The sequence below is a fragment of the Patiria miniata genome, unplaced genomic scaffold (assembly GCF_015706575.1).
Source record: "Patiria miniata isolate m_02_andy unplaced genomic scaffold, ASM1570657v1 HiC_scaffold_6, whole genome shotgun sequence".
Classification (NCBI taxonomy): Eukaryota; Metazoa; Echinodermata; class Asteroidea; order Valvatida; family Asterinidae; genus Patiria; species Patiria miniata.
Window position 1 is genome coordinate 26,172,349 of NW_024037073.1, and position 72,089 is coordinate 26,244,437.

General features: G+C 39.1%; 1 protein-coding gene, 1 long non-coding RNA gene and 1 pseudogene across 2 annotated transcripts; 2 read left to right on the forward strand and 1 right to left on the reverse strand.

Moving 5' to 3' along the window:
* Positions 1-14,327: 14,327 nt before the first annotated feature.
* LOC119743361 lies at positions 14,328-18,315 on the reverse strand. Its single transcript, XM_038219754.1, has 5 exons — positions 18,310-18,315; positions 17,712-17,888; positions 16,788-16,923; positions 15,739-15,908; positions 14,328-15,131 (listed from the first exon to the last, which is right to left on the reverse strand). Exons 1-5 carry the CDS (start codon positions 18,313-18,315, stop codon positions 14,799-14,801), a joined length of 822 nt encoding a protein of 273 aa, XP_038075682.1. The 3' UTR covers positions 14,328-14,798.
* Positions 18,316-20,091: 1,776 nt separating this feature from the next.
* LOC119743362 lies at positions 20,092-39,194 on the forward strand (annotated as a pseudogene).
* Positions 39,195-40,008: 814 nt separating this feature from the next.
* On the forward strand, positions 40,009-44,479 carry LOC119743408. The gene is made up of 3 exons (XR_005273021.1): positions 40,009-40,218; positions 40,525-40,817; positions 41,809-44,479. It is a non-coding gene; the product is annotated as an uncharacterized LOC119743408 (long non-coding RNA).
* Positions 44,480-72,089: the final 27,610 nt, after the last annotated feature.

Consider the following 72,089-nt stretch of genomic DNA (forward strand, 5'->3'; position numbering starts at 1 on the left):
ACCCTTAAAAATTGTGAAATTACACTTAGTCCAATGGTATGGACTACTGACTCTAAATCTGAAGGGTGTCGGTTCAATCCAGGGTGGAAATTTTAGATTTTAAAATTTTATGTCTTTTTGGGTAAATTTAAATTAATAGTTAATTTCGTACCCACAAAAAGTGTGCAATTATGCTTAGTCCAATGGTATGGACTGCTGACTCTAAATCTGAAGGTTGCGGGTTCAAATCCAGGTTGGAAATTTTAGATTTTATTTATTTTTTGGGTAAATTGAAACTTCATAGTTAATTTCGTAACATGTAAAAATTGTGAAATTACACTTAGTCCAATGGTATGGACTACTGACTCGAAATCTGAAGGTTGCGGGTTCAATTCCAGGAGGGGAATTTTAGATTTTAAAATTTAGTTCTTTTTGGGTAAATTTAAACTTGATAGTTAATTTTGTAACCACTAAAAAGTGTGAAATTATTCTTAGTCCAATGGTACGGACGGCTGACTTGAAATCTGAAGGTTGTGGGTTCAAATCCAGGGGTGGAGTTTTGGTTTTTGAAATTTTATGTTTTTTGGGGTAAATTTAACTTCATAGTTAATTTCGTAACCACTAAAAAGTGTGAAATTATGCTTAGTCCAATGGTATGGACTGCTGACTTGAAATCTGAAGGTTGTGGGTTCAATTCCAGGGTGGAAATTTTAGATTTTAAAATTTTATTACTTTTTTGGGTAAATTAAATCATTATAGTTAATATCGTAACCTTTAAAAATTGTGAAATTACACTTAGTCCAATGGTATGGACTACTGACTCTAAATCTGAAGGTTGTGGGTTCAAATCCAGGGTGGAAATTTTAGATTTTAAAATGTTATGTCTTTTTGGGTAAATTTAAATTTAATAGTTAATTTCGTAACCACTAAAAAGTGTGAAATTATGCTTAGTCCAATGGTATGGACTACTGACTCTAAATCTGAAGGTTGCGGGTTCAAATCCAGGTTGGAAATTTTAGATTTTAGATTTTATTTATTTTTGGGTAAATTGAAACTTCATAGTTGATTTCGTAACATTTAAAAATTGTAAAATTACACTTAGTCCAATGGTATGGACTACTGACTCGAAATCTGAAGGTTGTGGGTTCAATTCCAGGGTGGGAATTTTAGATTTAAAAATGTTATTACTTTTTTGGGTAAATTAAAACATTATAGTTAATTTCGTAACCTTTAAAAAATGTGAAATTACACTTAGTCCAATGGTATGGACTACTGACTCTAAATCTGGAGGTTGTGGGTTCAAATCCAGGGTGGAAATTTTAGATTTTAAAATTTTATGGTTTTTAGGGTAAATTTTAATTTTATAGTTAATTTCGTAACCACAAAAAATGTGAAATTATGCTCAGTCCAATGGTATGGACTGCTGACTCTAAATCTGAAGGTTGCGGGTTCAAATCCAGGTTGGAAATTATAGATTTTATTTATTTTTGGGTAAATTGAAACTTCATAGTTAATATCGTAACACTTAAAAATTGTGAAATTACACTTAGTCCAATGGTATGGACTACTGACTTGAAATCTGAAGGTTGTGGGTTCAAATCCAGGGTGGAAATTTTAGATTTTAAAATGTATGTCTTTTTGGGTAAATTTAAATTTAATAGTTAATTTCGTAACCACTAAAAAGTGTGAAATTATGCTTAGTCCAATGGTATGGACTACTGACTCTAAATCTGAAGGTTGCGGGTTCAAATCCAGGTTGGAAATTTTAGATTTTAGATTTTATTTATTTTTGGGTAAATTGAAACTTCATAGTTGATTTCGTAACATTTAAAAATTGTGAAATTACACTTAGTCCAATGGTATGGACTACTGACTCGAAATCTGAAGGTTGTGGGTTCAATTCCAGGGTGGGAATTTTAGATTTAAAAATTTTATTACTTTTTTGGGTAAATTAAAACATTATAGTTAATTTCGTAACCTTTAAAAAATGTGAAATTACACTTAGTCCAATGGTATGGACTACTGACTCTAAATCTGAAGGTTGTGGGTTCAAATCCAGGGTGGAAATTTTAGATTTTAAATTTTATGTTTTTTAGGGTAAATTTTAATTTTATAGTAAATTTCGTAACCACAAAAAAATGTGAAATTATGCTCAGTCCAATGGTATGGACTGCTGACTCTAAATCTGAAGGTTGCGGGTTCAAATCCAGGTTGGAATTTTAGATTTTATTTATTTTTGGGTAAATTGAAACTTCATAGTTAATATCGTAACACTTAAAAATTGTGAAATTACACTTAGTCCAATGGTATGGACTACTGACTTGAAATCTGAAGGTTGTGGGTTCAATTCCAGGGTGGAAATTTTAGATTTTAAAACTTTATGTCTTTTTGGGTAAATTTAAGCTTCATAGTTAATTTCGTAACCACTAAAAAGTGTGAAATTATGCTTAGTCCAATGGTATGGACTGCTGACTCTAAATCTGAAGGTTGTGGGTTCAAATCCAGGTTGGAAATTTTAGATTTTAGATTTCATTTATTTTTGGGTAAATTGAAACTTCATAGTTAATATCGTAACATTTAAAAATTGTGAAATTACACTTAGTCCAATGGTATGGACTACTGACTCGGAATCTGAAGGTTGTGGGTTCAATTCCAGGTTGGGAATTTTAGATTTTAAAATTTTATTACTTTTTGGGGTAAATTAAAACATTATAGTTAATTTCGTAACCTTTAAAAATTGTGAAATTACACTTAGTCCAATGGTATGGACTACTAACTCTAAATCTGAAGGTTGTCGGTTCAAATCCAGGTGGAAATTTTAGATTTTAAAATTTTATGTCTTTTAGGGTAAATTTAAATTTTATAGTTAATTTCGTAACCACAAAAAAGTGTGAAATTATGCTTAGTCCAATGGTATGGACTGCCGACTCGAATGTGAAGGTTGCGGGTTCAAATCCAGGTTGGAAATTTTAGATTTTAGATTTTATTTATTTTTGGGTAAATTTAAACTTCATAGTTAATATCGTAACATTTAAAATTGTGAAATTACACTTAGTCCAATGTATGGACTACTGACTCGAAATCTGAAGGTTGTGGGTTCAATTCCAGGGTGGGAATATTAGATTTTAAAATTGTATTACTTTTTTGGGTAAATTAAAACATTATAGTTAATTTCGTAACCTTTAAAAAGTGTGAAATTAGGCTTAGTCCAATGGTATGGACTACCGACTCGAAATCTGAAGGTTGCGGGTTCAATTCCAGGGGGGGAATTTAGATTTTAAAAGTTAGTTCTTTGTGGGTAAATTTAAACTTGATAGTTATTTTTGTAACCACTAAAAAGTGTGAAATTATGCTTAGTCCAATGGTATGGACGGCTGACTTGAAATCTGAAGGTTGTGGGTTCAAATCCAGGGGTGGAGTTTTGGTTTTTGAAATTTTATGTCTTTTGGGGTAAATTTAACTTCATAGTTAATTTCGTAACCACTTAAAAGTGTGAAATTATGCTTAGTCCAATGGTATGGACTACTGACTTGAAATCTGAAGGTTGTGGGTTCAATTCCAGGGTGGGAATTTTAGATTTTAAAATTTTATTACTTTTGGGTAAATTAAATCATTATAGTTAATTTCGTACCTTTAAAAAGTGTGAAATTATGCTTAGTCCAATGGTATGGACTGCTGACTCTAAATCTGAAGGTTGTGGGTTCAATTCCAGGGTGGGAATTTTAGATTTAAAAATGTTATTACTTTTTTGGGTAAATTAAAACATTATAGTTAATTTCGTAACCTTTAAAAATGTGAAATTACACTTAGTCCAATGGTATGGACTACTGACTCTAAATCTGGAGGTTGTGGGTTCAAATCCAGGGTGGAAATTTTAGATTTTAAAATTTTATGGTTTTTAGGGTAAATTTTAATTTTATAGTTAATTTCGTAACCACAAAAAAATGTGAAATTATGCTCAGTCCAATGGTATGGACTGCTGACTCTAAATCTGAAGGTTGCGGGTTCAAATCCAGGTTGGAAATTATAGATTTTATTTATTTTTGGTAAATTGAAACTTCATAGTTAATATCGTAACACTTAAAAATTGTGAAATTACACTTAGTCCAATGGTATGGACTACTGACTTGAAATCTGAAGGTTGTGGGTTCAAATCCAGGGTGGAAATTTTAGATTTTAAAATGTATGTCTTTTTGGGTAAATTTAAATTTAATAGTTAATTTCGTAACCACTAAAAAGTGTGAAATTATGCTTAGTCCATGGTATGGACTACTGACTCTAAATCTGAAGGTTGCGGGTTCAAATCCAGGTTGGAAATTTTAGATTTTAGATTTTATTTATTTTTGGGTAAATTGAAACTTCATAGTTGATTTCGTAACATTTAAAAATTGTGAAATTACACTTAGTCCAATGGTATGGACTACTGACTCGAAATCTGAAGGTTGTGGGTTCAATTCCAGGGTGGGAATTTTAGATTTAAAAATTTTATTACTTTTTTGGGTAAATTAAAACATTATAGTTAATTTCGTAACCTTTAAAATTAATTTTATAGTAAATTTCGTAACCACAAAAAAATGTGAAATTATGCTCAGTCCAATGGTATGGACTGCTGACTCTAAATCTGAAGGTTGCGGGTTCAAATCCAGGTTGGAAATTTTAGATTTTATTTATTTTTGGGTAAATTGAAACTTCATAGTTAATATCGTAACACTTAAAATTGTGAAATTACACTTAGTCCAATGGTATGGACTACTGACTTGAAATCTGAAGGTTGTGGGTTCAATTCCAGGGTGGAAATTTTAGATTTTAAAACTTTATGTCTTTTTGGTAAATTTAAGCTTCATAGTTAATTTCGTAACCACTAAAAAGTGTGAAATTATGCTTAGTCCAATGGTATGGACTGCTGACTCTAAATCTGAAGGTTGTGGGTTCAAATCCAGGTTGGAAATTTTAGATTTTAGATTTCATTTATTTTTGGGTAAATTGAAACTTCATAGTTAATATCGTAACATTTAAAATTGTGAAATTACACTTAGTCCAATGGTATGGACTACTGACTCGGAATCTGAAGGTTGTGGGTTCAATTCCAGGTTGGGAATTTTAGATTTTAAAATTTTTTACTTTTTGGGTAAATTAAAACATTATAGTTAATTTCGTAACCTTTAAAAATTGTGAAATTACACTTAGTCCAATGGTATGGACTACTAACTCTAAATCTGAAGGTTGTCGGTTCAAATCCAGGGTGGAAATTTTAGATTTTAAAATTTTATGTCTTTTAGGGTAAATTTAAATTTTATAGTTAATTTCGTAACCACAAAAAAGTGTGAAATTATGCTTAGTCCAATGGTATGGACTGCCGACTCGAAATGTGAAGGTTGCGGGTTCAAATCCAGGTTGGAAATTTTAGATTTTAGATTTTATTTATTTTTGGGTAAATTGAAACTTCATAGTTAATATCGTAACATTTAAAATTGTGAAATTACACTTAGTCCAATGGTATGGACTACTGACTCGAAATCTGAAGGTTGTGGGTTCAATTCCAGGGTGGGAATATTAGATTTTAAAATTGTATTACTTTTTGGGTAAATTAAAACATTATAGTTAATTTCGTAACCTTTAAAAAGTGTGAAATTAGGCTTAGTCCAATGGTATGGACTACCGACTCGAAATCTGAAGGTTGCGGGTTCAATTCCAGGGGGGGAATTTTAGATTTTAAAAGTTAGTTCTTTGTGGGTAAATTTAAACTTGATAGTTAATTTTGTAACCACTAAAAAGTGTGAAATTATGCTTAGTCCAATGGTATGGACGGCTGACTTGAAATCTGAAGGTTGTGGGTTCAAATCCAGGGGTGGAGTTTTGGTTTTTGAAATTTTATGTCTTTTGGGTAAATTTAACTTCATAGTTAATTTCGTAACCACTTAAAAGTGTGAAATTATGCTTAGTCCAATGGTATGGACTACTGACTTGAAATCTGAAGGTTGTGGGTTCAATTCCAGGGTGGGAATTTTAGATTTTAAAATTTTATTACTTTTTGGGTAAATTAAATCATTATAGTTAATTTCGTAACCTTTAAAAAGTGTGAAATTATGCTTAGTCCAATGGTATGGACTGCTGACTCTAAATCTGAAGGTTGTGGGTTCAATTCCAGGGTGGGAATTTTAGATTTTAAAATTTTATTACTTTTTGGGTAAATTAAATCATTATAGTTAATTTCGTAAGCTTTAAAAATCGTGAAATTACACTTAGTCCAATGGTATGGACTACTGACTCTAAATCTGAAGGTTGTGGGTTCAAATCCAGGGTGGAAATATTAGATTTTAAAATTTTATGTCTTTTTGGGTAAATTTAAACTTCATAGTTAATTTCGTAACCACTAAAATTGTGAAATTACACTTAGTCCAATGGTATGGACTACTGACCCGAAATCTGAAGGTTGTGGGTTCAATTCCAGGGTGGGAATTTTAGATTTTAAAATTTTATTACTTTTTGGGGTAAATTAAAACATTATAGTTAATTTCGTAACCCTTAAAAATTGTGAAATTACACTTAGTCCAATGGTATGGACTACCGACTCTAAATCTGAAGGTTGTCAGTTCAAATCCAGGGTGGAAATTTTAGATTTTAAAATTTATGTCTTTTTGGGTAAATTTAAATTTAATAGTTAATTTCGTACCCACAAAAAAGTGTGAAATTATGCTTAGTCCAATGGTATGGACTGCTGACTCTAAATCTGAAGGTTGCGGGTTCAAATCCAGGTTGGAAATTTTAGATTTTATTTATTTTTGGGTAAATTGAAACTTCATAGTTAATTTCGTAACATGTAAAAATTGTGAAATTACACTTAGTCCAATGGTATGGACTACTGACTCGAAATCTGAAGGTTGCGGGTTCAATTCCAGGGGGGAATTTTAGATTTTAAAATTTAGTTCTTTGTGGGTAAATTTAAACTTGATAGTTAATTTGTAACCACTAAAAAGTGTGAAATTATGCTTAGTCCAATGGTATGGACGGCTGACTTGAAATCTGAAGGTTGTGGGTTCAAATCCAGGGGTGGAGTTTTGGTTTTTGAAATTTTATGTTTTTTGGGGTAAATTTAACTTCATAGTTAATTTCGTAACCACTAAAAAGTGTGAAATTATGCTTAGTCCAATGGTATGGACTGCTGACTTGAAATCTGAAGGTTGTGGGTTCAATTCCAGGGTGGAAATTTTAGATTTTAAAATTTTATTACTTTTTGGGGTAAATTAAATCATTATAGTTAATATCGTAACCTTTAAAAATTGTGAAATTACACTTAGTCCAATGGTATGGACTACTGACTCGAAATCTGAAGGTTGTGGGTTCAATTCCAGGGTGGAATATTAGATTTTAAAATTGTATTACTTTTTTGGGTAAATTAAAACATTATAGTTAATTTCGTAACCTTTAAAAAGTGTGAAATTAGGCTTAGTCCAATGGTATGGACTACCGACTCGAAATCTGAAGGTTGCGGGTTCAATTCCAGGGGGGGAATTTTAGATTTTAAAAGTTAGTTCTTTGTGGGTAAATTTAAACTTGATAGTTAATTTTGTAACCACTAAAAAGTGTGAAATTATGCTTAGTCCAATGGTATGGACAGCTGACTTGAAATCTGAAGGTTGTGGGTTCAAATCCAGGGGTGGAGTTTTGGTTTTTGAAATTTTATGTCTTTTGGGGTAAATTTAACTTCATAGTTAATTTCGTAACCACTTAAAAGTGTGAAATTATGCTTAGTCCAATGGTATGGACTACTGACTTGAAATCTGAAGGTTGTGGGTTCAATTCCAGGGTGGGAATTTTAGATTTTAAAATTTTATTACTTTTTGGGTAAATTAAATCATTATAGTTAATTTCGTAACCTTTAAAAAGGTGTGAAATTATGCTTAGTCCAATGGTATGGACTGCTGACTCTAAATCTGAAGGTTGTGGGTTCAATTCCAGGGTGGGAATTTTAGATTTTAAAATTTTATTACTTTTTTGGGTAAATTAAATCATTATAGTTAATTTCGTAAGCTTTAAAAATCGTGAAATTACACTTAGTCCAATGGTATGGACTACTGACTCTAAATCTGAAGGTTGTGGGTTCAATTCCAGGGTGGGAATTTTAGATTTTAAAATTTTATTACTTTTTGGGTAAATTAAATCATTATAGTTAATTTCGTAACCTTTAACAAGTGTGAAATTATGCTTAGTCCAATGGTATGGACTGCTGACTCTAAATCTGAAGGTTGTGGGTTCAATTCCAGGGTGGGAATTTTAGATTTTAAAATTTTATTACTTTTTTGGGTAAATTAAATCATTATAGTTAATTTCGTAAGCTTTAAAAATCGTGAAATTACACTTAGTCCAATGGTATGGACTACTGACTCTAAATCTGAAGGTTGTGGGTTCAATTCCAGGGTGGGAATTTTAGATTTTAAAATTTTATTACTTTTTGGGTAAATTAAATCATTATAGTTAATTTCGTAACCTTTAACAAGTGTGAAATTATGCTTAGTCCAATGGTATGGACTGCTGACTCTAAATCTGAAGGTTGTGGGTTCAATTCCAGGGTGGGAATTTTAGATTTTAAAATTTTATTACTTTTTTGGTAAATTAAATCATTATAGTTAATTTCGTAAGCTTTAAAAATCGTGAAATTACACTTAGTCCAATGGTATGGACTACTGACTCTAAATCTGAAGGTTGTGGGTTCAAATCCAGGGTGGAAATATTAGATTTTAAAATTTTATGTCTTTTTGGGTAAATTTAAACTTCATAGTTAATTTCGTAACCACTAAAAATTGTGAAATTACACTTAGTCCAATGGTATGGACTACTGACCCGAAATCTGAAGGTTGTGGGTTCAATTCCAGGGTGGGAATTTTAGATTTTAAATTTTATTACTTTTTGGGGTAAATTAAAACATTATAGTTAATTTCGTAACCCTTAAAAATTGTGAAATTACACTTAGTCCAATGGTATGGACTACCGACTCTAAATCTGAAGGTTGTCGGTTCAAATCCAGGGTGGAAATTTTAGATTTTAAAATTTTATGTCTTTTTGGGTAAATTTAAATTTAATAGTTAATTTCGTACCCACAAAAAAGTGTGAAATTATGCTTAGTCCAATGGTATGGACTGCTGACTCTAAATCTGAAGGTTGCGGTTCAAATCCAGGTTGGAAATTTTAGATTTTATTTATTTTTGGGTAAATTGAAACTTCATAGTTAATTTCGTAACATGTAAAAATTGTGAAATTACACTTAGTCCAATGGTATGGACTACTGACTCGAAATCTGAAGGTTGCGGGTTCAATTCCAGGGGGGGAATTTTAGATTTTAAAATTTAGTTCTTTGTGGGTAAATTTAAACTTGATAGTTAATTTTGTAACCACTAAAAAGTGTGAAATTATGCTTAGTCCAATGGTACGGACGGCTGACTTGAAATCTGAAGGTTGTGGGTTCAAATCCAGGGGTGGAGTTTTGGTTTTTGAAATTTTATGTTTTTTGGGGTAAATTTAACTTCATAGTTAATTTCGTAACCACTAAAAAGTGTGAAATTATGCTTAGTCCAATGGTATGGACTGCTGACTTGAAATCTGAAGGTTGTGGGTTCAATTCCAGGGTGGAAATTTTAGATTTTAAAATTTTATTACTTTTTGGGGTAAATTAAATCATTATAGTTAATATCGTAACCTTTAAAAATTGTGAAATTACACTTAGTCCAATGGTATGGACTACTGACTCTAAATCTGAAGGTTGTGGGTTCAAATCCAGGGTGGAAATTTTAGATTTTAAAATGTTATGTCTTTTTGGGTAAATTTAAATTTAATAGTTAATTTCGTAATCACTAAAAAGTGTGAAATTATGCTTAGTCCAATGGTATGGACTACTGACTCTAAATCTGAAGGTTGTGGGTTCAAATCCAGGTTGGAAATTTTAGATTTTAGATTTTATTTATTTTTGGGTAAATTGAAACTTCATAGTTGATTTCGTAACATTTAAAAATTGTAAAATTACACTTAGTCCAATGGTATGGACTACTGACTCGAAATCTGAAGGTTGTGGGTTCAATTCCAGGGTGGGAATTTTAGATTTAAAAATGTTATTACTTTTTTGGGTAAATTAAAACATTATAGTTAATTTCGTAACCTTTAAAAAATGTGAAATTACACTTAGTCCAATGGTATGGACTACTGACTCTAAATCTGGAGGTTGTGGGTTCAAATCCAGGGTGGAAATTTTAGATTTTAAAATTTTATGTTTTTTAGGGTAAATTTTAATTTTATAGTTAATTTCGTAACCACAAAAAAATGTGAAATTATGCTCAGTCCAATGGTATGGACTGCTGACTCTAAATCTGAAGGTTGCGGGTTCAAATCCAGGTTGGAAATTATAGATTTTATTTATTTTTGGGTAAATTGAAACTTCATAGTTAATATCGTAACACTTAAAAATTGTGAAATTACACTTAGTCCAATGGTATGGACTACTGACTTGAAATCTGAAGGTTGTGGGTTCAATTCCAGGGTGGAAATTTTAGATTTTAAAACTTTATGTCTTCTTGGGTAAATTTAAGCTTCATAGTTAATTTCGTAACCACTAAAAAGTGTGAAATTATGCTTAGTCCAATGGTATGGACTGCTGACTCTAAATCTGAAGGTTGTGGGTTCAAATCCAGGTTGGAAATTTTAGATTTTAGATTTCATTTATTTTTGGGTAAATTGAAACTTCATAGTTAATATCGTAACATTTAAAAATTGTGAAATTACACTTAGTCCAATGGTATGGACTACTGACTCGGAATCTGAAGGTTGTGGGTTCAATTCCAGGTTGGGAATTTTAGATTTTAAAATTTTATTACTTTTTGGGGTAAATTAAAACATTATAGTTAATTTCGTAACCTTTAAAAATTGTGAAATTACACTTAGTCCAATGGTATGGACTACTGACTCTAAATCTGAAGGTTGTCGGTTCAAATCCAGGGTGGAAATTTTAGATTTTAAAATTGTATGTCTTTTAGGGTAAATTTAGATTTTATAGTTAATTTCGTAACCACAAAAAAGTGTGAAATTATGCTTAGTCCAATGGTATGGACTGCCGACTCGAAATTTGAAGGTTGCGGGTTCAAATCCAGGTTGGAAATTTTAGATTTTAGATTTTATTTATTTTTGGGTAAATTGAAACTTCATAGTTAATATCGTAACATTTAAAAATTGTGAAACACTTAGTCCAATGGTATGGACTACTGACTCGAAATCTGAAGGTTGTGGGTTCAATTCCAGGGTGGGAATATTAGATTTTAAAATTTTATTACTTTTTTGGGTAAATTAAAACATTATAGTTAATTTCGTAACCTTTAAAAAGTGTGAAATTAGGCTTAGTCCAATGGTATGGACTACCGACTCGAAATCTGAAGGTTGCGGGTTCAATTCCAGGGGGGAATTTTAGATTTTAAAATTTAGTTCTTTGTGGGTAAATTTAAACTTGATAGTTAATTTTGTAACCACTAAAAAGTGTGAAATTATGCTTAGTCCAATGGTATGGACGGCTGACTTGAAATCTGAAGGTTGTGGGTTCAAATCCAGGGTGGAGTTTTGGTTTTGAAATTTTATGTCTTTTGGGGTAAATTTAACTTCATAGTTAATTTCGTAACCACTAAAAAGTGTGAAATTATGCTTAGTCCAATGGTATGGACTACTGACTTGAAATCTGAAGGTTGTGGGTTCAATTCCAGGGTGGGAATTTTAGATTTTAAAATTTATTTCTTTTTGGGTAAATTTAAACTTGATAGTTAATTTTGTAACCACTAAAAAGTGTGAAATTATGCTTAGTCCAATGGTACGGACGGCTGACTTGAAATCTGAAGGTTGTGGGTTCAAATCCAGGGGTGGAGTTTTGGTTTTTGAAATTTTATGTTTTTTGGGGTAAATTTAACTTCATAGTTAATTTCGTAACCACTAAAAAGTGTGAAATTATGCTTAGTCCAATGGTATGGACTACTGACTCTAAATCTGAAGGTTGTCGGTTCAAATCCAGGGTGGAAATTTTAGATTTTAAAATTTTATGTCTTTTAGGGTAAATTTAAATTTTATAGTTAATTTCGTAACCACAAAAAAGTGTGAAATTATGCTTAGTCCAATGGTTTGGACTGCCGACTCGAAATCTGAAGGTTGCGGGTTCAAATCCAGGTCGGAAATTTTAGATTTTAGATTTTATTTATTTTTGGGTAAATTGAAACTTCATAGTTAATATCGTAACATTTAAAAATTGTGAAACACTTAGTCCAATGGTATGGACTACTGACTCGAAATCTGAAGGTTGTGGGTTCAATTCCAGGGTGGGAATATTAGATTTTAAAATTTTATTACTTTTTTGGGTAAATTAAAACATTATAGTTAATTTCGTAACCTTTAAAAAGTGTGAAATTAGGCTTAGTCCAATGGTATGGACTACCGACTCGAAATCTGAAGGTTGCGGGTTCAATTCCAGGGGGGGAAATTTAGATTTTAAAATTTAGTTCTTTGTGGGTAAATTTAAACTTGATAGTTAATTTTGTAACCACTAAAAAGTGTGAAATTATGCTTAGTCCAATGGTATGGACGGCTGACTTGAAATCTGAAGGTTGTGGGTTCAAATCCAGGGGTGGAGTTTTGGTTTTTGAAATTTTATGTCTTTTGGGGTAAATTTAACTTCATAGTTAATTTCGTAACCACTAAAAAGTGTGAAATTATGCTTAGTCCAATGGTATGGACTACTGACTTGAAATCTGAAGGTTGTGGGTTCAATTCCAGGGTGGGAATTTTAGATTTTAAAATTTTATTACTTTTTGGGTAAATTAAATCATTATAGTTAATTTCGTAACCTTTAAAAAGTGTGAAATTATGCTTAGTCCAATGGTATGGACTGCTGACTCTATATCTGAAGGTTGTGGGTTCAATTCCAGGGTGGGAATTTTAGATTTTAAAATTTTATTTATTTTTGGGTAAATTAAATCATTATAGTTAATTTCGTAAGCTTTAAAAATCGTGAAATTACACTTAGTCCAATGGTATGGACTACTGACTCTAAATCTGAAGGTTGTGGGTTCAAATCCAGGGTGGAAATATTAGATTTTAAAATTTTATGTCTTTTTGGGTAAATTTAAACTTCATAGTTAATTTCGTAACCACTAAAAATTGTGAAATTACACTTAGTCCAATGGTATGGACTACTGACTCGAAATCTGAAGGTTGTGGGTTCAATTCCAGGGTGGGAATTTTAGATTTTAAAATTTTATTACTTTTTGGGGTAAATTAAAACATGATAGTTAATTTCGTAACCCTTAAAAATTGTGAAATTACACTTAGTCCAATGGTATGGACTACCGACTCTAAATCTGAAGGTTGTCGGTTCAAATCCAGGGTGGAAATTTTAGATTTTAAAATTTTATGTCTTTTTGGGTAAATTTAAATTTAATAGTTAATTTCGTACCCACAAAAAAGTGTGAAATTATGCTTAGTCCAATGGTATGGACTGCTGACTCTAAATCTGAAGGTTGCGGGTTCCAATCCAGGGTGGGAATTTTAGATTTTAAAGTTTTATTTCTTTTGGGTAAATTGAAACTTGATAGTTAATTCCGTAACCACTAACAAGCATGAAATTATGCTTAGTGCAGTGGTTCAGACTGCTGACTCTAAATCTAAAGGTTGCAGGTTCATTCCCACGCTGGGAATTTTAGATTTCAAAATTTTACTACTTTTTAGGTCAATTGAAACTTTACAGTTAATTTTGTAACCACAAAATAGTGTGAAGTTGTGCTTAATCAAGTAATACGGACTGATGACCCTAAATCTGAACTTCTGAAGGTTGCTGGTTCAAGTCCCACAGTTGGAGTTTTAGATTTTAAAATTTTATTAATTTTGAGGTCAATTGAAATTTATATTTTTTTCAAGTTTGAAACCAGTCCACACTTCTAGTCTAGCAAAAGCCAAAAAGTAAAAAAGCAAATACTTTTAGCTTGAAGCAAATAGTGAAAGCATTTGCTCTCATTTTTATTCATGCAAATAAAAGTTATGCTTAAAAATATGTAGTAAAAAAAAAGCAAATGCTAGTTTTTATACATACGACCAAATGTTTCAATGTTAATCATAATTGCATCGTTTATGTTTCAGTAATAGATTTGAGGACCTACATGGATCTGTTTGGGCCTACAACGACGCCCATTCACTGAGCGGATTCGGGATTGCCCATCGAGAACTCGAAAAGATAGGAGAGACCAAGGCCAGTTGCTTTGGTAAAATTTTTCATTCAGGTAAGACAAACTTCCATGAAGACTCAACTCATTAGTTCAAGTCCCCCCCCCCCCCCAACTAAGCCCTAAGACAACACTGAGTGTACACTGTTTACAAAATATGTCCGGTTTTATTTAGTTAAGTGGCTTTCAGGCTGTTAGTTCTCCCACATTTTAATGGTGGTCCCTCATTTGACATGTTGTCATCAAACGTTCTTTTGTCAAAGCCATCGGGGCAGAATATTTTTGGCATGCTGTTGGAAAGAACCAATTTTCAACTTTTGTTCTTGTGAAAATCCTGTTGCGTGACATCACAGCCTGTGTTGTGATGTGAATGAGTTCTACCTGATTGATAAACGTGACCCGACTCAGAGGTGGCATGTCTTGATGACAGTCCCTCGCTTGTCAGTTGGTACAGAATGTCATTTGGTGACAAGTGAACGTCCTTATCCAAAGTCAAGGAGTCATGTCCCACAGTATCTCCGGGGTTATCCACGATGTTGCCGACGGCTCCGAATCCTCCTCAGACGTTATCGTCATGACGACTGTCTACTCCATGTTCCCAAGGGTGCCCTCCGAGGACGACATCATGGCCATGTGTGAGATGTCCTGTGATTGGTCAGCCAGGTCTGGTACCAAGACTGTAGATTCAGCTGCAGATTCCTCGGGGGCTGATTTGGATAATGCGCAGGCCTGAGCGTACAGCCGTAGCTGTGCTAGATGGTGGTGCAGCAGCTGGGTGTGCTCCTCAGACATGTGTTGCAGTAACTCTTGCAAAATGGACTGGTTCTCGCTGTCGTTGGTTAGATGTTTCAAACTGGACGTGTGAATCATGGACAGCTGCTGCTTGAGTGACATGTTTGTGTTGGACAAATACTCAACCTGGAGGGCAAGACGGATGGGCAGAGAAATTATTTGTTTACAGATGGAATTTTAATAGACCAATCCATTAGGCTCTGCCCCATGATGTGTAACCAATCACAACCATGACAGCGCACACCAAAGTCTGACATTTATGCACTTCATGATGTGTGCAGTTGGAGCATGAATGCTTAAGAAGGCACATGTGTTGTTACCCAGTTATTTAGTGCAACTAGAGTTTGAGTGAAACCACGAATCCTCTACACAAGGATAAACGACACATCTGAGCTTGTGTACAAAATGTGTGGAACGGTTTGTCTGCATTTATCATAAGCAGCGTCAGCGCATAAAACAACGTAGAACGTGTAGCGTAGAACGTGTAGAAAATGTAGAGCAATGACAACAACAGTGCACACCATGATCGTCCACAGCCATGACAGCTGGCATCCTGACAGAAATCTGACCACTGAAAGAACGCAGTCGCATTAGTGTGCCTGCATTAGTTCTGATCAAGGTATGTCCCCCCTCCCACTTTTGAGAAGCGATTGACGCCCTTGGTACCTGTTGCATGCAGGGAACAAGATCCAAACTCATTCTTAGACCAAGACCAGATGGAATGCCCACTCACCTTTGTACAAAGCCTTTCTATAGTACCTTTCATTCTGTGCTCTGTCTGGGCCCACGTGGTCCGCTCCTCCTCAAGAGTCTTCTCCAGACTTTCCTTCTCCTGCAGCAGCAGCGACAAGTTGTGCTCTGTGTAGCAAGTCTCGTCCTCCAAATCCTCTTTGCTTCCTTCATCTGGTATTTCAATAAGGACAACTGTTTACGAGAGGGAAAGGTTGAGTAATTATCCTGAATAATGATTCCTGTAATAATGAAAGTCGGTCATCAAAAGGTCACTCCAGGTGTGGGCTACACAAAGAGGGGAAATGATGGGAGGAGTTTATGGAGTAGAAAGGTCGACATATATGTTGCGCTTGAATGGGACAGATGATATGTAGCGGTAAAAACAGGATACAGGCAAGAAAGTCCAAAGTGATGCAGTGTGTCAAGAACATGTAATTCCTTGTAACTGGGTGCAAGCAATCACTCACTTTTTCAAACCGTATTCCTAACATTAGGTGGGCAAGGTGAAGGACAAATGCCAATATTTAATTAATTGTTGAAGTCAGCTCTCAAAATGTACTGCCACCCTGACTTATTAGATTTTTTTTGTTGCTTAGAACCTTCCTGAATCCTCCAAAATTCAATCAACTTAAATAACGCCAATGGCACACCCTTTGCACCTTGTAATTTCAATTTGTAAAATCCACTGTCAATATTGGCCCTCATCCACCCCAACCCCCTAAAAAAATGCTGAACTTTTGGTTGTTGTTTTATTTATTTTATTGACCAAACAAGTGCAGGAGTGAAGACAACTGTATTAAACATGCTGTTGTCTACCCATTCCCTTCTTCCATATGGATTCACGATATATCAATTGAAAACAAAGTGGGGGGGGGGGGTGGGGGGGTGGGGGGGGGGAAGAGTTCTTCCTTGCATCAAATGCCTCCCCCTTGGCTTTTTGGTCAGCTTCTTCTAATTATCCTTCACTGCTGGTGGCATTATCCACCTTAACCTCTGCGTAGATGCTGAAGGATTCTTGGAGGGTCAGGGTTAATATTCTTACCATCTTACCTTCCCCATTGGCAGTGCTCTGACTCGGATCATTGATGCAGGCATACTGGTACTCGATCTGCGGCTGCTGCCCATCAGTCTGCTCATAGCCCCGGGGATGATGTGTCTGTCTCCGATGGCTGCTGTGACTGGGGGACTATGAGGTGTGTTACCAGGCTGGTACTGTTGGGTGCTGGGTCAGTGTATGTGGTGAAGATCTGGTTGACATCCTGGGTAAAAATGGTGGAGTGCAGTCGTTAAGGTTGATAAAATGAGACTTAAACCTGTAAGGTAGCAAAAGATTCAATTTACGACACAAACATACAGTGATAAAATTAGGTTCACAATTAATTATTTTAAAAGGCACGAAGTGTTGGCATTTGACATAATCCACCCAAATCCTTGTAGAACTACCACACCTGCTCACAAGGTACATAAATTTCAACTGATTAAATTTATTCCATGGTTTTTTTTTTCATGCAGATTGTACAAGGGGACCATTACATCACAGCAACGGCATACTCAGTTGTCTTGAAGCAGCACTGAAACTGTGAAGGTTAAAAATAAGTGCGCTTTCAAACACTTAAACCAAAAAGGTGTGTCTAATCATTCTCAAAAGAATGGATACTTGAGTCAAAACTTTTCGGTAAAAAAACCCCCAGATTTTGTTCAACAAGTTCACTTCATGCTTTTTTGAAACACCCCTCTACAGGGAGTTTATCGAACACTGATATCTGCTAAGAATAACCAGCCCAGGTATCTGTCAATTTCATAAAACTCCCACAAATGCCACTACCTTGTCCTGCTGTCCACTACCTTCAACTTATCTTTATAATTAACCCTAACCCTGCCACATGCAGCACAGTGCGCATCAGTTGGAAAAGTCTGGTGCACTTGGTCTTGTTCCCAAACTCACCCCCAAAGTTGATGCCTTTATCCACGTACTTGACCCTGTACGTAGTGCGCCTTGAGGAGAATCTCCTCAGTGAAGAGACTGTCCTGGGAGCAGAATGGACAGTGCAGATGCGGAGCCTTCATCAAGGAGTGGCTACACTCCCTGTCTGTGCATTGTATGGGCGTCCAGTCTGCCTCAGCGCCTTTCGTCTGCACTGATGGATGCGCCTACAGTTGCGAAAAAAACAATTGAGAAAAACTGTCAAGTTAACATGCATGATGTCAAAAAAATGTTATAAAATGGCTACGCCAATGAAATCAGTAGAAATCTCATTTTCTACTCAAATCCAAATCTTCACAGCAGTTTTCAAAGTGGCAGTTCATAAAAACCAGGCATAAAACATTTAACAAAGAAACCACTCGCAGATGGGATCTCTTTTGAGGCGGTGGAAGAGGTTTTAGAAGGCTTTCTTGGAGAGCCAACAGTCACCTCGGAAAGAATGTTGCAACCTGACGCTACTTCTGCAGTTGTGTACAAAGTCTATGGAGAGTCAAGATATTTTTTAAGTATTTCCTAACAAAATTGGAAATGTTTCTCAGTCCAAGATTCATGTCTTATCAATATATCATCATTTTTGCAATTACTGACCTTCATTGAGATGATATACGAAGGAAAAAGCAGCGTTAGGTGGCAACATTCCGTCACCTCTGATGCTGAACCAACACGAGGTAGTGATGTAGAAAAACATTGGCCATTTTTTGCGCACTTAGTACTTGGACCAATTTTTTTCTTGCATAAACTAAATTCTACACAGTTGTGGACTTTAACATTGAAAGAATGACTAATATTAACTACATAGAAAAATAATTTGAACAATATCGAACGTCAAGGAAGCACCAAGAACGTCATCGTCTGCAGATGAGTCAAATTGGCTGCCACGAAAGTCTCCATTGTGTCCTACTTCCTAAACCAATGTGGATTTGTCATCCGACATTGTTATTAAATGCGCGTTTGTTTATATATGAAATAAATGAATTTCTTTCCATTTTGGTAAAAACAACTGCATGCATAATATTTAAAATCATATCATAATTGAAAATAGGAGGTAAATAAAATAAATCCACAAATATTATAATATACTTTTGTCGAAAGTCTAAGAAGCTTAGTTAAATCCTATGCATGGAAAGAGTTCCGAAAATGTTTTGCTGAAAATCATCCGTGTGCCAATTACATAACATTTTACAAATGTATACAGATTCTCCCAAAATAGAAACATTTGCAATATAACTTTAGTATGCCGTTGCTATATTTTTAAAGTTTAGTCGGACTCCCTATTATCGCAGCATCCCTATTATCGCGGAATGGGAAATTTCTCTTTTTGTGTTGCCTAAACTCCTTCAAGTGGCGATTTTTATCCAGTTCACCAGGCATTAAGGACTTTCTGCCCAGTTGTATAAAAAGGATGATTAAAAAATGTTGTGTCTTTCTAGTTTTGTTTTGACTACTTTAGGTATCTTAATTATTTGTGAGTTGTTGCTTCACCACTGTAGCGAACCAGGTTGGCAGTGAAATGCAGTAATAATAGGTGAGCTACAGTGACGCTGTGTTTTAACAATTTAAATTTTTCGGCAGTCTTTTTTTATTATTCTTTACTTCGTGTGAAACAAATATCAACCTCATTTATATTTCATAGGTAAAAATACTGTCCAAAGTATCTCAACAGTTTTTAGACAAAAGTCTGTTAATAATTATTTCTATTGGCAAAGTTATAGCCACAAAAAAACATTTCATTTAGTGTTTACTTACATATGCACCCGTCACTGGAAACATTTAAGCATATAGTTCCCTCCAGCATTCGAAGTAGAATTCAATATTTTGTGTCGCTCCTGTACGTGGGGTTCAACACTGCTATATTATTACTTTTTTATTAGTATAGATATAGGCCTAGTTTGATGCTCCCGGGATTTGTAAAATGTCCAACATAATATTTGCACATAGCCCCTCTCTAGCTCTATTGACGCTCCTTCGACTTTCATTACCTTGGTGAAGAGCCACTCAAACTGGTCAAGGGGAAAAACTGAAAAACTAGTGTTCAGCGTAAACAGCTTATTTATTTCCCTTAAAGCCATTTCTCCCTGTGGAAACTTACTTGAGTTGCGTAAACAGCGCCGGCCTAGCCCTCCAGAAAAAAAAGAAAACATGGGTTTAAAGAGTTTTTAAAAATTCGATTCATTCCCAGCTTCGGCTTCATCTACTATAAAAATTTAAGAAGATTATGAAATTTCCACACAGCTACCCAGAAAGCGTGAGTTATCAAATAATAATAGACAAATAAATATTGTTGAGCTTCCGTTATGGAAGACGTATGCGTCTCGTTAAAAAAAAGGATACCAGTTCAATATATGAAGCTGAAGCAGTAGGGACTGCGATGGAGGCCGATGTTTCGAAAGAGCTTGCATGCCAATCGAACGACACATGAGGGCAGCATTCAACAACATAAACACGCGACTGTAAATCTGGCGCTATCTTCCGAGTGGCCGAAACCTGTTGCCTGTGTCACTTTCTTGGTCAGTATCAGTAGATAATTTTATTTAACCATTTAATAAATGATAACATTAATGTAGTTGTTTATATTAGCTATTGGTGAAATCTGCATTATTTTATTTAGTGAAACTGAAACGTACTGCAAAAAGTGGCCATATCGGACATGATACTTTGAGTTTGATAGACGTACTGCGTTTATTATTTGTATTCAATAGCGTGGTATCTCATTCGTGACAAGTTTGAGATGCTTAACAATAACAATTAACATTAAAGGAAAGATTCCCATATCTGGCCATCACTTGCCACCCTGTGCACAAACCCTTTGAGACTGGTCTGAAAATTTTTAAGTGTTTTCTCAGTTGAGTTAGCTGGAGTTACCCAGCACCCAATGGGTATCATTGGGTTGTCATCTAGATGACAACCCAATGATAAAATTTAGGGCTGGGTAACTCCAGCTACAGTTGAGTTAATACTTCGGCCATCGTGAAGTGCAGGCCCGGTTCCTATAACTTGAGGAACAAAATCCACTTAAAAATTATTTGACCTACCATAATAGTTTGCAACATTCTCAATAAACAGGTTTGTCATAGATAGAGGGCAGGGTTTTGATGTTTTGAGGGAAATTTGGGGGTAAAATGACAATGACGGCGCGGCGACAACATGCGACCCGAAATTTGAGATGGCAATCACCGCGCGATGTTCCGTGAGCATGCAAGGCGCGCTGAATCCCAAGGTACAAACCGCGCAGGAAAACCGTGATTTCTACCCCAAGAATCTGTTCAAAATTGTAAAATGTGTGTTATTAGAATTGAGAAAAGGCTGCTTTTGATTGTAAAGGTGAGTTTTGAGCAATAAAAAGCATTTTCGATTCTAATTTGATCAAAACAAAACGGGGGCCCTACACTTCACGATCGCCGTAATTTTTCCCTTAAATGACCTATCAGCCATCAGAAAATGATATGTCCTAAAAAGTCAAAATTAGCAGGGACAAATTTTGACCCCTCCCCCTAGATATCCCACTGGTCATGGCTTTCAATAGTATACAACTGCTTTATGTGCAGTTTCTTTATATTTCCAGTGTGTTTTTAGTCCAACGTAATAACACCAAAATGGATGAGAAGCAGGGACCAACTTCTGATGATGCCCAACTGGGGAGGTAACGTCAACCACAGTTACAGAGGGTGATGTTGTCAAGATGCCAACAGATGCGGCCATCACTATGGATGCCATTCCCAATGAAGATGAGGAGGACAAATCCAAAGGTGACTTGTTATTCTTTTACTTGGTGAAGACGTTTGCTCCTTTGCCAGGTCAGCTAAGTGTAATCTCATTCATGTGATTTTGTCCATTCTTGCTTATTGGAAACTTAATACTTTAACCCAGTGAAATTAATTTTGTTGCAAAATAGTTTTGTTGCTTTCCAGGTAAGTTTTTTAAATTGGGGATATGAGGGTTCAATTTCATAAAAAAAAAATGCACCTTTACTTGGTACTTGGTACTTGGTGGTTATCCTGAATACTCCACGTGGAAGTCTAGCAAGGAGGCCTTGGGGAAGTGGAACTAAATTAAATCCTTAAAGGTGTTGTGGTTTGGGGCGTCTGTGGTGTCTTGAGGGAGCTTGTTCCATTTCCGGATAGTTCGGGGTAGGAATGACTGCATATAGATGTCTGTCCTTGCTGCAATTTCTGTGAACTGGTGGTTGTGAATTCTACGAGCCGGTGCTGGTCTGGGGACTATGGATGATGAGTTAATGTGAACTATGTTGTGTATTATTTTAGTAGGTAAGTAGGTAAGTTGGTTAACTTTCCTTCTCTCTTCCAGTGAAGACCAGCCTAGGGTTGTCAACATGTCGGTCACACTGCTCAGTCTGGAATAATCTCACATTACGAAACGAGCAGCCCTCATCAGTTGCACTTTTTCCAGGGATGTTATGTTCTTAGCTATGTGAGGGTTCCAAGCAATGCTGCCATATTCTAGGTGTGGTCTGACTACTGCTAAGTACAGCTTTTCTTTGACTGATCTGGATGCAGAATGAAAATTTATTTTGATGAAGCTCAATATACGACTTGCTTTGGAAGTGGCATATGCTGTTTGGTGATTCCAACTTAGGTTATTCTGAATGATTATTCCCAAATATGTGATGTTGGTTTTCTCTACGAGTACGAGGTTGGATCCTAACATGGTGTAGTTAGTTTTGCTGGGGGCCCGCTTCCCGGAGATTCGCATGATGTTACATTTGCTGGAGTTAAATTTCATTCCCCAGGTTTGCGCCCAGTGAGCCAAGTTGTCCAGGTCTTTTTGGAACATCAGTTCATCAGTTGATGAGCAGATCTTCCAATATAACAGGCAGTCGTCAGCGAAAAGGCGAGTTGTGCCAGTCACTGATTTGCTAATGTCATCGATGAAAAGTAAAAACCGATGGGGGCCAAGCACGGTGCCTTGTGGTACGCCACTGTCGACACTTTGCCATTTCAAAGATTTTCCATTTACCACAACTCATTGTGACCTGTTGGTTAAGAATTCCCTGATCCATCTCTGTGTTTTTCCCCTTATCCCGTAGTAGTCTAATGTTTGGACCAGTTTTTGATGAGAAACTATGTCGAATGCTTTGGAGAAGTCAAGTACTGCCATGTCTGTGGTGATTTGATTATTGTAATTGTAGGAGATGTCATCCAGAGTTGTTACGAGTTGGGATTTGCAGGTCAGGCCTTTACGAAAAGCATGTTGGTTTTCGTTCAGGATGTCGTGTTCCTGGAGGTGTTTCATTTATTGGCTATCAATGATGTGCTCTAATAACTTAAAGCAAACAGAGGTCAACGACACAGGTCTGTAGTTTGCCGGGTCTGCACGAGAGCCTTTCTTAAAAATGGGTGTTACGTTGGCTTTCTTCTAGTCAGATGGTAGAGAACCCAGCAGGTCAAGTGATTGTTGGAATATGAATGCCAGTACTGGGGCAACTTCATTGGCAGCTAGTTTCAAGTTGAGCGACGTCAGTAACTAGAGGACTCCGCTAACAGACACGGTGATGTTTGTCAAGTCTGGGTAGGGACTCGGTGGTAGAACTGGCTGCACATCGGTGTCATCCCAGCTGAAAACACTACAGAATTGGTCTTGTAGGGTTTCAGCTTTTTCTTGGTCAGATGTGATATTTTTCCCGTTGAGTTTTAGAACCTGAACCCCTGTGTTGTCTTTATGAGTGCTGTTTACGTAGCGCCAAAATTTCTGGGGGTTACCTGTAGATGTAGTTTCTTGTAAATGTGTGCGTTTAGCCCTTCGGATTTCGCTGTTCACTTGCTTTTACAAAAGTTTGAATGTAGACCGCTTGTTACTGCCTTCACATAGCTGCGCTCTTTCTTCCTGCAGCTCAATGGAAGTGTGACATTGGGTTTTACACCGTGTCAATGTTACATCCACACAACCAAGCTACATGTATCATTTCTGCTCCATTTGATACCTGACTACCGTAACAAAAGCTTTTTTTATTGTGTTGCATGTATAGTAAGAAGTAAGCAAAGTGAATTTGTGTGATGTTTCGCAGAAATTTTTTAAAAAGGTACAAATGTCACATTTGGACGTACATGTAACACTGACACTGTGTCAATGTTACATCCAAAATGACATTTTTGGCTCATATTTTTGGCAAAATACATTGAAATCATTTCAAACTTTCTGCAGTCTTGAAACACCCAACAACAAATATTATGTAGAGCAACTGCTAGCAAGGCATTTATGCTTTTGTTAATATGGTCATATGTCACACATTGTTCCCCAACCCGGTGGAATGAGCCTTTTGCAAAAGTTTGAATGTAAACCGCTTGTTACTGCCTTCACATAGCTGCGCTCTTTCTTCCTGCAGCAACAGATTAGGACAGTAGTGAGCCATGAGGGTCTAGAATGTCCCTGGACTGGTTTTTGTGCTACTAATTTGTTAGTTTTCAGCCTGTCCCTAAAAATACTCCAATTTGCCTCAACTGTTCTGGTTTCTGGAGATGACTGCATGAATTCGGTCTTAAGCTCGAGGACAGATTTTTTTTCAGCTTGGATTCATCCACGTCATTCCACTTGAAGATGGTCCTAGGGGGCTTGACAGAGCGAGGTGCGGTGATGTTTATGTCAGCTAACACTGTTGCGTGATCGCTAATTCCGGAGATGCTGTAAACATTACAAACCAGAGTTGGACGTGTGGTGAAGAGCAAATCTAAGATGTTATCTGTTCCTGTAACTGGGTCTCTCCTTGTATTGAAATCTGCCTTTGTTCGAGATTGTAGTCATCTGCGATGTTGATAATTTTGGATTGAATACCGTTTGCCGAGAAAGTACATGTACCAGTCCTTGAGTTCCAAAGCATGCCCGGGATGTTGAAGTCTCTTCCAAGAATGATGAATGGGGAGTTTACCCGAGCCTGCAATTTACTCAGACTTCTGTCTAGGTTTTCTAGAGATTCTGGCCTGTAGGAGTCGGGGGCTCTATAATATGCAGAGATGAAGATGTCCTCTCCTTTCGGCTTGAGGGGTAGTTGGCACCAGAGTAATTCATAACCATCTTCAGAAAGTTCAATGGCTGAGAAACCATCCTTAACCAAGATAAAGACACCTCCGCCACGTCTGTCGTTTCCTCTGTCCTTGAACCTTCGTTCAACTGTCAAACTTGTGAATTTCTGATGAATGAATGCAAAGTTTACAAAGCCATTCATATCTTAAAACATTCATTCTTTTATAAAGCCCTGTACGCACTGGACTTTTTTGGTCAAACTTACCGAGACTATGGGTACTTTTCCCATTTTAAGTCCAGTGCGGACAGCCTAGGACGTTTTCCTCTCGGTTACTTTTCCTGAGTCCAGCGGTTACTTTTACTGGCCAACTGCTGCCCAGGAAAACTGACCATGCGCCCAGGAAAATTGACCAGGTCACTTTTCCTGAGACGATAAGTCCAGTGCGGACAGTGTGAGTCGGTAAAAGCGGCTCAGGAAAGTGACATCCGGCCCGAGCGCTAGTATCAAGCATACAGAGACCGCACGATCCCACACGTGATGTGGCCGAACATTTTGTGGAAACACGTACGCTGCGGTGTGTCAAGTCCGAGCGGTAAAATCTCGTTATAAATATATTTTAACGGAGAATACATTCACAGAAAATATCAAGATCACGTTCTGGGAAATACTTTGCAGTTATTCTTTTTTTCCACCAATGTTTGTTTTGTATTTTCTACGATCCAAATTCGTCCTGTTACGCCGTGTAGTCTGCATGGCACCGTACATGTACGTAGGTCGCAGTCCTTGGTTCCGGTCCTACATCATAGCTTTGATTCTGTTAGCATGCGGTGGGAACCAGCGATTACCGATGGAACTGCTGCTGCATGGCTTCGATGTCGTCCATCACTAATGCGTCAGAATAGTAGGCATTTTGGTCAAGATTTATCGTGTCAAGATGAAATAACATCGTATGTTACGATTATATTGTGCATTTTAATGGTGTGTGTAATATTATACTGTGCGTATCGGGGGCTGAAAAAAATGTGATCGGCATTTTATTTCCTGTGCACGTGACTGTGACAGCTCGGTCACTTCTCCCACGCGGTCTGGGTAAAATTTCCCGTGTCGAAAGTCCAAGTGCGGACAGTGGTCACATTTGACCATTTCTCATTTGACCATCGTCTCGGTAAAACCTTCCAAAAAAAAAGTCCAGTGCGGACACGGCTTAAGATGGAATTTTGCGTCGGGGTGATGTAAATCAAATTGGGTTTTGCCCTTCACCGACTATCCATCTTATGAATAGTTAATGCAGTACCCGCTGCTATGTACATCAGATTTGAACCAACCAGCTCGGTGGTCGAGTGGTAAGATGTCTGCACTAGAAAGCAGGAGGTTGTGGGTTTGAGTCCCACCCGAGTGATTTTTTTCCAACTTTTACTCGGGAGGTACCACACTGAGTATACAGTGTTTATACGTTGGTGCAGGGCGAAACCTAATTTGATTCATTCTTTTGTTGATTAATACAAAGCCCATTAAAAAAGGCAAATAAAAATATCAAAATATTATGAGGCATCAATAAAGTATCAAGTATCAGAAAAGCATACTAGTTCAAATACCAGAATGGTGATAGTACATAGCATTATTTGTGCTTGGCAGTTTTGAATTACGCACACAAAAACAGCAGCTTGTAGAAATTGGTCATTTTTGGGAACCATCCAAATTAAGATATTTATATATAGGTTTATCTCTAACTTTACAAAGAGATTCATATTTTAAAGCATTAATTTTTTTTCAGGTACTGTGTACAATTGTTGTACATGTACATCTACCCGGTATATTAACAGTATTCAACTTTGGGATGTTTCTTATTCAAAATTTGCAATTCATTGATCTGTTTGTCAGTGTGAACTGATTTTGTTGTGCAGTGTCTCACTTGAAAACTCATAATTAAACTTACAAATATCTCATGCTTAAAAAAAATCAAAGTAAATTTATTTTCTCTGATTGGAGTTGGTTTTTTAATTTGTTTGTTTTTGTCCATCAGGTCTTGACCCACAAGATAACCATTCCACCAGCACCTCTGACGTACCGGTGACTGGCGCTGCCATAACGGATCCTTATCACTATCGGACACAACAGCACTTCACCTCAGAGATCTTCAAGATTGAGATCCAAAACCTCCCAAGACATTTTGGATTTGTGGTGAGTTTGCTCTCTAAGCATTCAACTCTCGATAATGATAATACAGTTTGTGCTCTATTAAGAGTTCACGATGTTCTCCATGGTGAAGATTTCTCAGGGTCTTTATGTAATTTTGTATAACAGAATTTAAAGGCAATTGGATGAATTTCACTAAAACCTGGAAATATCCTAGCCTCATGTCTATATAAAAGTAATGGTAAACTGCATGTAGAAAGTTTTGATGGTGGGTGATATTGGTTGGTCGTGAGTGAGAGCTCCCTCTTGCGGGGGTTATCGCTGCGGGGGTTATCGCGTATCAAACCATAATAACGTCTAGCCCCTAGACTAGGCTGTCTGATGAGATAGGCATTGGTGTCTGTGGTTATCACTTATTGCACCGTTGGTAAAAACCTAGCTTATTCTATGGCCACACACCGGAGTAATCTCTGTGCTAAGGGCCATACAAATGTGAGCACAGCAAGTTGGTAAAATGATGCATTTTTTTCATGGAAATATTTTGGCCTGATATTTGGCATAGGGGTTCTTTTTACCCAAGCGTCCCACTTTGTGCCGAAACCTCATATGGTTCAATACTTTGAGGTGTGCACTGGAACGTAAATTGTCAAACAATTGGCCATGCACAACGGCCAATTCAAGATCAACACACAGTCTGGCCTGTATGACTTCACAGACTTTTGTGTGTGTGCAAAAGCAGAATGTTACCCGGAGGTGAGTGGAGGCAATTTTGACCTTTTAACCCTAGAAAATCCATCAGCCCTGCCTGTGCATAAAAACAGCCAGTGCGTCTTATCACGTCCTCTGATGCAAACTGGTTAAGATGTTACTTTTTATTGTCAAAAGAAGTCAATTTGGTATCTTTCTTTTTTTGTTGGTATTCAGGAAGACATCAGTTCCCAGCTCAACAGCTCCACCAGTGATCTTCATGACCTCACCAGACAGTTTTTTGTGTGGTCTGTTTCAAGTCGATCATTGGGCTCTGTGAATGACTGCTGAATCTACGAGGTATGTAAATGAAATCCGAGGTGGGATATTAGAGGTGAAAATGAACAATTTTTGAGAGGCCATTTTTTTAGGGTCTCTTGCTACCACACTCCAGCGATACATGTGAATGAATATTATGAGCATGTCAGCTGGAGTTACTCAAGCTAAGTTCTAGGGGTAATTGGCAATGACATAGTCCCATGATGTAACTTAGCTTGAGTAACTTCAGCTCTAATGCCTATCGCATTAGAGCTGGAGTCGAATGTCGGGCAAGTCGACCGTTGAGACAACTCGACCCTTGAGACAAGTCGCCCGGTTTGACAACTCAACTCGGGACAACTCGACCGTTGAGACAGCTCGACTCAATCAAAATGAATACACGTGGAGCGGAAAAAGTTGCAATCTATGGCAGAACCCGGGCACAGCACGGGCATACTCGATGCACAGAGGCGCGCTCCGATCCGGTGGCCGTCGCATTGGGCCGGCGCGCCCCGCATGCGAGGACCGGGCCCAGCCCAGCACGCGGGCACGTGGACCGGCGCGGCAAGTGCGCGCACAGGCCCGGCAAAACGATGTCACCGTGCACGGCACGGCCACGTTGACCAGGGTTAAGTGCGGGCACAGGCCTGGCAAAAACGATGTCACCATGCACGGTACGGCCACGTTGACCAGGGATAAGTGCGGGCACATGCCCGGCAAAAACGATGTCACCGTGCACGGCACGGCCACGTTGACCAGGGATAAGTGCGGGCACAGGCCTGGCAAAAACAATGTCACTGTGCACGGCGCGGCCACGTTGACCAGGGATAAGTGCGGGCACAGGCCTGGCAAAAACGATGTCACCATGCACGGCGCGGCCACATTGACCAGGGATAAGTGCGCGCACAGGCCCGGCAAAAATGATGTCACCGTGCACGGTACGGCCACGTTGACCAGGGATAAGTGCATGCACAGGCCCGGCAAAAACGATGTCACCATGCTCGGTACGGCCACGTTGACCGGGTATGCGCGTGGCCCGGAAAAACGGACGATGTGCACGGTCAATCACGCTGCGCTATATCGGCTCTGTTTTTTTTTTTGAGATGCAACAAAAAAACTCATGTGTCATAACTCCCAATCGGCGATCAGCCGCCGTCAAAATCCCCAGTACTATCCCCAAAACTAGGCCCCAAAACAAGTGAGTCGACTTGACTCAACGGTCGACTTGTCTCAACGGTAGATTTGTCTTTTCATTTATCACACATACGGTCGAGTTGTCACAATGCTCAAGTTGTCTCAACGGTCGACTTGTCCCGAGTCGAGTTGTCTCAACGGTCGACTTGTCTGACCCCCCTGGAGTCACAACTACGTTAAAAGTACCAGGTCGTAAGAGTCCCGAAATCCCGGACTCTGTGTCCCCAGTGCATTACAAAAACGGTCCATTTTCCCTATATTATCCCGACCCAGATTCCATAATTCATACCTCATACGATGCAACAGGCATTTACGAAGCTTGTAATGGACTTCAAACAGAACAATGAAGACTAAAATATGAAATTTTTCAATGATTTTGGTGGCAATTCTCGAGAAACCATGAGAAAAGTCGCGCGACACTATTCTGCCGACCGCCGTTGACCCCCCCAAAAAACACAACTTCGGCAAATAAAAACATCAGATTTACCTCAAAACAGCCTTCAAATTACTAGATACGCCACCTGAGGTACAAGGAGAGATCGATGATTAAAATCAAGGTGCTGAAGTTTGCTTATGAGTCGGATGAAAAGTGAAATTTCCCGTTCAATTCCGAGAGCTCCCCTCGCGATCTATTTAATTTGTGTATTTGTGATTTAATTTGTGTATTTGTGTAAGTCGGCAAAATGACGACTTGCAGCAGAAGCCGACATTCGCGTAAGTCGTCACAAATTCTCTGATCCCGAGAGTGCCGTCTTAGCTGCAGTTTATTGTAGGATAAGTAAACAATCCAAAACCTGAAATTTTCGGGGATTTCAGGACCTAGTGCCCCTTTAAAGTTTATTTTTTTGGAATATTATTTGAAAATCTTAAATGGAATATTTGAGGGGAAAAAAATTATTCTAGAAATTAAAACACTGAAAATCGAACCGGGAGGTTTTCAGTGATGGAATTGTGCCAATTTGGTAGAAACAATAAAATTCACTTGTGATTTTGTGGTGTATATGAATAAAAAAAAAGAAGAAGTCTGCACATTTAATGCTGTGTAGTGAATATTCATGTTTGAAAATGTATTTACAGAAATAGTGTATGATAACATTTGTTAATTTGTTTATTTTATCATATTCACCATTTTAGCTCAATGAATACAAAGCTGTCATCACGGCTACCGAGGGATTTGAAGCTTCTCTACGGAAAACAGGTCAGTCAGCAGTTACACAGCAAACCAAAACAAATAATCATACAGAATATTTATATAATATTGGATGGCTTTGAGGTGGATACAAGAATATATTGCATGAGCTATGACAATATTGCACGAGTCGAAGACAATATATTCTTGTATCCCCCCCAAAAAAGCCATCCAATATTATCATTTTTTATATCGAGCTGACTTGATTCGCTAGAAATACAATTCAAGATACTATCTTCATTTCTCCTTTTTCGTCAAACTATTTGAAGCTGCCATTGTGGTTATTGACATCAGTGCGGGTATACCTGGCCTCTGTGCGCTGTGTTGACGTCAGGTGTTCGACGGTACCGCACGCTCCACTCTGTTGAGTGGTTGACAACTGTGACTTTCTACGCTCTTGATCGTGCAGGAACCAGCGAAAACGCCTGGATGAGGGTGTGCCGGACAACATCAAAATTATTGCAGTCATCCGGGTACATTTTACGAAAGCATAGAATATGCTGATTTTTTTTTACCTCTGGAAGCCTCATATAAATAAAACACTGCCTTGAAGCTAAATATTTGAAATAGCAGAGAATTTCTCTTATTCAGGGTTTATTGCAGAAACTGCTTCTCCACTGCTGACCTATGCCAGAGACGTCAATGTCCACTTTGCTAACAAAAAGGTGAATTTTATTTTAATGTTTAGTTATTTCGAAACATATTGTGGGAACATTTCTTGAATGACAACATTCGCTTTGTTTGGTCCCTTCTGAAACTTTGTATGTGACCCTCCAGCATGAAACCAGTTGGAAGTCGCTCGACCGTATTTTGAGATACAGCCTATAATACACAGAATAGTGATGAAAATATGGGAACTAAAAAAATCTATTAACTCCATCAGATTTTGTTTGATTCCTATATTCTACACATCATTGGAAAGCTTATTCAATGTCCTTTCCCATTTAAGCCCAAAATCCTGGTTTTCACAAATTGGCTCTAGTGACTCTGGTTTTGTGCTGGAGACTTTTTTGTGACTGGGTTTGTGTTTGACCTGTGACTGGACTTGTGATTGACTTGTGATTTACTTGTGACTGGATTTGTGACTGGACTTGTGACTGGACTTGTGATTGACTTGTGACTAGACTTGTGACTGGAATTGTGATTTTACTTGTGACTTGACTTGTGATTTACTTGTGACTGGACTTGTGACTGGACTTGTGATTGACTTGTGACTAGACTTGTGACTAGACTTGTGACTTGACTTGTGACTGGACTTATGACTGGACATGTGACTGGACATGTGACTGGACTTGTGACTGGACTTGTGATTTACTTGTGACTTGACTTGTGACTGGAATTGTGTTTTTAATTGTGACTTGACTTGTGATTTACTTGTGACTGGACTTGTGACTGGACTTATGACTGGACTTGTGACTACATTGTTTATGTTTGGTTTATTTCCTTTTTGCAAGTGTCAAGAGCTGATAGTTGAAGCCCGCAAGCTGATGAAGAGAGAGCTGCACAATACAAAGAGAGTCGGTACAATGAAGGGTGACAACAAGGACGTCAAAGATCAAAAACAAGATGCCAAGGTTAGAATTTTTTTTTGAAATTGTGCACTTCAAGACAAAAGTGGATTTGATTTTGTCAAGTTCTTGCAATTTGTAAACATTAACTGCAATCCTCCTCAATCCTCCAGGCGGTGGTAGAGGATTGAGACAGAATGACAAAAAGGGCTTGATTTTGGAGAATGCATTTTGTCAAGTTTGTAGGCTTTACTCAGTATTGTGTATGTTCAGCCATGCATAATTGAGCCCTGCATTATGCTGCATATCATCCGCACTGCTTCTGAATGTCATCGGCACTGCCTCAACCCATTACAGTGATTGTTGGAGGATTTTGAAGGATTGAGGCAATGATCACCCCCCCCCCCCCCCCACTGCAGAAATTCAAGACATAACGGATGATTTTGGGGGATCGAGGCTGATTGTAATTTTCACATGGTAGCAATTGGAGGATTTTGCAGGATTGAGGATGGTTGTTAGCCAAAAGGGCCTAGGGGGTAGGGTTAATTGAAATGTTTATTCTTGAATTATGTTGAATGATTTTATCGCATTGAAAATATATTTAATATTAAACCATGAAATATTTACTTTCTTTAAGGACACTTGCAATGTAAACTGAATAACTTAAGTGCAAAGTAACAAAAAATACTGGAGAAAAACTTAAGGTATTTGACAGTCCACTCGGAGACAACCCTTTGATTAAAGTTGAAACTGCTTGAAGTGTAGCATGCTTTTAAGATAATGTTTTAGACAAAAGGTAAAATTTGAAATTCTTGCTGTTCCTTTTCTTCTTGCAGGACAAGTGCCACGTGAGCGAGGGTATCTGTGCACTGCCTGAGTGTGCAGTCAGTGAAAGCATAGAGTGTCTTGTTAATCTAGCCTACCAGACATTACAAGAAGCTGCTAGTAACACACCACAATGGTGAGTTGGAAAATGTGTCCATCTGGCTTTGCATTTTCATTAATTAATTTGGGGAGCTAATCATCCTTACTCGCAGCAGAAGCTGAATTGTGAAGGACGCGGCTGCAACGTGGTTGAGCCGAAGGCATGTTATGTACAAGGGCCTCAAGCAGCTGTCGTATGACCCTCGTGGCACAGGAGAGAACTAATTAATGAGCAACTCTACTCACATATTGCCTGATCCGGGAATCGAACCCAGGCCACAGCGGTGAGAGGCAAGTGCTTTACGTGCTGCACCACCCATGTCAACTGCCTGATCTGATGTGTTTATAGTAAAGTAAAGTCTGTTGTGAGCCGATATGAAACGACTGGTAATATTTCTATTCCCCTTGATAGGATGCCAGTCCATCGCAGGTTACTCCCCAGCTAATGCCGGTACCCATTTATACTCCTGGGTGGAGAGAGGCAAGTGGGGGTGAAGTGGCTTGCCCAAGGACACAACATGTGGCCAGTGCTGGATTGGAACCTCTGACCCTCTGATCATGAGTCATGAACCCAAACCACTTGGCTGCACTTGTCCCAAATCATGTGAAAAAGCAAAGTGCCTTTTGTCCGGGCAAACTGAAATGGTGTTGAACAAAATGTCAGTGTACATAATATATTCAACCTCAACCCACATCGTGTAAAGGATTTTTTGCTAATGTCTTATTTTTATGTTTGCAGTGCCATCCAGCTGTTCTACACAGTGCGAAACATGTTTGAGATATTTTGTGATGTCGTACCCACATACCACAGAGATAGTCTGGTGAGTCAACTTCTGGACTTCTTTAAACGGTCATTCGGTACTTCTGAATTTCACTGTCATCTGCTAAATGTAATATTTGCTAAAAAAACTGTCCGAAATGCAGAGATAGGTGCTCAAAGATTGTCTTGGAGATTAGTCAAAAGACCATTGGAAAAAAGAAGGCTTTTTCAATATGCAGTTTTTCTTCAAAATGATATTTTGTCAGATGTAACAATTTTTCAGGTGCACCACAAAGTGACAGATCATCTATGGACCTCGTGCACACGATATATCACTTTGTGGGGCAACTGACACATTTTATGGGAAGATTTTGTACCATTACTAATTTTTCACCGAGTAGGCCTAATTTTTGTAAATAATTTGGCCAGTTTATTTTCAACAAATGAACGAAAAATTAGAGTCCAAGTCTGTGTCATGAAAATGTGAACATGTAGTGAACATGAGTCAGAAGTGAACATGAGTAGTCACTTAAGGCCTTTTTACACTAGAGCCTCTCAACCCGGGTTGAAAATCTCAACCTGTCAACTGTCTTTTGATCCAATGAAGATCCAAACTTTGCAAAAGCAAATGCTACTCGTGTTTAAAATACACTAACAAAATATGAATTTGTCGTGTCAGTGCAATAAGGTCGTAACTCCATTCTTCAAAAAAGTTGTATCTTGCACGAATAAACTCAGTGTAAAAACGTTGTATCCCAACGTCCGTTGACTTTGTGTGTTACATCCGGGTTATTTTAAGTGAGATACAACCTTTTGACGTTCTGAAACTTGCGTTTTTCGTACGGCCCATTTTAGGAGATACGACCTTGTTGCACGAACACGACGAATTGCTAACTTGGGTTGTTAATGGCACATAGGGACATTTGCAATTATCCCGAAACATACCTATCGATTTAACGAGAAAATCCTAGCTCAAAGTGAAGATAGGACCGGTACCAAATAACTTATGATTGAAACTATTCTGCCTGGTATCATTCAGAAGAAAATAATCAGTGAAGGTGCTTTTAGAAAGTGTGCCCGCTGGCACATATTTTTCATGTGTTAGCAATGAAATCCAGTTATGAGACCCCTAAAATTGTGCAAACATTTTCTCTGTTTTCTCAAAATGTATAGTAACCACTGAGCTGAAATGTCAACAAGTTAGTTGTTATGCACCCTTCTTACGATTTTGAGCAATATTGAGGCCCCCCCCCCAAAAAAATTGCACCAAAGGCAAATATTCCCATGTTCCTTAAACCAGTTCATGCCGGATGCCATGTTTACACGCAAAGATGACAGATAAACACACAGGGAGCAAGGCCGGAAATATCTGTCAGCGACTCGCTTGCAGCGAGTGAGGCCGGAAATATGAGTGTGCTGCCCGAGGGTGATGGCTTCAACCCGCCTGGCTTGAGGTCGAGTGAAAATATATCCCGCTCTTCGTTCCGTTCTTGTCAAAATAATCTCAACTTGAACTTGTTAAAGCAAGGATGAAATCAACAACCAAAGTAATATTGATATTGTCTTACAATTGCTTTACAGAAATCTTGACTTCTGCATTATTTTTTCTCATTTTTCTTGTGAAACAGCAAAAGCTACCCCAGGTGTGCCCACTCCACCACAACAACTGCATGTACATCGCCCATCACCTGCTGACTCTAGGCCATCAGTATCGTCAATCCTTACCCCCGCCCCTCTGTGACGGCACGTCCACGTTTGTCGACCTAATTTCTGTCTTCAGGAAGCTGGCATCTGAATGTTTCTTGGCTCAAATGGTAAAAAAAATAGCAGCCTATTTTTTTCTCATTTGTACCCAGTCAACACATGTTGGGTTTCTACTGTACCTCCCAATATTTCAGTCGGACTAATCTTCAGCACTGAGTTTTTAGCAGCGGCTAGCAGCTCAACAAATCATCATGTCTCTCCGTTAGTCCGTTCGCTAGTTAGTTTGTTCGTTTGTTAGTTAGTACCAAACGTTGACATTGTCTGTTGCTCCTACATACTTGGACAGATTTTAACCCAACTTTGTCAAAAGTATCAGTAGCCCAGCCCCACCATGTCACATGACCAAACTGGGGTTAAAGGTCATCATGGGGTCAAGGTTAAGATATTGTCAAATTCCAAATAAGCTCAAATGACAAAAGTAGCGCTGTCAACATGTTGGTTGTGGGTCAAACATTAAAAAATGTCCCTGGTGTCCTCTTCATCTGACCTACAGCTATGGGGTAAAAGGTCAAAATAAGTTGCACATGCATTTGTTGGCCCGCAGCCTCCAAGATCCGATCGAGCTTGTTTAATTATTGATGTAGAACTTAGCCGATTGTTAACCCTAACACTGTACATCAGGTGTAATCCTCTGTGGGACCTTGCTGCACTGAGCCACCAACACCATTGCATAGACGGCCAATTCTAAAACAATCGAAGCTAGTCTCATTGACAAATGCCACAGTTGTATCCTGCTGCATTCAGTGACCACAGACTCGGAGGCAGTTTTGACTGGAGATTTTTGACCTGATAGATCTTGCTGAAAGAGCAGACATGTCATTTTGACAAGTGTTACACATTGCTGCATTTAGCAGGGTTTCTAGCCTGAATACCCTGGAGGGTTAGGGTTAAGGCCAGTGTATCTTTCTTGGATTTGCCAATCCTAAGTTTTGACATCACAGCAGGTATTCTTGCTGCAGATCGCAGGAGTTGCAGATCAAGTCATCTGCAGCGAATTTGGCTTTGAATGTTATGTGATGTCAAATGTGCACATTCAAGCAAAATAACCTTCCTCATTGTGTTATTGTTACTGCTTCTATGTTGCAGAGAATTCAGCGAGATCAATTAGTGGAGAGTCTGTCTGGTGCTGAGGGCTTTGACCAAGTAGCGACTGACGACAACTTCTTGGTGTGTAAGAGGGCCATTAAACAAGTACGTTCCGCAATAATTTTAAAGAAATCCTCCATTTTGCATTTCTGAAAATTACAGCCAAAGCAAATGTTGTATATTAAGCCTTTAACAGGTGCGATTTTGTCTGAAATCAGACCTTTTGAATCTGAGAGAAAGACATTACCGGTCTCGAAAGGAATGCATCTTTCAGAGGCAATCTCATCGCTGTCTTTATCCCAATGCTGGTTGTCCATCAGTTGGGTCACCTCCAGCGAGTTTGAACCGACATCCTCCCCAGTAACATCTTCACCAAGGCCATGTCTACACTCATCAACATGGTACTCATGCACATCGTGGAGAAAGTCTCGTCACTTGAGGTGAGAAGATCCCTAAAGTGTTTGACTGTTTCATGCACGTATGTCGTAAAGAACACACAACTGATTGAATTCTGTGCAAACCTCAGGCGTCTTGGCATGGGCGTCAGGCGCCGTTGGCAATGCATTAGATTGTCCCTCCCAGTGGTCTCCCTGAACTCTCCTTTTGAAAGTGTAGAGGTGGTACTTGTGCATGGAGTGCATAGGCTGCCAACAAATTCCTAACTCAGCATGTCTTAGGGACTATTGTTAAGCTGTGGCAGGAGCTTCTACATGTCACTTGGTGGTCAGTTGGTCGGTCTGTCTGTCTGTCCCCAAAAATTGACCAAAAATCTTTGACCAAAAATTGAAAAATTCCATGCCGTTGTCAGTATATGCACTCTAGACGAAAGTTATCAGAAAACGAGGTTTGTCTCGATCGATGCATATGCGCATCTATTTTGCATATGTCTGTCCTCGGAAAATTGAGCAAAAGCTAGCTCCCTAAGTTTCCAATATAATGTAACTACAACATTTTTCGCAAACAAAAACAGTGATATAGTTAACAAAAATTGTTTGTAACATTTTGTAAAGTTGTTTAATGAAGCTTTTGTAAATGGAGGCAAGATAATGCTTAATAATGTTAATAGTCACGTAGTGTGTAGCCCGCTATTTTGATGGGAAACTTAGGGGGCTTATTTTGGTCAATTTTCAGCTCGTGATTTTCACGTGAGATGGCTGCCCGGGCTTGTTTTTATGCACAATCATTTCATGCAAGGTGACCAGAGCTTATTGTGCACTCACACTTGTTTCGTCTGTGATATCCTTGTGGAATACTGCCACTAATTGGTTAGAACATTTTTGTTTGTTGCTCAACTTGACAGGACATCTCAGCTGATGATGCGCAGCAGTTACATTCGTTACTCTCGGGACTGCAAGACAGAATTCCACACTTGATCAAACCAGGAGAAGATGAGGTCAGAAAGCAATTCCTGAATCTAATTTGTTTGTTGTTGCAGGATTTGTTGATAAGATGTTAGGTGGCCCACGAAGTGATGTATATCATGTGTTGAATAATGCACAGCGTGTTGCTTTGTGCATACCAAACATAAACACAAATGTTGTTTTTTTTGTTTTTAACAAGCACATTCTGTTGAATGCAAACCACACATTACCGTTGAGAGGTGCATTATTTCACATTAAAAAAATGAATCACTGTGTTTTTTTTTAGGTGTGTAGCAGACTACTCCATAGCTTAGAAAAGTGTATGATCTCTGTATATATAGTTGCAGAGGATGGACACGACCGATAATGCATTGCTTGAACGATACGTGATTACCATTGCAAGCTTATGCTTCATTTGCTCATAAATTGCCCACAAATCCACTTTTCAAACAACTAGAAGTGCATGGGCGTCGCGAGGGGCGGGCAAGGGGGGCGCACTTGCCCCCCCCCCCCCCCCGGAAAAGCCAAAAAAACCCAAAAAAGAAGCCAAAACAAAAGGAAACAAAAAAAAGAAAAGAAAAAGAAAAGAAAAAGAGGCGCGAAGACAAAATGTGTAAATTTAATGAGTCCGGGGGGGGGGGGGGGGGGGGGGGCAAAATGTACCTGCCCCCCTCTAAAACTGATAAATCGAGAATGTGTTGAGAAATACAAGCATTTTTGGGCCCAAAAAAATTTTGCCCCCCTCTAGAAAAAATCCTGGCGACGCCCTTGTAGAAGTGTATTCCTTATTGTAAAGGAAGTTGACTGTTCGTATTTGGATTGATGCGTAGGAACCAGTTTTGGTGCAGAGTACCGTTGATCAGTGGACGTCATTCAGCGAGATGCTGTTTGTGTTAGACGCCAGCATGCAAGATATTGTTGAGAGGTGGGTGGAGGGCAAGGTGAGATACAACACAAATAAGATTCAAATTATAAGCTGGAAAATTCTTTCAGGTTGAATGAAGAAATTGACTGGAGTGGGGTTTGGACCAATGACCTCCGGATTGTCGTTCCAGTGCTCAATCAACTGAACTATCTAGCCCTATGCTGGCAGTTCCCCATTTGTAATAAAAAAAGTTGTATCTTGTCTGAGTGATCCCCGTTTGGTATTTGTAGGTTTGCAGCATTGCTAATGTTGCTAGCATCGTGACTTCGGGCGTGATCCCTGGCTACATGGTATATGTGGGTTTATGGCTTCTGACTAGCACCCCTTGAACATAGACATTGACAAACCACCAACATTGGGCTGGATAGCTCAGTTGGTAGAGCACCGGAACGGCAATCCGAAGGTCACAGGTTCAACCCCTGCTCCAGTCAATTTCTTTGCTCAACTTTAACATTAAAAACATTGTTTATGTTGGGAACTCCTCTTCTTGTCTAGTTGCTCTTTAAACATTTGAGACTGTGATTCTCTCCGTCATTCCAGGGACCACTCGCTATGGTGTTCAGCGCCAGTGGCGTGAAGAGCCTGATACGGGCCATCTTCCAGAACACCGACAGACGAGCCACAGCGCTCGCCAAAATCAGATAGGACCAATCGGGAAAGTAAGCTGAGTTCAAGGCATATAGAATCATTTGCCATCATTTCATGAACTGGACCAAATTTAAGGGCTAATAATTGATAGCTGACATCGTTCCACTGAGCTGTTCAATGTATTGTGTCTCCATGCTGAAAAACCACGAAAAAAAGCTGTTCTTTTTCAACCCTCAAAGTGCAGTTTGTAGAATCTGTCATGCATAGAACCCATAGGTCACAGGGTGTGCCTGAGTGCCAGCTCTGTCAGGGGAAAGTAATGCACAGATATATGTAGTGTACCCGAGCATATGCATGAAGTCAACAGCCAACTCACAGCTGTTTATTAGATGTAGTATTTTAGATAACTGTCTGTTCTCAGCGATGGTTGGGTCCGTATGATAGGCAGAGTGTGATATGGACCATGGTATATGAGATATTATCTTCAAATAAACTTGAATCCTCGATCCTGATTGGTGAATCCATGGCAACAAGCCGTGCTACATATAATGTAGCACGGTCACAGTCCATACTGCACTCCGCATATTGCACTATTCTAAGATGCGCCCGCCATTCCATACGAACATGAACAGCGGCATGTGTGTTTCATCTTGCTGTGCCTCAAGTTTGCTTAAAGATAAATTTGTTATCGCGCTCACGCTCACGCTCACGCTCGTGGAACACAAAAAATGCAGTGCGTCTGTGTCCCACATACCACTCAGCCGAATGTGGGACACAGACACACTGCATTATTCCGTGTTCCACTCGCACTCGCGGGATAACTAAGAATACCACATTGTTGCCATGGATCGACCAATCAGGATCAATGATTGAAGTTTGATTGAAGACAAATTTTCATATTTGCGTTTCTACTTTTGATTTTACATAACACAGCGGACGTTTGTTACAGCCAAATCATCCCGCGTCAACTTATGCCTATCCACACCCTACAGTTGTATGTACAGCATATTAAAGGGACATTACAGCCTGGAATACGCCAAATTGGGCTACAAAACAATATCAAATGGAAAGAGCATTTAAAGTAGATTATAAACATCCTCACAAACATCCTTTAAGAACTGTGTATTTTGTGATTTACTTGCCAGAGCCATGCGAGAACAAATTTCAGAAAGCACAAGATATTATAAAATACAAATTTGAAGGCAAACGAATGCCTACTTTCTACAAACTCATTGTATCGATGGCTTACAGGAGCTTCAGTGGGATTCCTTTTTCTTTCTTTTTTTGGTGAAATCTACCAGCAGAATGTTGCTCAAAAGATTTGGCAGGCCTTTTCTTTAGGGACCTTGCATCACAACTAATAACAGGTTAGGGTTTTTTATTCTAGACAAGCTCGCAACAACAAATTCCTCATCACTTGCAACAACACCGTGATGCCAGGCACGGCACAGTTACTACAACATAGCACCTGCCTCAGATTGTCTGCCCACCAGAACAACCCGACGACAGCAGCGCCTGTAACTGGTATCCAGCAAGCTGGTGTCCTATCCCCCCATAGATTGTCAGTTGTTACTCAACCCACCGGTTTGTGTCGTGACTGTGACGTCGCCTGCCGTTCAGCCATTGGTCGGTGGCAATCAATTGACTGAGTTTGATATGAGCCGCAGGATGTATGACCAAGTAAGCATTTGGTTAATAACCCAAAGCTGTACCACCCTAAATCGCCTTGCCTGTTACTCCCTGTACTACCCCAAACTGCCCTGCCTGTTACTCCCTGTACTACCCCAAACTGCCCTGCCTGTTACTCTCTGTACTGCTCGAAATTGCCCTGCCTTTTAAGCCCGGTTCATACTTCATGCGAAAGCGATTGCAAATCTTTGACGTCATGGCAATTTTTCGTGCTGCGAATTCAACGGGGGCAAATTTCGCAGCGAATGTTTCATGATGTCAAATTTGCTTTGCATTCGCATTCGCATGAAGTATGAACCTGGCTTTACTCCCTGTACTGCCCCTAACTACCCTGCCTGTTACTCCCTGTACTGCCCCAAACTACCCTGCCTGTTACTCCCTGTACTGCCCCAAACCACCCTGCCTGTTACTCTCTGTACTGTCCCAAACCACCCTGCGCGTTACTCCCTGTACTGCCCCAAACCAGCCTGCCCGTTAATTGCTGTACTGCCCCAAACCACCCTGCCTGTTACTCCCTGTACTGCCCCAAACCACTCTGCCTGTTACTCCCTGTACTGCCCCAAACCAGCCTGCCTGTTAATTGCTGTACTATCCCAAACCACCCTGCTTGTTACTCCCTGTACTGCCCCAAACCACTCTGCCCGTTACTCCCTGTACGGCCTTGAACCAGCCTGCCTGTTAATTGCTGTACTGCCCCAAACCACCCTGCCTGTTAATCCCTGTACCGTTACCACCGCGGACCAACCTGCCTGTTACTCCCTTAAACAGCCCTGCCTGTTACTTCCTTGAAACAGCCCTGCCTGTTACTCCCTTGAAACAGCCCTGCCTGTTACTCCCTTGAAACAGCCCTGCCTGTTACTTCCTTGAAACAGCCCTGCCTTTTCTTCCCAAACTGCCCTGCGCACCTCAAAATTTTTCTTAAGCCAATTGAAAAAACCTGTTTCATTTAACTTTTATAAATTTGTTTTTTATTTCTGTCTAGGTTCCACCATCCCTCCTTCAGTCTTCACTGACTGCAGGTGTCGTCAATTTTTCAGGAGCTATGAAGTCTCCTACGGACATCCAGAAACGCATCTTGCTTCAGCATCTACGCCTGCAGCTGGAGTTGCTACAGGCTCAGCAACTACAACAAGCGTGCCTCCGGCTTAATGTAAGACGAGGCAGAAACACAGAAAGGGGAGGGCAGGGCATGGATCTAGAGGAGCGGTGATTAACGTGAAGAAGCTATGTCACATGCAGGATGCTGAGAAAAGTAAAAAGCACAAGAACAACTCAACCGCCAGTCGACACAAACCCAGCCCAACATTCAAAGTCGACGGGGCTATGAATCATGTGCTGCAATATCCAACCTGGCGATTGTAAACAACAACAACAGTAATAACAAATGTGACGGTGACTCTCAAGATTGTTTGACCCAGCCCCATGCACTAAACTCGTTACGGAAACGAAAATCTTCCAAACGACCACGAAAAAGCAGCAGTGGAATTGATGCGTTCCGTGGAATAACAGTCAGTGATTCCGAGCCAGTAGTGGACAACATCGGCCATTGCTTTTGAAGTCGGCAAAGAGTCTGTACCCCTTGACTTGTCCTGCACTCTTATGCCCACCTACAACACGGGGAACATGATTACCACCAATGCCGCTTTCGAACCGACGACTGGGTTGTGGCAACGGAAACCAGGCTATGAACATGTCAACATGATAAACCAATCCCAACGTCAAGGATTTGAATTTAGTCAGATCCCAGAGGTAAGGTCCCCAGAGTCCACCTATCTGTTGTACAGTTGCTGTGACGATGAGGCATGGTACCAGTCCTCACAGTCTGATGAGGTGGATATGCTGCCCAATCAGAGCTCAGCATCTCCTGCTGCTGGCCAATCAAATGCCAGCATGAGCTCGCCAATGCAACCGTCATTCTTTGCAAGGCTTGTGCACAGCGACCAACAGAAGTCCCTATTTTAAAATAATATTCACTTTGCAACCCAACTTGCAGTAAATGAGTACCTGTAGTTATAGAAATAAGTGCAAGAGTTCTATTTTTCAAACATAATTTCATTGTTCTAAATTGCCAGATAGTTTTGTTTATTTTGCCCAAGGTAAGCTTCAAAATGACAGTGTATTCCTGAAATCCCTGTACGTTATGTACATTGTATGTACACAACAGCTGATGTTAATTTACATGTATGTGAATGTTTTACCTTTTATATTCAAACGAAAAGAATCAGATTTGATCTTAGATTGAACACGAGTGTATACTGTTTTACATCTGTGTATGTTGTGTAAAACGTTTCAATACACGTGTATCAGAATATATGTATCATCTGGAATAATTGCCCAGAGTACTGAGGCAAACGAATATGAACACTGTTGTGATTCCTGTATTTATCAGGTGTACATACTTGCCGTTTAGAGAAAAGTCAGCGTTTTTATTATTTTTTTTTAACATTTAAATATTACTGTAGGCCTAAAGCTGGCTCCTTGATTTTTTTTCGATTTTGGCAAAAACAAAAACGAAATTGCTTAAAACTTGCAGGGAAGAAGATGCTTAGAGAACCTTTAAATACATTCTTATTGTGCTTCCCATGTGCTTCTCAACCGAACATTGCATCGAAAATTTGGGGGAGAGCGGTTCAAAATGACTTTTTTTTCTCAATAGATCAGTCAATTTGTCCAAATCTTCAAATTTGTTGAGTATATTTCACCCTTAACACGCTACATTGTTTTGGTTAAATTATTTTATTGTTTGACGACCAATGACTCTATTACTTTATCACACTATTCCTTTATTACATGTACATTAAATGTTACATACGATATCGTCTCCACAACGAGTTTGCTGGTTTTGTTCAATGTAAGTTGACTCTATTTTGCCATGCAATTTATTTATCGTGTTTAACACGCTACATTGTTTCGATTATAACAATTGTATTGATAAATGATTCCTCTTCAAATTCAACAGATTTGCGTTTTCTTTCTAGTTCAATTAATTTTCGAAATTTCAATTCAGTGCAGCGGATACTTCTTGAGTTAGTCTGGAAACTGAGCGTGTTGTTTTTGTGTCATGAAAGTTTACTCAAAATACCATATATTTTTTTCGCTTAACACGCTACATTGTTTCGGTTATAATAGTTGTATATTGATAAACGATTCCTCTCCAAATTCATCAAATTTGTATTATCTGTCTAGTTGAAATAATAGTCAAAATTTAAATTCAGTGCAGCAGATACTTCTTGAGTTATATTCTGGAAACGAGTGTGTTGTTTTCGTGTCGTGAAAGTCGACACTAAATTGCCATTTTTTTCGCTGAACATGCTACATTGTTTCGGTTATAATAATTGTATTGATTATTAATTGATTCCCCTCCCAATTCAACAGATTTGCGTTATCTATCCAGTTTAATCAATGTATGAAATTTCAATTCAATGTAAGAGATGTTTCTAGAGTTATTTTTTGGAAACCGAGTATGTTGCTCGTGTCATGAAAGTTGAGTAAACTTCACCTTGTATTTTTCAAGCTTAACACGCTAACATGTTCGGGTTAAAATTATTTTTTATTGTTTGACGATCCTTCTCCAATTTCAAACAGTTTGTGTAACCTATGACGACAAAACACTCAATAAAATTTGACTTCAATACATAACAAATTTCTTGAGATATCGTCTCCACAACGAGTGTGTCATTTTTGTTCCATGAAAGTTGACTTGAATTCGGCTTGTATTGATATCTATCTAGTTTAAATAATATACAAAATTTCAATTCAATAAATTCCCTGAAAGTTGCTAGAAAGATGTCTTAAAGGCCCTAGAACGCATTCCAAATCGATTGATGGGCAGACGTGCTATTAAAGGGGAAATTCTATAGAAACATTAAGGTAAAATCGCTCAAAGAAATTACTATTTTTTCAAAAAATTGACGATTTTTGCCCAAATCTTCCAAATTATGTGGGTTAGAGTATTGATTGATGTTCCTCTTGCATCTGAATGAATATCTGCCTTGTTTTGAGAAAAGTCAATTTGTGGACGATTTCGACTAAAAATGTATCAACAGTCGCCCCTAGAGGTAGGTACCGCTAGAGGCGACCATCAATGGTCGCCCCTAGAAGTAGGTACCGCTGGAGGCGACCATCAATAGTCGCCCCTAGAGGTACGTACCGCTGGAGGCGACCATCAATAGTCGCCCCTAGAGGTACGTACCGCTGGAGGCGACCATCAATAGTCGCCCCTAGAGGTACGTACCGCTAGAGGCGACCGTCAATAGTCGCCCCTAGAAGTAGGCACCGCTAGAGGCGACCATCAATAGTCGCCCCTAGAGGTACGTACCGCTAGAGGCGACCGTCAATAGTCGCCCCTAGAGGTAGGTACCGCTAGAGGCGACCATCAATGGTCGCCCCTAGAAGTAGGTACCGCTAGAGGCGACCATCAATAGTCGCCCCTAGAGGTACGTACCGCTGGAGGCGACCATCAATAGTCGCCCCTAGAGGTACGTACCGCTGGAGGCGACCATCAATAGTCGCCCCTAGAGGTACGTACCGCTAGAGGCGACCGTCAATAGTCGCCCCTAGAAGTAGGCACCGCTAGAGGCGACCATCAATAGTCACCCCTAGAGGTACGTACCGCTGGAGGCGACCATCAATAGTCGCCCCTAGAGGTACGTACCGCTAGAGGCGACCGTCAATAGTCGCCCCTAGAAGTAGGCACCGCTAGAGGTGACCATCAATAGTCGCCCCTAGAGGTACGTACCGCTAGAGGCGACCGTCAATAGTCGCCCCTAGAAGTAGGCACCGCTAGAGGCGACCATCAATAGTCGCCCCTAGAGGTACGTACCGCTGGAGGCGACCATCAATAGTCGCCCCTAGAGGTACGTACCGCTGGAGGCGACCATCAATAGTCGCCCCTAGAGGTACGTACCGCTAGAGGCGACCGTCAATAGTCGCCCCTAGAAGTAGGCACCGCTAGAGGCGACCATCAATAGTCGCCCCTAGAGGTACGTACCGCTAGAGGCGACCGTCAATAGTCGCCCCTAGAAGTAGGCACCGCTAGAGGCAACCATTAATAGTCGCCCTAGAGGTACGTAAAAGATGAAATTCTAAAATTAAGATAAAATGAGATAAAATGAAAAATTACGATAAAATCCAGATGAATTTCTGCCTTATTTTGAGAAAAATCAATTTTTGGCCGATTTTGACTAAAATTGTAAGGCTAATATTTTCTCCAAATTTTCTGTCTAGTTTGTCTTCTTTTCGTGACCAATCATCTGGCCACAATTCAATTCAATGCTCCAATTAATTTTTGAGATAGCATGTCGTCGCGGACTATCGTTCCTGTGCAAAAGTGAGGCAAATGTTCTGTTTGGACTGTCACTGCAGCCCATCGCCAAGTTTTGCTACATGTCGCGACACAAGACACTGTTTAGGGAGAGAAAAACAATATTTCCTTTCAATTTTCTGTCTAGTTTGTCTTCTTTTCATGACCAATCATCTGGCCAAAATTCAATTCAATGCTCAAATTAATTTTGGAGATAGCATGTCCTCGCGGACTATCGTTCCTGTGCAAAAGAGGCAAATGTTCTGTTTGGACTGACACTGCAGCCCATCGCCAAGTTTTGCTACATGTCGCGACACAAGACACTGTTTAGGAAGAGAAAAACAATATTCCCTTTCAATTTTCTGTCTAGTTTGTCTTCTTTTCATGACCAATCATCTGGCCAAAATTCAATTCAATGCTCAAATTAATTTTGGAGATAGCATGTCCTCGCGGACTATCGTTCCTGTGCAAAAGAGGCAAATGTTCTGTTTGGACTGACACTGCAGCCCATCGCCAAGTTATTCTCCGTGTCGCGAAACAAGACACTGTTTAGGGAGAGAAAAACAATATTTCGTTGAAATCTTCTGTCTATTTTGTCTTCGTTTCGTAACGAATCATCTGGCCAAAATTCAATTCAATGCTCCAATCAATTTTTGAGATAGCATGTCCTCGTGGACTATCGTTCCTGTGCAAAAGAGGCAAATGTTCTGTTTGGACTGACACTGCAGCCCATCGCCAAGTTTTGCTACATGTCGCGACACAAGACACTGTTTAGGAAGAGAAAAACAATATTCCCTTTCAATTTTCTGTCTAGTTTGTCTTCTTTTCATGACCAATCATCTGGCCAAAATTCAATTCAATGCTCAAATTAATTTTGGAGATAGCATGTCCTCGCGGACTATCGTTCCTGTGCAAAAGAGGCAAATGTTCTGTTTGGACTGCCACTGCAGCCCATCGCCAAGTTATTCTCCGTGTCGCGACACAAGACACTGTTTAGGGAGAGAAAAACAATATTTCGTTTAAATCTTCTGTCTAGTTTGTCTTCTTTTCATGACCAATCATCTGGCCAAAATTCAATTCAATGCTAAAATTAATTTTGGTGATAGCGTGTAGACGTGGACTATCGTTCCTGTGCAAAAGTGAGGCAAAAGTTCTGTTTGGACTGACACTGCAGCCCATCGCCAAGTTGTTCTCCGTGTCGCGAAACAAGACACTGTTTAGGGAGAGAAAAACAATATTTCGTTGAAATCTTCTGTCTATTTTGTCTTCGTTTCGTAACGAATCATCTGGCCAAAATTCAATTCAATGCTCCAATCAATTTTTGAGATAGCATGTCCTCGCGGACTATCGTTCCTGTGCAAAAGAGGCAAATGTTCTGTTTGGACTGACACTGCAGCCCATCGCCAAGTTATTCTCCGTGTCGCGACACAAGACACTGTTTAGGGAGAGAAAAACAATATTTCGTTTAAATCTTCTGTCTAGTTTGTCGTCTTTTCATGACCAATCATCTGGCCAAAATTCAATTCAATGCTATAATTAATTTTGGAGATAGCGTGTAGACGTGGACTATCGTTCCTGTGCAAAAGTGAGGCAAAAGTTCTGTTTGGACTGCCACTGCAGCCCATCGCCAAGTTGTTCTCCGTGTCACGAAACAAGACACTGTTTAGGGAGAGAAAAACAATATTTCGTTTAAATCTTCTGTCTAGTTTGTCTTCTTTTCATGACCAATCATCTGGCCAAAATTCAATTCAATGCTCCAATTAATTTTGGAGATAGCGTGTAGACGTGGACTATCGTTCCTGTGCAAAAGTGAGGCAAAAGTTCTGTTTGGACTGACACTGCAGCCCATCGCCAAGTTGTTCTCCGTGTCGCGAAACAAGACACTGTTTAGGGAGAGAAAAACAATATTTCGTTGAAATCTTCTGTCTATTTTGTCTTCGTTTCCTAACGAATCATCTGGCCAAAATTCAATTCAATGCTCCAATCAATTTTTGAGATAGCATGTCCTCGCGGACTATCGTTCCTGTGCAAAAGAGGCAAATGTTCTGTTTGGACTGACACTGCAGCCCATCGCCAAGTTTTGCTACATGTCGCGACACAAGACACTGTTTAGGAAGAGAAAAACAATATTCCCTTTCAATTTTCTGTCTAGTTTGTCTTCTTTTCATGACCAATCATCTGGCCAAAATTCAATTCAATGCTCAAATTAATTTTGGAGATAGCATGTCCTCGCGGACTATCGTTCCTGTGCAAAAGAGGCAAATGTTCTGTTTGGACTGACACTGCAGCCCATCGCCAAGTTATTCTCCGTGTCGCGACACAAGACACTGTTTAGGGAGAGAAAAACAATATTTCGTTTAAATCTTCTGTCTAGTTTGTCTTCTTTTCATGACCAATCATCTGGCCAAAATTCAATTCAATGCTAAAGTTAATTTTGGAGATAGCGTGTAGACGTGGACTATCGTTCCTGTGCAAAAGTGAGGCAAAAGTTCTGTTTGGACTGACACTGCAGCCCATCGCCAAGTTGTTCTCCGTGTCGCGAAACAAGACACTGTTTAGGGAGATAAAAACAATATTTCGTTTAAATCTTCTGTCTAGTTTGTCTTCTTTTCATGACCAATCATCTGGCCAAAATTCAATTCAATGCTCCAATTAATTTTGGAGATAGCGTGTAGACGTGGACTATCGTTCCTGTGCAAAAGTGAGGCAAAAGTTCTGTTTGGACTGACACTGCAGCCCATCGCCAAGTTGTTCTCCGTGTCGCGAAACAAGACACTGTTTAGGGAGAGAAAAACAATATTTCGTTTAAATCTTCTGTCTATTTTGTCTTCGTTTCGTAACGAATCATCTGGCCAAAATTCAATTCAATGCTCAAATCAATTTTTGAGATAGCATGTCCTCGCGGACTATCGTTCCTGTGCAAAAGAGGCAAATGTTCTGTTTGGACTGACACTGCAGCCCATCGCCAAGTTATTCTCCGTGTCGCGACACAAGACACTGTTTAGAGAGATAAAAACAATATTTCGTTTAAATCTTCTGTCTAGTTTGTCGTCTTTTCATGACCAATCATCTGGCCAAAATTCAATTCAATGCTCAAATTAATTTTGGAGATAGAATGTCCTCGCAGACTATCGTTCCTGTGCAAAAGTGAGGCAAATGTTCTGTTTGGACTGCCACTGCAGCCCATCGCCAAGTTGTTCTCCGTGTCGCGAAACAAGACACTGTTTAGGGAGAGAAAGACAATATATCCTTTAAATTTTCTATTTAGTTTGTCTTCTTTTCATGACCAATCATCTGGCCAAAATTCAATTCAATGCTCAAATTAATTTTTGAGATAGCATGTCCTCGCGGACTATCGTTCCTGTGCAAAAGAGGCAAATGTTCTGTTTGGACTGACACTGCAGCCCATCGCCAAGTTTTGCTACATGTCGCGACACAAGACACTGTTTAGGAAGAGAAAAACAATATTCCCTTTCAATTTTCTGTCTAGTTTGTCTTCTTTTCATGACCAATCATCTGGCCAAAATTCAATTCAATGCTCAAATTAATTTTGGAGATAGCATGTCCTCGCGGACTATCGTTCCTGTGCAAAAGAGGCAAATGTTCTGTTTGGACTGACACTGCAGCCCATCGCCAAGTTATTCTCCGTGTCGCGACACAAGACACTGTTTAGGGAGAGAAAAACAATATTTCGTTTAAATCTTCTGTCTAGTTTGTCGTCTTTTCATGACCAATCATCTGGCCAAAATTCAATTCAATGCTAAAATTAATTTTGGAGATAGCGTGTAGACGTGGACTATCGTTCCTGTGCAAAAGTGAGGCAAAAGTTCTGTTTGGACTGACACTGCAGCCCATCGCCAAGTTGTTCTCCGTGTCGCGAAACAAGACACTGTTTAGGGAGATAAAAACAATATTTCGTTTAAATCTTCTGTCTAGTTTGTCTTCTTTTCATGACCAATCATCTGGCCAAAATTCAATTCAATGCTCCAATTAATTTTGGAGATAGCGTGTAGACGTGGACTATCGTTCCTGTGCAAAAGTGAGGCAAAAGTTCTGTTTGGACTGACACTGCAGCCCATCGCCAAGTTGTTCTCCGTGTCGCGAAACAAGACACTGTTTAGGGAGAGAAAAACAATATTTCGTTTAAATCTTCTGTCTATTTTGTCTTCGTTTCGTAACGAATCATCTGGCCAAAATTCAATTCAATGCTCAAATCAATTTTTGAGATAGCATGTCCTCGCGGACTATCGTTCCTGTGCAAAAGAGGCAAATGTTCTGTTTGGACTGACACTGCAGCCCATCGCCAAGTTATTCTCCGTGTCGCGACACAAGACACTGTTTAGAGAGATAAAAACAATATTTCGTTTAAATCTTCTGTCTAGTTTGTCGTCTTTTCATGACCAATCATCTGGCCAAAATTCAATTCAATGCTCAAATTAATTTTGGAGATAGCATGTCCTCGCAGACTATCGTTCCTGTGCAAAAGTGAGGCAAATGTTCTGTTTGGACTGCCACTGCAGCCCATCGCCAAGTTGTTCTCCGTGTCGCGAAACAAGACACTGTTTAGGGAGAGAAAGACAATATATCCTTTAAATTTTCTATTTAGTTTGTCTTCTTTTCATGACCAATTAACTGGCCAAAATTCAATTCAATGCTCCAATTAATTTTGGAGATAGCGTGTAGACGTGGACTATCGTTCCTGTGCAAAAGTGAGGCAAAAGTTCTGTTTGGACTGACACTGCAGCCCATCGCCAAGTTGTTCTCCGTGTCGCGACATAAGACACTGTTTAGGGAGAGAAAAACAATATTTCGTTGAAATCTTATGTCTATTTTGTCTTCGTTTCGTAACGAATCAGCTGGCCAAAATTCAATTCAATGCTCCAATTAATTTTTGAGATAGCATGTCCTCGCAGACTATCGTTCCTGTGCAAAAGTGAGGCAAATGTTCTGTTTGGACTGCCACTGCAGCCCATCGCCGAGTTTTGCTACGTGTTGCGACACAAGACACTGTTGGGGAAGAGAAAAAAAAACAATAGTTCGTTTAAATCTTCTGTCTAGTTTGTCTTCTTTTCATGACCAATCATCTGGACACAATTCAATTCAATGCTCCAATTAATTTTTGAGATAGTTTGTCGTGGAGGACTATCATTTCTGTGATAAAGTGAGACAAATGTTCTGTATGGACTGCCACTGCAGCCCATCGCCAAGTTTTGCTACATGTCGCGACACAAGACACTGTTTAGGAAGAGAAAAACAATATTCCCTTTCAATTTTCTGTCTAGTTTGTCTTCTTTTCATGACCAATCATCTGGCCAAAATTCAATTCAATGCTCCAATCAATTTTTGAGACAGCGTGTAGACGCGGACTATCGTTCCTGTGCAAAAATGAGGCAAATGTTCTGTTTGGACTGACACTGCAGCCATCAATAGTCGCCTCGAATTCCGTATCGCTGGACGAATTCCGTATCGCTGGACCAGGGTACAATATAAAATAAAATAAAATGGCATTTTATTCTTTTTTTTATAGAAATAATTTAAAACAAAAATAAATAAAAATACTCTGCTAGGTACTTAGCGGGTCTCGAGGCCGTTGCCTCTCGGTTGAGCGCTAGGTTGCCTACCACCAGGCTATTGCCCTCTTCCTGCATATTAAAGGGAGTATTTAAAATATAAAGGCTGGGAAGTAATTGCGCAATTTAAAAAAACCCATCAATATCATTTTAGGGTATCAAATAAAAAGTCACGCAGAGAACAACTTTCAATAAATTTGAAGGGATCATGCGGTAGACGAATATAAAGGCGATATTGCTCGTAAAAAGGAGTGGGACTTTTTTTGGCCATCAAGTTGCTTTCATTCGGATTTTATTTTCACGTTTAAAACACTTAATTTTTTTCGATCTCAAGTGCTTTCCTGTTGGACGAATCCCCATGATTGAAAATATACTCCTGAATGTGATATATTTTGACGGTTAAAACACTCTTGAAATTAAATTGGCGACCGTGACACACTATGAACAATTACCCATCGAAATAATGAGTTAATTCATTCAGTATTCCTTGATATATTGCCCGAAACATGAATGTCTTCTTTTTACTCAAAGGTCAGACATCCGTGTTGACGCTGTACGAGTAGCGACCACTATGCATGTGGCGCGCCCTCTAATGAAAGATTGGCTAAAAATGACCTTTTTCAATCAATTAGTCGTGTGATCTTTTGCCCAAATCTTCAAGATAATGTGCTTGAATGTTGAAAGATACTCATCTGACATCGAAAGAGGTTCGGAGTCGTTTGGAGAAAAGTCTTTTTTCATTTGGCCACGCATTTGAGAGAAACAAAATAATAAGAGTTAATAAAACTCAGAAATTTTTCAAACGTCACACCTTATACACAGAGCTTAGTAGTTGCACTCTGCAATTTTATTCAATCTATTCATTCCAGAAACCTTAAACTAGAAAATCATTTGAATCATAGCAAGAAATAAAACAACAAGACAAACAAATCCAGTGTTACCCTTGTAACAATCACTGAAAAAAAATGCAATCACTTCCAAAATCCAGAGCGTGAATTTGGACAGCAATATTTGTTAGACAAAATGAAACAATGTTAAAACAAATTATACTGTCACATGCAGTTCAAATTTCCTTTCGTAACTTTGACTGAACATACTTGTACATACTTTGAGCAGATCTATTGATATTAAAGAGGGCAATAACGTCTAAGTTTTGCAGTTACTAAATCGGACGCATGGCAAGTCTGTTCAAATAGATTTCTCGTCTACTTTTATTTTTGAAGTCGAGTTTAAGAGTACATGTTGCATCAATAAACTGCAGGCTGGTAGACATTTCTGAAAAAGCAGGTCAACAATGTCAATTCTGAGTACTGAAATAAAAAATATGTCTCTTAATCTTTGAACATGGATTTTTATCAGTGGGGAAATAACGGATAATTTGAACATAATTTTTCAATTTTCTTTTCATTATGAGGAGAAAAACATGTTTTGCATTCAAATGTTTTTGTTTTAGACAGTTACATACCCAGTTGAAAGGAAAGAAAGATACTTGAAGTGATATATGATAATATTTGACAAATAGTGCAGCTTAATGAGAAATGAAAGTAACTATTCAGCACTTGATTACAAGTACATATTATTGAGAATATTTGAGAAGGATTTCTTAAGAAAACATGATAAAGTTCTAAGAAAGGACTTTTGTTTTAGAGAAATCGTCTTTTGGGAAAATTTTATTAAAAATGTATTCTATTTTAATTCTGGCAAAATTGTTTAAATTGCTTTAAACTTACAGGATACTTCGGTTTCTGGTTACGGAGCTTGCCCGAAAATTGGTGCAGCGACACGGCATTTTTTTAATTTGTTTTTTCTTCAAATGTCGGTGATGACTGCAAATGGTGCCGGACTAAATTTAGTGCAAAATATATGTGAGCCTACAGAGGCCACATAAAGCTTATGCTCGATAGTAACCCCATCTAAAAACACATTACACTTGTGTAGCAGCAGGATTCCAGTCAAACCAGTGAGTTGGGCAGTTATGAGACATCATTTTACAATGAAAAAACTTAAGTTGGCTGTCGCGCATGGCTACAGTGACGCGCGCATACCAGAAACTGGAGCCTTTTGGGGGGGGGGGGGGGGGGCCTAAAGTACTTTAGGCCCTATTCCAACACGATTTCTGGTCAGATATTCCATCCAACAGATAATCACATCAAAAATGTGGGAGAAATTGCGGTCACAAAAGATAACTTCTTTCCAATCAATAAAGCAGTAATTTTCGCTAAAATCTTCATAAAAATGGATTTTTGAACACTGATTGAAACTCGTCTTACATCGTAGGGAATTTCCGAGTCATTTGGAGGCAAGTCCTGTTTTGGCCAAATTTCATAAGAAATGTTAGGTTGAACCCTTGCAATTTGTTATGAGTTTTGGTTAAAAAAAACCCAAAACTACTTGAAACTAAAAGAGCGAACTGTGAAGAAAGTTTAAAACTGCACCTTGAAGAAATACCTTACAATACAATGGCATAATTATCTCTAGAAATTTGGTCTTAGGACATACAACCAACCCCCCCCCACTTGATCAACCTAGCCCCACCCCTTATTAATCTTGATTTCTCACACTAAATATTAAGCAATGCTTAGAATCAAGAATTGAAGGCGACATGTTGACACATCTATGGCATACATCGTTTTATGAAGCGTGGGTAGAAGCAGACGTCCCTGATATGCAAGCGGTTTAGGATCCAGGTCAAGAATCGTCCAGTCCGAGACCGTAGCCTCCGTGAGGACAGGTACCGTACTTCCTCTGTGGAGGGAATAAATACAAGAAATATTCAGTACGCACAAATTTGGCTAAAGTGGAGGCCATTAGATGGAACCAGGTTCAATCAAGGACCATAGTATACAAATATGGAATGCTTCGAGTGGTGTAGTAAACCTAGCCACCTCAGGTTATCAATGGACATCTATTTCCCTGAGGGGAAGCAAAGGGAAAATTGAATGCTCCGTGGATCATCGACGGAGGCTAGTTTTACTTCACCACGAGATAAGGCATTCAATATTTGTTTCATAACACTTCACCCACAGATTCTGCTAGGTTTTTAATAACTTAAATTACATAAATCTGAACACAGTTAAAATGAACTTCTATTTCAATACAAAATTGGTGGAAACTCTTCCAAACCACCCCTTCACAAGACGCTTGAATCCAACTCTGTGGCGCGCTCTCTTGGAAACAATACGCGCTACGCGCACGCCAGCATGCATTTGCACACAAAAACCGCACCATGGGTATAGTACTTTGGTTGCTAGTGGTATAGTACTTTGGTTTCTATGGGTATAGTACTTTTGGCTGTGCTCTGAAAGACGGCAGAAATAGAAAGTACCATGTGACTCGCTCTCGGCCAATCAAGACACAGAATCTCTGGGTGAGGTTTTATAATTAATTATAGTTTGACTAACTCTGATGGAACGCACGCTAGTTGAAGATGGTTGGACTAGTCTAGTGGACTATTCAGGACCAGCCTACCGCGGCTGGTCTGGCCACGATTTATAGCTGGTTATCAATAGCAATTTGTCATAACATTGGGCAGAGGGGATCAACTACGATATCGAACAAAACGGCTGAAAATCCAACATCATGAAAAGAAGTCAAATGTTCACACAAGGTGGGAAGAGGACAGATATGAAACCCTGAGAGGTTTCAGCTCACCAAAGTCAGGATCCAGGAAGAAAATAAACATTTCAGTTTTCGGCCGAAATAGCCCAAAAATTGAAAAGTTTTCCATATCCGCCGTCATCAAAAATACTCACTTTTGGCATGAAAATCCAACATCACGAAATGAAGTCAAATGTTCACACAAGGTGGGAAGAGCCCAGATATGAATCCCCGAGAGATTTCAGCTCACCTAAGTAAGGATCCATGGAGAAAAAAATCATTTCAGTTTTCGGTCGAAATAGCCCAAATCTTGCAAAGTTTTCCACATCCGCGGTCATCAAAAAAAACTAACTTTTGGCATGAAAATCCAACATCACAAAATTAAGTCAAATGTTCACACAAGATGGGAAGAGGACAAATATGAAACCGTGAGAGATTTCAGCTCACCAAAGTCAGGATCCAGGAAGAAAATAAACATTTCAGTTTTCGGCCGAAATAGCCCAAAAATTGAAAAGTTTTCCATATCCACGGTCATCAAAAATACTCACTTTTGGCATGAAAATCCAACATCACGAAATGAAGTCAAATGTTCACACAAGGTGGGAAGAGCCCAGATATGAATCCCCGAGAGATTTCAGCTCACCTAAGTAAGGATCCATGGAGAAAAAAATCATTTCAGTTTTCGGTCGAAATAGCCCAAATCTTGCAAAGTTTTCCATATCCGCGGTCATCAAAAATACTCATTTTTGGCATGAAAACCCAACATCACGAAATTAAGTCAAATGTTCACACAAGGTGGGAAGAGGCCAGATATTAATCCCTGAGAGATTTCAGCTCACTTAAGTTAGAATCCAGGGAGAAAAAAATCATTTCAGTTTTTGGCCGAAATAGCCCAAAAATTCAAAATTTTTCCATATCCGCGGTCATCAAAAATACTCATTTTTTGCATGAAAATCCTACATCACGAAATTAAGTCAAATGTTCACACAAGGTGGGAAGAGGCCAGATATGAATCCCTGAGAGATTTCAGCTCACCTAAGTCAGGATCCATGGAGAAAAAAATCATTTCAGTTTTCGGTCGAAATAGCCCAAATCTTGCAAAGTTTTCCATATCCGCGGTCATCAAAAATACTCATTTTTGGCCTGAAATTCCAACATCACAAAATTAAGTCAAATGTTCACACAACGTGGGAAGAGGACAGATATGAAACCCTGAGAGATTTCAGCTCACCAAAGTCAGGATCGAGGAAGAAAATAAACATTTCAGTTTTCGGCCGAAATAGCCCAAAAATTGAAAAGTTTTCCATATCCGCGGTCAACAAAAATACTCACTTTTGGCATGAAAATCCAACATCACGAATTGAAGTCAAATGTTCACACAAGGTGGGAAGAGCCCAGATATGAATCCCCGAGAGATTTCAGCTCACCTAAGTAAGGATCCATGGAGAAAAAAATCATTTCAGTTTTCGGTCGAAATAGCCCAAATCTTGCAAAGTTTTCCATATCCGCGGTCATCAAAAATACTCATTTTTGGCATGAAAACCCAACATCACGAAATTAAGTCAAATGTTCACACAAGGTGGGAAGAGGCCAGATATGAATCCCTGAGAGATTTCAGCTCACTTAAGATAGAATCCAAGGAGAAAAAATCATTTCAGTTTTTGGCCGAAATAGCCCAAAAATTCAAAATTTTTCCATATCCGCGGTTTTCAAAAATACTCATTTTTGGCATGAAAATCCTACATCACGAAATTAAGTCAAATGTTCACACAAGGTGGGAAGAGGCCAGATATGAATCCCTGAGCGATTTCAGCTCACCTAAGTCAGGATGCAGGGAGAAAAAAATCATTTCAGTTTTTGGTCGAAATAGCCCAAATCTTGCAAAGTTTTCCATATCCGCGGTCATCAAAAATACTCATTTTTGGCATGAAAAATCCAACATCACGAAATTAAGTCAAATGTTCACACAAGGTGGGAAGAAGCCAGATATGAATCCTTGAGAGATTTCAGCTCACCTAAGTCAGGATCCAGGGAGAAAAAAATCATTTCAGTTTTTGGCCGAAATAGCCCAAATCTTGCAAAGTTTTCCATATCCGCGGTCATCAAAAATACTCATTTTTGGCCTGAAATTCCAACATCACAAAATTAAGTCAAATGTTCACACAACGTGGGAAGAGGACAGATATGAAACCCTGAGAGATTTCAGCTCACCAAAGTCAGGATCCAGGAAGAAAATAAACATTTCAGTTTTCGGCCGAAATAGCCCAAAAATTGAAAAGTTTTCCATATCCGCGGTCAACAAAAATACTCACTTTTGGCATGAAAATCCAACATCACGAATTGAAGTCAAATGTTCACACAAGGTGGGAAGAGCCCAGATATGAATCCCCGAGAGATTTCAGCTCACCTAAGTAAGGATCCATGGAGAAAAAAATCATTTCAGTTTTCGGTCGAAATAGCCCAAATCTTGCAAAGTTTTCCATATCCGCGGTCATCAAAAATACTCATTTTTGGCATGAAAACCCAACATCACGAAATTAAGTCAAATGTTCACACAAGGTGGGAAGAGGCCAGATATGAATCCCTGAGAGATTTCAGCTCACTTAAGTTAGAATCCAAGGAGAAAAAATCATTTCAGTTTTGGCCGAAATAGCCCAAAAATTCAAAATTTTCCATATCCGCGGTTATCAAAAATACTCATTTTTGGCATGAAAATCCTACATCACGAAATTAAGTCAAATGTTCACACAAGGTGGGAAGAGGCCAGATATGAATCCCTGAGCGATTTCAGCTCACCTAAGTCAGGATGCAGGGAGAAAAAAATCATTTCAGTTTTCGGTCGAAATAGCCCAAATCTTGCAAAGTTTTCCATATCCGCGGTCATCAAAAATACTCATTTTTGGCATGAAAAATCCAACATCACGAAATGAAGTCAAATGTTCACACAAGGTGGGAAGAGGACAGATATGAAACCCTGAGAGATTTCAGCTCACCAAAGTCAGGATCCAGGAAGAAAACATACATTTCAGTTTTCGGCCGAAATAGCCCAAAAATTGAACAGTTTTCCATATCCGCGGTCATCAAAAATACTCATTTTTGGCCTGAAAATCCAACATCACGAAATTAAGTCAAATGTTCACACAAGGTGGGAAGAGGCCAGATATGAATCCCTGAGAGATTTCAGCTCACCTAAGTCAGGATCCATGGAGAAAAAAATCATTTCAGGTTACGGTCGAAATAGCCCAAATCTTGCAAAGTTTTCCATATCCGCGGTCATCAAAAATACTCATTTTTGGCCTGAAATTCCAACATCACGAAATTAAGTCAAATGTTCACACAAGATGGGAAGAGGACAAATATGAAACCGTGAGAGATTTCAGCTCACCAAAGTCAGGATCCAGGAAGAAAATAAACATTTCAGTTTTCGGTCGAAATAGCCCAAATCTTGCAAAGTTTTCCATATCCGCGGTCATCAAAAATACTCATTTTTGGCATGAAAACCCAACATCACGAAATTAAGTCAAATGTTCTTACAAGGTGGGAAGAGGCCAGATATGAATCCCTGAGAGATTTCAGCTCACTTAAGTAGAATCCAAGGAGAAAAAATCATTTCAGTTTTGGCCGAAATAGCCCAAAAATTCAAAATTTTTCCATATCCGCGGTTTTCAAAAATACTCATTTTTGGCATGAAAATCCTACATCACGAAATTAAGTCAAATGTTCACACAAGGTGGGAAGAGGCCAGATATGAATCCCTGAGCGATTTCAGCTCACCTAAGTCAGGATGCAGGGAGAAAAAAATCATTTCAGTTTTCGGTCGAAATAGCCCAAATCTTGCAAAGTTTTCCATATCAGCGGTCATCAAAAATACTCATTTTTGGCATGAAAAATCCAACATCACGAAATGAAGTCAAATGTTCACACAAGGTGGGAAGAAGCCAGATATGAATCCTGAGAGATTTCAGCTCACCTAAGTCAGGATCCAGGGAGAAAAAAATCATTGCAGTTTTTGGCCGAAATAGCCCAAATCTTGCAAAGTTTTCCATATCCGCGGTCATCAAAAATACTCATTTTTGGCCTGAAATTCCAACATCACAAAATTAAGTCAAATGTTCACACAACGTGGGAAGAGGACAGATATGAAACCCTGAGAGATTTCAGCTCACCAAAGTCAGGATCCAGGAAGAAAATAAACATTTCAGTTTTCGGCCGAAATAGCCCAAAAATTGAAAAGTTTTCCATATCCGCGGTCAACAAAAATACTCACTTTTGGCATGAAAATCCAACATCACGAATTGAAGTCAAATGTTCACACAAGGTGGGAAGAGCCCAGATATGAATCCCTGAGAGATTTCAGCTCACCTAAGTCAGGATCCATGGAGAAAAAAATCATTTCAGTTTACGGTCGAAATAGCCCAAATCTTGCAAAGTTTTCCATATCCGCGGTCATCAAAAATACTCATTTTTGGCCTGAAATTCCAACATCACAAAATTAAGTCAAATGTTCACACAAGGTGGGAAGAGGCCAGATATGAATCCCTGAGAGATTTCAGCTCACTTAAGTAGAATCCAGGGAGAAAAAAATCATTTCAGTTTTTGGCCGAAATAGCCCAAAAATTCAAAATTTTTCCATATCCGCGGTCATCAAAAATACTCATTTTTGGCATGAAAATCCTACATCACGAAATTAAGTCAAATGTTCACACAAGGTGGGAAGAGGCCAGATATGAATCCCTGAGAGATTTCAGCTCACCTAAGTCAGGATCCATGGAGAAAAAAATCATTTCAGTTTTCGGTCGAAATAGCCCAAATCTTGCAAAGTTTTCCATATCCGCGGTCATCAAAAATACTCATTTTTGGCCTGAAATTCCAACATCACAAAATTAAGTCAAATGTTCACACAACGTGGGAAGAGGACAGATATGAAACCCTGAGAGATTTCAGCTCACCAAAGTCAGGATCGAGGAAGAAAATAAACATTTCAGTTTTCGGCCGAAATAGCCCAAAAATTGAAAAGTTTTCCATATCCGCGGTCAACAAAAATACTCACTTTTGGCTTGAAAATCCAACATCACGATATTAAGTCAAATGTTCACACAAGGTGGGAAGAGGCCAGATATGAATCCGTGAGAGATTTCAGCTCACCTAAGTCAGGATGCAGGGAGAACAAAATCATTTCAGTTTTCGGCCGAAATAGACTAAATCTTGAAAAGTTTTCCATATCCGCGGTCATCAAAAATACTAACTTTTGGCATGAAAATCCAACATCACAAAATTAAGTCAAATGTTCACACAAGGTGGGAAGAGGACAGATATGAAACCCTGAGAGATTTCAGCTCACCAAAGTCAGGATCCAGGAAGAAAATAAACATTTCAGTTTTCGGCCGAAATAGCCCAAAAATTGAAAAGTTTTCCATATCCACGGTCATCAAAAATACTCACTTTTGGCATGAAAATCCAACATCACGAAATGAAGTCAAATGTTCACACAAGGTGGGAAGAGCCCAGATATGAATCCCCGAGAGATTTCAGCTCACCTAAGTAAGGATCCATGGAGAAAAAAATCATTTCAGTTTTCGGTCGAAATAGCCCAAATCTTGCAAAGTTTTCCATATCCGCGGTCATCAAAAATACTCATTTTTGGCATGAAAACCCAACATCACGAAATTAAGTCAAATGTTCACACAAGGTGGGAAGAGGCCAGATATGAATCCCTGAGAGATTTCAGCTCACTTAAGTTAGAATCCAGGGAGAAAAAAATCATTTCAGTTTTTGGCCGAAATAGCCCAAAAATTCAAAATTTTTCCATATCCGCGGTCATCAAAAATACTCATTTTTTGCATGAAAATCCTACATCACGAAATTAAGTCAAATGTTCACACAAGGTGGGAAGAGGCCAGATATGAATCCCTGAGAGATTTCAGCTCACCTAAGTCAGGATCCATGGAGAAAAAAATCATTTCAGTTTTCGGTCGAAATAGCCCAAATCTTGCAAAGTTTTCCATATCCGCGGTCATCAAAAATACTCATTTTTGGCCTGAAATTCCAACATCACAAAATTAAGTCAAATGTTCACACAAGGTGGGAAGAGGCCAGATATGAATCCCTGAGAGATTTCAGCTCACCTAAGTAAGGATCCATGGAGAAAAAAATCATTTCAGTTTTCGGCCGAAATAGACCAAATCTTGAAAAGTTTTCCATATCCGCGGTCATCAAAAATACTCACTTTTGCCATGAAAATCCAACATCACGAATTGAAGTCAAATGTTCACACAAGGTGGGAAGAGGCAGATATGAATCCCTGAGAGATTTCAGCTCACCTAAGTAGGATCCATGGAGAAAAAAATCATTTCAGTTTTCGGCCGAAATAGCCCAAATCTTGCAAAGTTTTCCATATCCGCGGTCATCAAAAATACTCATTTTTGGCATGAAAACCCAACATCACGAAATTAAGTCAAATGTTCACACAAGGTGGGAAGAGGCCAGATATGAACCCTGAGAGATTTCAGCTCACTTAAGTAGGATCCAAGGAGAAAAATCATTTCAGTTTTCGGCCGAAATAGCCCAAAAATTTCAAAATTTTTCATATCCGCGGTCATCAAAAATACTCATTTTTGGCATGAAAATCCAACATCACGAAATTAAGTCAAATGTTCACACAAGGTGGGAAGAGGCCAGATATGAATCCCTGAGAGATTTCAGCTCACCTAAGTCAGGATCCAGGGAGAAAAAAATCATTTCAGTTTTCGGTCGAAATAGCCCAAATCTTGCAAAGTTTTCCATATCCGCGGTCATCAAAAATACTCATTTTTGGCATGAAAATCCAACATCACAAATTAAGTCAAATGTTCACACAAGGTGGGAAGAGCCAGATATGAATCCTTGAGAGATTTCAGCTCACCTAAGTCAGGATCCAGGGAGAAAAAAATCATTTCAGTTTTCGGCCGAAATAGCCCAAATCTTGAAAGTTTTCCATATCCGCGGTCATCAAAAATACTCACTTTTGGCATGAAAATCCAACATCACGAAATGAAGTCAAATGTTCACACAAGGTGGGAAGAGGACAGATATGAACCCTGAGAGATTTCAGCTCACCAAAGTCAGGATCCAGGAAGAAAAATACATTTCAGTTTTCGGCCGAAATAGCCCAAAATTGAAAGTTTTCCATATCCGCGGTCATCAAAAATACTCATTTTTGGCCTGAAAATCCAACATCACGAAAATTAAGTCAAATGTTCACACAAGGTGGGAAGAGGCCAGATATGAATCCCTGAGAGATTTCAGCTCACCTAAGTCAGGATCCATGGAGAAAAAAATCATTTCAGTTTACGGTCGAAATAGCCCAAATCTTGCAAAGTTTTCCATATCCGCGGTCATCAAAAATACTCATTTTTGGCCTGAAAATCCAACATCAGAAATTAAGTCAAATGTTCACACAAGGTGGGAAGAGGACAGATATGAAACCGTGAGAGATTTCAGCTCACCAAAGTCAGGATCCAGGAAGAAAATAACATTTCAGTTTTCGGTCGAAATAGCCCAAATCTTGCAAAGTTTTCCATATCCGCGGTCATCAAAAATACTCATTTTGGCATGAAAATCCAACATCACGAAAATAAGTCAAATGTTCACACAAGGTGGGAAGAGGACAGATATGAATCCCTGAGAGATTTCAGCTCACCAAAGTCAGGATCCAGGAAGAAAATAAACATTTCAGTTTTCGGCCGAAATAGCCCAAAAATTGAAAGTTTTCCATATCCGCGGTCATCAAAAATACTCACTTTTGGCATGAAAATCCAACATCACGAAATTAAGTCAAATGTTCACACAAGGTGGGAAGAGCCAGATATGAATCCCCGAGAGATTTCAGCTCACCTAAGTCAGGATCCAGGAGAAAAAAAATCATTTCAGTTTTCGGTCGAAATAGCCCAAATCTTGCAAAGTTTTCCATATCCGCGGTCATCAAAAATACTCATTTTTGGCATGAAAATCCAACATCACGAAATTAAGTCAAATGTTCACACAAGGTGGGAAGAGGCCAGATATGAATCCCTGAGAGATTTCAGCTCACCTAAGTCAGGATCCATGGAGAAAAAAAATCATTTCAGTTTTCGGTCGAAATAGCCCAAATCTTGCAAAGTTTTCCATATCCGCGGTCATCAAAAATACTAATTTTGGCATGAAAATCCAACATCACAAAATTAAGTCAAATGTTCACACAAGGTGGGAAGAGGACAAATATGAAACCTGAGAGATTTCAGCTCACCAAAGTCAGGATCCAGGAAGAAAATAAACATTTCAGTTTTCGGTCGAAATAGCCCAAATCTTGCAAAGTTTTCCATATCCGCGGTCATCAAAAATACTCATTTTGGGCATGAAAATCCAACATCACGAAAATAAGTCAAATGTTCACACAAGGTGGGAAGAGGACAGATATGAAACCCTGAGAGATTTCAGCTCACCAAGTCAGGATCCAGGAAGAAAAAAACATTTCAGTTTTCGGCCGAAATAGCCCAAAAATTGAAAAGTTTTCCATATCCGCGGTCATCAAAAATACTCACTTTTGGCATGAAAATCCAACATCACGAAATTAAGTCAAATGTTCACACAAGGTGGGAAGAGCCCAGATATGAATCCCTGAGAGATTTCAGCTCACCTAAGTCAGGATCCAGGGAGAAAAAAATCATTTCAGTTTTCGGTCGAAATAGCCCAAATCTTGCAAAGTTTTCCATATCCGCGGTCATCAAAAATACTCATTTTTGGCATGAAAATCCAACATCACGAAATTAAGTCAAATGTTCACACAAGGTGGGAAGAGGCCAGATATGAATCCCTGAGAGATTTCAGCTCACCTAAGTCAGGATCCATGGAGAAAAAAAATCATTTCAGTTTTCGGTCGAAATAGCCCAAATCTTGCAAAGTTTTCCATATCCGCGGTCATCAAAAAAACTCACTTTTGGCATGAAAATCCAACATCACAAAATTAAGTCAAATGTTCACACAAGGTGGGAAGAGGACAGATATGAAACCTGAGAGATTTCAGCTCACCAAAGTCAGGATCCAGGAAGAAAAAAACATTTCAGTTTTCGGTCGAAATAGCCCAAATCTTGCAAAGTTTTCCATATCCGCGGTCATCAAAAATACTCTTTTTGGCCTGAAAATCCAACATCACGAAAATAAGTCAAATGTTCACACAAGGTGGGAAGAGGCCAGATATGAAACCCTGAGAGATTTCAGCTCACCAAAGTCAGGATCCAGGAAGAAAAAAACATTTCAGTTTTCGGCCGAAATAGCCCAAAAATTGAAAAGTTTTCCATATCCGCGGTCATCAAAAATACTCACTTTTGGCATGAAAATCCAACATCACGAAATTAAGTCAAATGTTCACACAAGGTGGGAAGAGGCCAGATATGAATCCCTGAGAGATTTCAGCTCACCTAAGTCAGGATCCATGGAGAAAAAAATCATTTCAGTTTTCGGTCGAAATAGCCCAAATCTTGCAAAGTTTTCCATATCCGCGGTCATCAAAAATACTCATTTTTGGCATGAAAATCCAACATCACGAAATTAAGTCAAATGTTCACACAAGGTGGGAAGAGGCCAGATATGAATCCCTGAGAGATTTCAGCTCACCTAAGTCAGGATCCAGGGAGAAAAAAATCATTTCAGTTTTCGGCCGAAATAGCCCAAATCTTGCAAAGTTTTCCATATCCGCGGTCATCAAAAATACTCATTTTTGGCATGAAAATCCAACATCACGAAATTAAGTCAAATGTTCACACAAGGTGGGAAGAGGCCAGATATGAATCCCTGAGAGATTTCAGCTCACCTAAGTCAGGATCCATGGAGAAAAAAATCATTTCAGTTTTCGGTCGAAATAGCCCAAATCTTGCAAAGTTTTCCATATCCGCGGTCATCAAAAATACTCATTTTGGCCTGAAATCCAACATCACGAAATTAAGTCAAATGTTCACACAAGTGGGAAGAGGACAGATATGAAACCCTGAGAGATTTCAGCTCACCAAAGTCAGGATCCAGGAAGAAAAAAACATTTCAGTTTTCGGCCGAAATAGCCCAAAATTGAAAAGTTTTCCATATCCGCGGTCATCAAAAATACTCACTTTTGGCATGAAAATCCAACATCACGAAATTAAGTCAAATGTTCACACAAGGTGGGAAGAGGCCAGATATGAATCCCTGAGAGATTTCAGCTCACCTAAGTCAGGATCCAGGGAGAAAAAAATCATTTCAGTTTTCGGCCGAAATAGCCCAAATCTTGAAAAGTTTTCCATATCCGCGGTCATCAAAAATACTCATTTTTGGCATGAAAATCCAACATCACGAAATTAAGTCAAATGTTCACACAAGGTGGGAAGAGGACAGATATGAATCCCTGAGAGATTTCAGCTCACCAAAGTCAGGATCCAGGAAGAAAAAAACATTTCAGTTTTCGGCCGAAATAGCCCAAAATTGAAAAGTTTTCCATATCCGCGGTCATCAAAAATACTCACTTTTGGCATGAAAATCCAACATCACGAAATTAAGTCAAATGTTCACACAAGGTGGGAAGAGGCCAGATATGAATCCCTGAGAGATTTCAGCTCACCTAAGTCAGGATCCATGGAGAAAAAAATCATTTCAGTTTTCGGTCGAAATAGCCCAAATCTTGCAAAGTTTTCCATATCCGCGGTCATCAAAAATACTCATTTTTGGCCTGAAAATCCAACATCACGAAATTAAGTCAAATGTTCACACAAGGTGGGAAGAGGACAGATATGAAACCCTGAGAGATTTCAGCTCACCAAAGTCAGGATCCAGAAAGAAAATAAACATTTCAGTTTTCGGCCGAAATAGCCCAAAAATTGAAAAGTTTTCCATATCCGCGGTCATCAAAAATACTCACTTTTGGCATGAAAATCCAACATCACGAAATGAAGTCAAATGTTCACACAAGGTGGGAAGAGGCCAGATATGAATCCTGAGAGATTTCAGCTCACCTAAGTCAGGATCCAGGGAGAAAAAAATCATTTCAGTTTTCGGCCGAAATAGCCCAAATCTTGAAAAGTTTTCCATATCCGCGGTCATCAAAAATACTCACTTTTGGCATGAAAATCCAACATCACGAAATTAAGTCAAATGTTCACACAAGGTGGGAAGAGGCCAGATATGAATCCCGAGAGATTTCAGCTCACCTAAGTCAGGATCCAGGGAGAAAAAAATCATTTCAGTTTTCGGCCGAAATAGCCCAAATCTTGCAAAGTTTTCCATATCCGCGGTCATCAAAAATACTCATTTTTGGCATGAAAATCCAACATCACGAAATTAAGTCAAATGTTCACACAAGGTGGGAAGAGGCCAGATATGAATCCCTGAGAGATTTCAGCTCACCTAAGTCAGGATCCAGGGAGAAAAAAATCATTTCAGTTTTCGGTCGAAATAGCCCAAATCTTGCAAAGTTTTCCATATCCGCGGTCATCAAAAATACTCATTTTTGGCATGAAAATCCAACATCACGAAATTAAGTCAAATGTTCACACAAGGTGGGAAGAGGCCAGATATGAATCCCTGAGAGATTTCAGCTCACCTAAGTCAGGATCCAGGAGAAAAAAATCATTTCAGTTTTCGGTCGAAATAGCCCAAATCTTGCAAAGTTTTCCATATCCGCGGTCATCAAAAATACTCATTTTTGGCCTGAAAATCCAACATCACGAAATTAAGTCAAATGTTCACACAAGGTGGGAAGAGGACAGATATGAAACCCTGAGAGATTTCAGCTCACCAAAGTCAGGATCCAGGAAGAAAAAAACATTTCAGTTTTCGGCCGAAATAGCCCAAAAATTGAAAAGTTTTCCATATCCGCGGTCATCAAAAATACTCACTTTTGGCATGAAAATCCAACATCACGAAATTAAGTCAAATGTTCACACAAGGTGGGAAGAGGCCAGATATGAATCCTGAGAGATTTCAGCTCACCTAAGTCAGGATCCAGGGAGAAAAAAATCATTTCAGTTTTCGGCCGAAATAGCCCAAATCTTGAAAAGTTTTCCATATCCGCGGTCATCAAAAATACTCACTTTTGGCATGAAAATCCAACATCACGAAATTAAGTCAAATGTTCACACAAGGTGGGAAGAGGACAGATATGAAACCCTGAGAGATTTCAGCTCACCAAAGTCAGGATCCAGGAAGAAAATAAACATTTCAGTTTTCGGCCGAAATAGCCCAAAAATTGAAAAGTTTTCCATATCCGCGGTCATCAAAAATACTCACTTTTGGCATGAAAATCCAACATCACGAAATTAAGTCAAATGTTCACACAAGGTGGGAAGAGGCCAGATATGAATCCCTGAGAGATTTCAGCTCACCTAAGTCAGGATCCAGGGAGAAAAAAATCATTTCAGTTTTCGGTCGAAATAGCCCAAATCTTGAAAAGTTTTCCATATCCGCGGTCATCAAAAATACTCACTTTTGGCATGAAAATCCAACATCACGAAATTAAGTCAAATGTTCACACAAGGTGGGAAGAGGACAGATATGAATCCCTGAGAGATTTCAGCTCACCAAAGTCAGGATCCAGGGAGAAAAAAATCATTTCAGTTTTCGGCCGAAATAGCCCAAATCTTGAAAAGTTTTCCATATCCGCGGTCATCAAAAATACTCACTTTTGGCATGAAAATCCAACATCACGAAATTAAGTCAAATGTTCACACAAGGTGGGAAGAGGCCAGATATGAATCCCTGAGAGATTTCAGCTCACCTAAGTCAGGATCCAGGGAGAAAAAAATCATTTCAGTTTTCGGCCGAAATAGCCAAATCTTGAAAAGTTTTCCATATCCGCGGTCATCAAAAATACTAACTTTTGGCATGAAAATCCAACATCACAAATTAAGTCAAATGTTCACACAAGGTGGGAAGAGGACAGATATGAATCCCTGAGAGATTTCAGCTCACCAAAGTCAGGATCCAGGAAGAAAAAAACATTTCAGTTTTCGGCCGAAATAGCCCAAAATTGAAAAGTTTTCCATATCCGCGGTCATCAAAAATACTCACTTTTGGCATGAAAATCCAACATCACGAAATTAAGTCAAATGTTCACACAAGGTGGGAAGAGGCCAGATATGAATCCCTGAGAGATTTCAGCTCACCTAAGTCAGGATCCATGGAGAAAAAAATCATTTCAGTTTTCGGTCGAAATAGCCCAAATCTTGCAAAGTTTTCCATATCCGCGGTCATCAAAAATACTCATTTTGGCCTGAAAATCCAACATCACGAAATTAAGTCAAATGTTCACACAAGGTGGGAAGAGGCCAGATATGAATCCCTGAGAGATTTCAGCTCACCTAAGTCAGGATCCAGGAAGAAAAAAACATTTCAGTTTTCGGCCGAAATAGCCCAAAATTGAAAAGTTTTCCATATCCGCGGTCATCAAAAATACTCACTTTTGGCATGAAAATCCAACATCACAAATTAAGTCAAATGTTCACACAAGGTGGGAAGAGGCCAGATATGAATCCCTGAGAGATTTCAGCTCACCTAAGTCAGGATCCAGGAGAAAAAAATCATTTCAGTTTTCGGTCGAAATAGCCCAAATCTTGCAAAGTTTTCCATATCCGCGGTCATCAAAAATACTCATTTTTGGCATGAAAATCCAACATCACGAAATTAAGTCAAATGTTCACACAAGGTGGGAAGAGGACAGATATGAAACCCTGAGAGATTTCAGCTCACCAAAGTCAGGATCCAGGAAGAAAATAAACATTTCAGTTTTCGGCCGAAATAGCCCAAAATTGAAAAGTTTTCCATATCCGCGGTCATCAAAAATACTCACTTTTGGCATGAAAATCCAACATCACGAAATTAAGTCAAATGTTCACACAAGGTGGGAAGAGGCCAGATATGAATCCCTGAGAGATTTCAGCTCACCTAAGTCAGGATCCAGGGAGAAAAAAATCATTTCAGTTTTCGGCCGAAATAGCCCAAATCTTGAAAAGTTTTCCATATCCGCGGTCATCAAAAATACTCACTTTGGCATGAAAATCCAACATCACGAAATTAAGTCAAATGTTCACACAAGGTGGGAAGAGGCAGATATGAATCCCTGAGAGATTTCAGCTCACCAAAGTCAGGATCCAGGAAGAAAAAAAACATTTCAGTTTTCGGCCGAAATAGCCCAAAATTGAAAAGTTTTCCATATCCGCGGTCATCAAAAATACTCACTTTTGGCATGAAAATCCAACATCACAAAATTAAGTCAAATGTTCACACAAGGTGGGAAGAGGCCAGATATGAATCCCTGAGAGATTTCAGCTCACCTAAGTCAGGATCCATGGAGAAAAAAATCATTTCAGTTTTCGGTCGAAATAGCCCAAATCTTGCAAAGTTTTCCATATCCGCGGTCATCAAAAATACTCATTTTGGCCTGAAAATCCAACATCACGAAATTAAGTCAAATGTTCACACAAGGTGGGAAGAGGACAGATATGAAACCCTGAGAGATTTCAGCTCACCAAAGTCAGGATCCAGGAGAAAATAAACATTTCAGTTTTCGGCCGAAATAGCCCAAAAATTGAAAAGTTTTCCATATCCGCGGTCATCAAAAATACTCACTTTTGGCATGAAAATCCAACATCACGAAATTAAGTCAAATGTTCACACAAGGTGGGAAGAGGCCAGATATGAATCCCTGAGAGATTTCAGCTCACCTAAGTCAGGATCCATGGAGAAAAAAAATCATTTCAGTTTTCGGCCGAAATAGCCCAAAAATTGCAAAGTTTTCCATATCCGCGGTCATCAAAAATACTCATTTTTGGCATGAAAATCCAACATCACGAAATTAAGTCAAATGTTCACACAAGGTGGGAAGAGGCCAGATATGAATCCCTGAGAGATTTCAGCTCACCTAAGTCAGGATCCAGGGAGAAAAAAATCATTTCAGTTTTCGGCCGAAATAGCCCAAAAATCAAATTTTTCCATATCCGCGGTCATCAAAAATACTCATTTTTGGCATGAAAATCCAACATCACGAAATTAAGTCAAATGTTCACACAAGGTGGGAAGAGGCCAGATATGAATCCCTGAGAGATTTCAGCTCACCTAAGTCAGGATCCATGGAGAAAAAAATCATTTCAGTTTTCGGTCGAAATAGCCCAAAAATTGCAAAGTTTTCCATATCCGCGGTCATCAAAAATACTCATTTTTGGCCTGAAAATCCAACATCACGAAAATAAGTCAAATGTTCACACAAGGTGGGAAGAGGACAGATATGAAACCCTGAGAGATTTCAGCTCACCAAAGTCAGGATCCAGGAAGAAAATAAACATTTCAGTTTTCGGCCGAAATAGCCCAAAAATTGAAAAGTTTTCCATATCCGCGGTCATCAAAAATACTCACTTTTGGCATGAAAATCCAACATCACGAAATTAAGTCAAATGTTCACACAAGGTGGGAAGAGGCCAGATATGAATCCCTGAGAGATTTCAGCTCACCTAAGTCAGGATCCATGGAGAAAAAAATCATTTCAGTTTTCGGTCGAAATAGCCCAAATTTGCAAAGTTTTCCATATCCGCGGTCATCAAAAATACTCATTTTTGGCATGAAAATCCAACATCACGAAATTAAGTCAAATGTTCACACAAGGTGGGAAGAGGCCAGATATGAATCCCTGAGAGATTTCAGCTCACTAAGTCAGGATCCAAGGAGAAAAAAATCATTTCAGTTTTCGGCCGAAATAGCCCAAAAATTCAAAGTTTTCCATATCCGCGGTCATCAAAAATACTCACTTTTGGCATGAAAATCCAACATCACGAAATTAAGTCAAATGTTCACACAAGGTGGGAAGAGGCCAGATATGAATCCCTGAGAGATTTCAGCTCACCTAAGTCAGGATCCAGGGAGAAAAAAATCATTTCAGTTTTCGGTCGAAATAGCCCAAATCTTGCAAAGTTTTCCATATCCGCGGTCATCAAAAATACTCATTTTTGGCATGAAAATCCAACATCACGAAATTAAGTCAAATGTTCACACAAGGTGGGAAGAGGCCAGATATGAATCCCTGAGAGATTTCAGCTCACCTAAGTCAGGATCCAGGAGAAAAAAAAATCATTTCAGTTTTCGGCCGAAATAGCCCAAATCTTGAAAGTTTTCCATATCCGCGGTCATCAAAAATACTCATTTTGGCATGAAAATCCAACATCACGAAATTAAGTCAAATGTTCACACAAGGTGGGAAGAGGACAGATATGAAACCCTGAGAGATTTCAGCTCACCAAAGTCAGGATCCAGGAGAAGAAAAATCATTTCAGTTTTCGGCCGAAATAGCCCAAAAATTGAAAAGTTTTCCATATCCGCGGTCATCAAAAATACTCATTTTTGGCATGAAAATCCAACATCACGAAATTAAGTCAAATGTTCACACAAGGTGGGAAGAGGCCAGATATGAATCCCTGAGAGATTTCAGCTCACCTAAGTCAGGATCCAGGAGAAAAAATCATTTCAGTTTTCGGCCGAAATAGCCCAAATCTTGAAAAGTTTTCCATATCCGCGGTCATCAAAAATACTCATTTTGGCATGAAAATCCAACATCACGAAATTAAGTCAAATGTTCACACAAGGTGGGAAGAGGCCAGATATGAATCCCTGAGAGATTTCAGCTCACCTAAGTCAGGATCCAGGGAGAAAAAAACATTTCAGTTTTCGGTCGAAATAGCCCAAATCTTGCAAAGTTTTCCATATCCGCGGTCATCAAAAATACTCATTTTTGGCATGAAAATCCAACATCACGAAATAAGTCAAATGTTC

Excerpts from the sequence above, each read along its gene's own strand:
- LOC119743361 (XM_038219754.1), bottom strand. Across the intron at positions 16,924-17,711 it reads CGCACTACGTACAGGGTCAA|TCCCCCAGTCACAGCAGCCA; the intron begins GTACGTGGATAA and ends CACACCTCATAG. Across the intron at positions 15,132-15,738 it reads TAGAAAGGCTTTGTACAAAG|GTTGAGTATTTGTCCAACAC; the intron begins GTGAGTGGGCAT and ends CTTGCCCTCCAG.